At 44.3% G+C, this 72,089-nt stretch overlaps 2 protein-coding genes across 2 annotated transcripts in view; both read left to right on the top strand.

The window, feature by feature from the left end:
• Positions 1-24,261: 24,261 nt before the first annotated feature.
• On the top strand, positions 24,262-44,426 carry LOC124257556. The gene is made up of 2 exons (XM_046691654.1): positions 24,262-24,507; positions 44,337-44,426. Exons 1-2 carry the CDS (start codon positions 24,262-24,264, stop codon positions 44,424-44,426), a joined length of 336 nt encoding a protein of 111 aa, XP_046547610.1.
• Positions 44,427-71,297: 26,871 nt separating this feature from the next.
• LOC124257555 (nucleolar protein 4-like) overlaps positions 71,298-72,089 on the top strand; it is a 125,415-nt gene continuing 124,623 nt past the window's right edge. The window contains exon 1 of the mRNA XM_046691653.1: positions 71,298-71,632. Within this exon, the coding sequence (XP_046547609.1) occupies positions 71,298-71,632 (335 nt within the window). The remainder of the gene's footprint in view (positions 71,633-72,089) is intronic.

The following is a 72,089-nucleotide window of genomic DNA, read 5'->3' as shown; positions in this document are numbered from 1 at the left end:
TGTCACACGATTTCATCATGATCAGGCTACATCATCATCATCATCATCATCATCATCATCAATATCATCATTAGTATGGTAGTTCACAACATTGTCGGTGTCTGTCTTCATGGAATAGGGCTTAAAACATATATTTACTTACATATAATTTTGAGTGTAATTGTTATTTACAGATTAAAATGAATGCAAGAAAGCTCTTCATCAGCTCAGGGCCCTTGTCCCCTCTACACGCAATCCATGCACCGAAAGGGTCTTCTCTCAAGAAGCGCTGCCTAGGCGAACCCGGCAAGAACTTTCCGGAGAATATGTAGTTTTCTGCATTACCCAGAGAGTCAGAAGGGTTGTGTTCCCGGTGGGGAACCCGGGCACTCTACTGAGCTGCGCAAAGAGATCAGGAGGTACTAAATCAAGGGCACAGAGAACAATGGGGAGTCTGACGACAGTGTACTTGGGATGCAAGCGAGACATTTCAAAGGCGAGGTCCTCATATTTAGCATGCTTTTCCTGAATCTTGCCAATCTAATTGGTGTCAAAAGGGGCACAAAATTCGATAATATAATTAATGTTATTGGTTTTCAAAAATAACAGGATCAGAGTAGTAGTAGTAGTAGTAGTAGTAGTAGTAGTAGTAGTAGTAGTAGTAGTAAACAAGTATAGAAATTCATAACATCTTAAATTCAATTAAATTCAAATCACTCTTGGACAAATCAAGGAAGCCGTATAATATCAAGTTACAAATAATGCTGTGTCAGCAGTATTCCAGTAATTATATTACAGTTTGCAAGCTCGTTTTGTTGATGATTATGTGAGTGAGAGGCAGCAACGTTCAAGTCCATTAAACTCTCATTAATATGGAGACACGTAGTCTCTTTTACAATAATTTACTTGGTCCCAGGGATGTCAAATCAGACTCAAAGAGGAGGGGGCCACCCCGAATTATGATCATTTTGAATCACTGGGGAGAGAGTGGGGTAGGTATTCAGTTCCTTCCGATGGTTTAATGACAAAACATTGCCTCTCCCAGGGAAAAAAGGTCATTTTGTAGAGTTAACATAATTGCCGTGTCGCCAAAAATTATCCCGAGAGGATTGGTAGAAATCTGAATGTCATTAAAATATGTTTATGACTTATAGACGATGTGTCATTTGTTGTGAGGGGAGTATTATTATCAGGTGTGAAGGTCGTTAGGAACAGCTTATAGAATCTTGATGATTAGTAAATTTGTGATAACATGAAGGTTTCCGAACTATCCGAACCAATATTATAATGGATGAAGATGCAAATACCAGATGTATCTTTTGATAAATTGCTGACATAAACAAAATATGTCATTAGCTTTTTATATTTATTGGGGAGATGGCGTCCACGGTCCTAATAGTAAAGGAATATTTCACATGAATGATACTAAGCAGATAATGAATGCCAAACGTATATGCTGGATCGTGAAACAAAGTTGTAACTTGAAGCACAAGTTGTAACTATGAACAAGACATAATCCTAAACAAGCATGTTTTCGATATTTGGCTTCAAAAGATTGTTTAAATAACCTGCCTGCCTGGTCCTATGTCAACTTCTTGGCACTCGTCCTGCATCCAGAAGAGTCATTGGTCCACTTCTGTCCATGGAATGTCTTCTTGGCAGTCGTCCTGTCTCCAGAAGAGACCTTGGCCCACTTCTGTCCATGGACTGTCTTCTTGGCAGTCGTCCTGCCTCCAGAAAGAGTCCTTGGTCCACTTCTGTCCATCGAATGTCTTCTTGGCAGTCGTCCTGCCTCCAGAAAGAGTCCTTGGTCCACGTCTGTCCATCGAATGTCTTCTTGGCAGTCGTCCTGCCTCCAGAAAGAGTACTTGGTCCACGTCTGTCCATGGAATGTCTTCTTGGCAGTCGTCCTGCCTCCAGAAAGAGTCCTTGGTCCACGTCTGTCCATCGAATGTCTTCTTGGCAGTCGTCCTGCCTCCAGAAAGAGTCCTTGGTCCACGTCTGTCCATGGTAAATGCCAGTGTCTACTGTAACTACAGGGTACTTTGTGGTAAGGCAGCTGCTTCATGGTAGCACGTCCCTCAAGCCAACAAGGAACGTCCTACATGTTTCTGGGTATTGGGAGTGTATGAGTAAGTGAATTACTCTTACGATGATAATATTTACCCTTATATATGACGATGTGAAGAGAAACAATGAGTGGGGGTGAGCTTTTATGTGATTGTTTGACCAAGTGGACACAAATTATGGATAACAGATCACTATACCGTTTTACGTCGTTAGTAACGTATTATAAATAAGTTGAAGTCAATAAATGTATTATGTTTCTGAGAAATGCCTATCAAACAAACAAAAATTGTTCATGGAACTAGTTCCCTGTAATCCCTCACTTTCAATTCATTTGAATTTTCCAAATATGAAATCTGTTTTATTATGTTTGTTGGAATAGATAACCAATATACTAAACTATAGTTTAGTCAATAGTTATCAGTATAATATATTTTTCCACATTCTGTTCACCAGAAGGGAACAGTTTTCACGAAGGAAAATGACGCTATTCATTGTTTCTGTTTCACAATTATGAGAGTTCGCGAGTGCTACGGAATATTCCTGCTAGAATGAAATTTTACATTGTACATAAGTAAATAATGTGTCGAAATGAGATTTCTGAATGAGCGTGTTCTCAAACATTTCAACACGAATCGAAGTACTCGCCTGTTGAAACTCCTAGGTTTTCTGTGTCCAGGTGTATTTGATAACTTAAGATACTCGGATGAGACTATATTTATCATCCAACATATTTTTTTCATTTTTTTTTTCAGTATATAAACAGTAATAGCTAAAGTTTCGAGGAAACAAACAAACAGCTAAACCTCTGGGAGACAAGTGATATTTGATAATCTGCTAAGGATAGTGATGCAAGTTGACTGTGGAGATGTATCTGAACAGGGCCTGACCGGAGCAATAACTCATATGGAAGCCAGTTTTGATGGTAAATCACGTGCTATCTCCAGCGTAATTAGATGTTAACTCTTTTTTCAAGTGTAAATATTCGTCAGAAGAGACTAACAACGTGAACAAAGGTTTATTCCGTCAAGCTACCATAACAAAATGGACAGTGTTCTGTACCCAGTTTAATTGGCTCATATAACGAAAGGGGCGGTGAGGTAGCTTTGGGGTTAAAGTGTTCAATACCGAAGGTCTAAGGTCGATTCCTCATATGGATACAAAGTGAAGCGTGTATCCTGGGTGTCTCGAACAGTGATCTTGATGGAAAATTTCCCGAAAGTGCCGCTCACTCGTAAGACACACGCGCGGTCCTCGTTATCTTTTCTTCCTTAAAAAGTCCCTACAATGAACAATGGCTTGTATCTAAGGTGTTCTTGCCTTTTAGTACTCGGAAAATGAAAGGTGTTAAGCCTGCATTAAACATTCCCATTATATATTCGATTAAGTGTCTACCGAAGCATCGACTCACCGGATATGAAGATATTCTCCAAAGCCAGTGCATTGATCTATGCAGCTACTGTTGAGCTGCTGCTACCGTAGGACCGTGTTATTAGCAGAGTTATGACGGAAATATTACTAAGATCGCTTTGGGAAACGGGGCCCTGCTTACTGAATAAAGACATTTCTTCGAAGTGGTCCCTCGCTGACAGCTGCGTTGGTCATTCCACACCTAATGCCAACACTTAGCGCTGCATGCATGATGTCCTCGGAACCAAATATATGTCCTAATCTATACCAGAATCCATGATAATAGTCAAACATGTCACCTGATAAAACTATATTTCCAGTTTTGAAATACAGCTTTAAAATTTCATAACCCCGTAAGAATTTCATAAGGTAGTATTCGGGAGAACGGTTGCAGCCTCAAATGATTGACACTGTCAGACAAAAACAGGCAAATAGTGAGTGATTGAGATTAGTTTTACGCCGCACTCATTAATATTCCAGCTATATGGCGGCGGTGTGTAAATAATTGAGTCTGGACCAGACAACCCAGTGATCAACTTTATGAGCCTCGATCTACGCAATTGGTATACGATGACATGTGTCAACCAAGTCAGCGAGCCTGACCACCCGATCCCGTTAGTTGCCTCTCACGACAAGCATGGGTTACTGAAGACCAATTTTAACGCGGGTCTTCACGGGTAAAACAGGCAAATAGCAATTTTGAATCATGACAGACAATATCTTGAATGTTCAGATGATATAGTTTAATCATTGAAGGTCCGTGACATTACATGCAGATTCTATGCTGATGAAGGTGACCCATGCCATTAAATGTCCTTGGTATCATAAGCAGGTTCCATGCTGTTCTAGAGTGAGTGAGTTTGGTTTTACGCCGCTTTTAGCAATATTCCAGCAACATCACGGCCTGCTGTTGTAGATGATTCATAGGATTAGATATGAGGTTATCATTAGAACTAGCTCTGAAACGTCGCATAAAGAACGGAAAAGATGTTGCTATCCATAAAACGCGCCATGCATTACCATATCTAGCGCTAAGACACTTGTAACACGAATACTTTAACACGGAAATAAGACCGATGTATATGTTTACCTGAAAGAGTGGAATGACAAGCCTTCCAAAGCTGCGACAGGCATAACTCTACATAACGTACAGAGAATAACGACCAATGTAGGGCTACAACAGTTGTAATACTTAATATTGTAAAGACCTATTTGACAGCTGACAGACAGATTCTTCAACACGGAATAGAAACTTGGGTAACATTACGACAGTTGACAGACAGATACTTCAACATGAAATACAGACCTATGTAGCCTTTTGACAGTTGAAATGCAGATACAGTCAAGTCTCGTTAATCCGACATCGTCCGTTGCACAGCAAAATGTCGGATTAACGAGGATGTCGGATTATCGAGAGAGAGAGAGAGAGAGAGAGAGAGAGAGAGAGAGAGAGAGAGAGAGAGAGAGAGAGAGAGAGAGAGAGAGGGATTAGTGTTGGGATTAGCCTCTTAAACCATAATCGACCACACGTTTTGCAGCTAAACTTCAACATTGTATAAGGACTATGTACATTTTGACAGTTGACTGACAGATACTTCAACACGGAATAAAGACTATGTAACATTTTGACAGCTGACAGAAAGATGCTTCAACACGGAATAAAGACTACGTAACATTTTGACAGTTGACAGAAAGATACTTCAACATGGAATAAAGACTACGTAACATTTTGACAGCTGACAGAAAGATACTTCAACACGGAATAAAGACTATGTAACATTTTGACAGCTGACAGAAAGATACTTCAACATGGAATAAAGACTATGTAACATTTTGACAGTTGACAGACAGATACTTCAACATGGAATAAAGACTAACATTTTGACAGCTGACAGACATTTTTGACAGACAGAATAAAGATACTTCAACATGGAATAAAGACTACGTAACATTTGACATAGTTGACAGACAGATACTTCAACATGGAATAAAGACTATGTAACATTTTGACAGTTGACAGACAGATACTTCAACATGGAATAAAGACTATGTAACATTTTGACAGTTGACAGAAAGATACTTCAACATGGAATAAAGACTATGTAACATTTTGACAGCTGACAGACAGATACTTCAACATGGAATAAAGACTATGTAACATTTTGACAGTTGACAGACAGATACTTCAACATGGAATAAAGACTACGTAACATTTGACAGTTGACAGACAGATACTTCAACATGGAATAAAGACTACGTAACATTTGTACAGTTGACAGACAGATACTTCAACATGGAATAAAGACTACGTAACATTTTGACAGTTGACAGACAGATACTTCAACATGGAATAAAGACTACAGATACTTCAGTAACATTTGTACAGTTGACAGACAGATACTTCAACATGGAATAAAGACTATGTAACATTTTGACAGTTGACAGACAGATACTTCAACATGGAATAAAGACTATGTAACATTTTGACAGTTGACAGACAGATACTTCAACATGGAATAAAGACTATGTAACATTTTGACAGCTTGACAGAAGATACTTCAACATGGAATAAAGACTATGTAACATTTTGACAGTTGACAGACAGATACTTCAACATGGAATAAAGACTATGTAACATTTTGACAGTTGACAGACAGATACTTCAACATGGAATAAAGACTATGTAACATTTTGACAGTTGACAGACAGATACTTCAACATGGAATAAAGACTATGTAACATTTTGACAGTTGACAGAAAGATACTTCAACATGGAATAAAGACTATGTAACATTTTGACAGTTGACAGACAGATACTTCAACATGGAATAAAGACTACGTAACATTTTGACAGTTGACAGACAGATACTTCAACATGGAATAAAGACTACGTAACATTTGTATAGTTGACAGACAGATACTTCAACATGGAATAAAGACTACGTAACATTTTGACAGTTGACAGAAAGATACTTCAACATGGAATAAAGACTACGTAACATTTTGACAGTTGACAGACAGATACTTCAACATGGAATAAAGACTACGTAACATTTGTGACAGTTGACAGACAGATACTTCAACATGGAATAAAGACTATGTAACATTTTGACAGTTGACAGACAGATACTTCAACATGGAATAAAGACTATGTAACATTTTGACAGTTGACAGACAGATACTTCAACATGAATAAAGACTTGTAACATTTTGACAGTTGACAAGACAAATATACTAACATGGAATAAAGACTATGTAACATTTTGACAGTTGACAGAAAGATACTTCAACATGGAATAAAGACTATGTAACATTTTGACAGTTGACAGACAGATACTTCAACATGGAATAAAGACTACGTAACATTTGTATAGTTGACAGACAGATACTTCAACATGGAATAAAGACTACGTAACATTTTGACAGTTGACAGAAAGATACTTCAACATGGAATAAAGACTATGTAACATTTTGACAGTTGACATAAAGATACTTCAACATGGAATAAAGACTATGTAACATTTTGACAGCTTACAGAAAGATTCTTCAACATGGAATAAAGATTACGTAACATTTGTATAGGTAGTTGAAAGACAGACACTTCAACATGGAATAAAGACTATGTAACATTATGACAGTTGAAAGAGAAACTTCAACATGGAATAAAGACTACGCAACATTTCAACAGTTGAAAGATAGATGCTTCAACATGGAATAAGGACCTACGTAACATTATGACAGTTGAAAGATAGATGCTTCAACGTGGAGCCCAGTTGAAACACATGAACTTCGTTGTAGAATAATGACAAATATTTCGCTGGGATTGAAGCCCGTTTGTATGAACTTTATACAATTCCTGATAAACTTCAGTTGTGTCACTAAAATATATATTTAACACAACCTTAGAATTACGATCAGGCGGTATCATTGACGCGTGTAATAGAGAGCATTACATGCAATTACCCCCGAAATTATGTTCAGAATAGACTTGGACTTCTCTCGGCAGCGATAGTTCCGTCCGAACATGAGAGCAGTTATGTCTAATGTTCGAAGCAAAGAGTGTCGATGTTTTTTCCTCAGGAAGTAGCCAAGACCTAGGACACTATAGACCTTCAATTACATATAGCGGATTGGCATTATGCCGGATCTTCTCATCATAGACCAAACTACCGCCACATACACAAATTGTGCTTGTAGCAGCGTCTTATCTGAAGGCTCCAGTAAGCTCTGGTCGGTTATCTGATATCACCACTTTGCAGAACGGTGATGCATGATATCACAACTTTGCAAATTAAAGTTGCCAGAGGTCACTTCTTGGCAGAATGAACTCCCTGATATCACTCTATTACAGAATTAAGTTGCTTTATATCACCGCTCCGAAGAGTGAAGTTGTCTGATATCATGACTCTATATATTGAAGTTGTCTGATATCACCGTCCTCCATGCTGAAGTTGTCTGATATCACCACTCTAGACGTTGAAGTTGTCTGATATCACCACTCTACACGTTGAAGTTGTCTGATATCACTACTCTACACGTTGAAGTTGTCTGATATCACCACTCTACACGTTGAAGTTGTCTGATATTACCACTCTACACGTTGAAGTTGTCTGATATCACCACTGTACACGTTGAAGTTATCTGATATTATCACTCTATATATTGAAGTTGTCTGATATCACCACTCTACACGTTGAAGTTGTCTGATTTACATAGTGGAATTGTCTGAGAACACCTCGCGCTGGGTGAAGAGGGCTGATATCAGACCCCGCAGAATAAAGTTGCCTTATATCACTACTCCATACTGAGGTATCTGATATCACTAACCCGCAGAATGGAGACACCTTCACTTCACTATACAAACTAAATTAATGTAATGAAAAGTATAATATCTCATTTAATTGGTAATTTCATATCATCAAAGACATAGATTCTCGCTTTTACAAACATGTTCGCATGAACAAATACACACATCCCGAATTCATCCTTCATTTACACAGCTCACCGAAACATTACAATATTAACCCTTAAACAAGTACGTATAGCGCATTTACTGCCATATGGTTCAGTAAAATAGGGGGGCGGTGGGGTAGCCTAATGGTTAAAGCGTTGGCTCGTCACGCCGAAGACGCGGGTTCGAATCCCCACATGGGCACAATGTGTGAAGGCCATTTCTGGTGTCCCCCGCCGTGATGTTGCTGGAATATTGCTAAAAGCGGCGTAAAACCAAACTCAGTCAGTCAGTCAGTAAAATAGTATACAGTAGGGCTAGGACGGGTGGGTAATGAGTTGGACCCGGGTACCCGTCTCAATACATGGACCCGTTATGATCATGTGACCAATAGATTAAACAATGTAATATGTTATTCTTTCATGATTGAAAGGCGGTATTGTTTTTGAAGATATAGACATATTACAGTCACTTCTTTTGAATACAATATATGGTTAAGATATTGAAAAACATGAAGTTTTAGCCTCCGAGCTGAAGAATATATTACCATTTCTTACAAATTTAATGTCAGGAATTAACATAATGGGTATCGGGGTAGGGTAGGGTAATAGGGGGGTGGGGTACCCGGGTAGAAAATTTGGAACCGTCCCATCCCTAGTATACAGTAATTTCAGTCGAACTCATGAAAATTTATCCTGCATGAGACACCATCGTGTGCTGACATTGTCTTTTTCTTTAAAACCAGAAAGCTTGTTTACATGCACGCAACTTAATACAATTTCAAAACTACAGATGCTCCAGTATCAGAATGAAGGGCCTTCACACTAATCGTAATACATGTGTAAAAACACTCTGCGGGACAGAACAATGTCAAATAATTTGACAATCGCCGCAGTTTTCTGACGTGTATCACGAATATTTAAATACCAATCGTAGACTCCGTAGCACATGCGGTCGAAACGTCAAACAGATATACCCTAAAAAGACAGGCTGTTTTCGACGTAACCATATAAAAGATCTCAGGAATCGTGTGTTTTTATTTAGTATTTCATTTCATTTTGTATGTTTCTTGATTATTCAATACGTGACTGGAATCTTTCACTTCTTGTTTAGTATTGTGAAACAACACTTGTATTTTATAGTGACACATGTTTCCTTAAACTTATTATTCCCTTTAATTTATCGCTCTCCTGTATTTAGTGTATAAATACTGTACAGTTTTGTTATTATTTCAATGCATAATGGAAGATCGGTTGCCATAAAAACCCATCAAAATAACTCGATTTTCACGCAAACGGAGAGACAATCCAGGAAACATCCTGCTCGGTCTTCGATTGGAACTGTTAAATCTTCTTGTAAGTTTTTATGACCTTTGATATTGTGGACTTTTGACATGTCACCCTGATAGATTTGCAGCACAGCTTTGACCTGGCTTTGCTGGTTTGACATTATTCCATGACGGCAGGGATCGATTCTCATTGCATTGACCAGGGTTTGTCAATGCCGCATGACCTATTGAGATCTGCGCTGTACAGGGAAACCACGGACTCTCCACGGATCCTATCTTCCGAATATCTCCAGAGGGTTACATCTACGTATAGGCAAAGAGTGAGAATTGTTTTATGCCGCTTTTGCAATATTCCGCCTCTGGAAACATCTGGAAAACGGATTTCACACGTTGTTCGTTGTGGAGACCCGAACTCTGGCATTCGTCGTGTCGAGCGATCGCTTACGCCACCATGCCACCTAACCTCCCGATATACAGCGAGACGTGATTCTTGAACAATTCGATTATCCGGGGCTACCTTAGTCCATACGTTTAAGCTGGAACAGTGCCGTCCGGAGAAACGAGGAATGTTGAAGGGTCACTTCCCCACTCAAATCATAAGAAAAAGAAATGCTTAAGGCGATCACATGGAGTTAACCAACTTCTTCTTCTTCTTCTTCTTCTTTTACTTCTTCAACAGAGGCGGTCGGGCAAAAAGCCTTCCCTCATCACGCTGAAGATCCGGGTTCTTTCTTTCTATCTATCTACTACAGTGACTTAAAATCTTAATCTTACTACTACCTATGCCACAACCTCTACTATGAAATACACAATGCCATTTAGAAAGTGGTCAAATGTAACACATGTTATGTTTACAAAATGTAGATTCTAGTACTTTTGTTGTGTTGAACCTCATGCGGGGCGATTAGGTGCCTGACTCTGAGGATGTGGGTTTGAATCCCGAATGGGACCCATTCCAACAAAACTACTAGAATCTGTACTTCACTGAGAAAGTGTAATCCCAAATATAACATGTGTTACTTCCACTAGTTTCACAATTTGATTAATGTATGTTATTTTTCTAATGCTTATAGTTACGATAAGCATTATGTAATAATATATTACACATACAGGTATTTACCAAATCAAGATGTTTGCTATCACCCCTTACATATATATAATCAAATCCATAGGTTATGAGAACTAATTATGAGGTGATGTGAGGTGAAATTGGCTTTAACGTCCTGCTTGAGAATATTTCGCTCATATGACGACGTGCATGCGTGTGTATGTGTATGTGCGGCTGCTTGTATTAGCCCAGACTTAAGCTGGTTTTTCAGTGCTAGCCCACTGAGATACCATGCCGCAGTGAAGCATGAATACCCCACTCAGACACATTATACTGACTCCGAGCCGACCAGTCCTTGCTGTACCCATTAATGCCGAGCGCCTGGCAGGGACCAACAAGTACCATATTTTAACGTCTTTTGGTATGACGCGGTCGGGGATCGAACCCGCGACCTTCCGCTCTCCAGGCGGACGCTCTAACCACTACACCACGGAGGCGGTCCCCTAATTATGATGTACAGTCGATTACAAAGAAGATATACACAGAGATATAATATGTTATATTATATGTATATATGACAAGAATGACACCCTGACTTTTGGTTTTGTTCCGTTGAAAATATCAATTTGACGAAATATAAAAGCATCATTCAACAGTTACTCGTTCCTGGGTCGTTGCTTTAATGTCCACCACACAATACTGTCCGATTACCGCGAGGACATGAAATGAACACACTGACGTTAATGAATGAAAAATATGTCACATAAAAACTAACGAGGAACCGAACTATGGTGACGTATGGCTTAGACAGCTACGGCAGAGATCTCCAACCTCTGTCATGCGATCCCGTCTCACTGCCCATTGATCATCAGAGACCAGATATATCACCGGCAACACATAAATATTATCATCATTATCAGCGGACACTCGTATGGATTCTAGCAATGAATCGCCAATGGCAAATGAGAATGCGCTTCCTTACTTGACTCCAGTAAAGAGTCTGTACAGCCGGGTTCATGCAGGTACCGTACGCACAAATATAGTTCTGTGGATAAATGAAAAGGTGTAGTGCATTGCAGATAGAAAATAAGCTCCTAATTCGGTACTTATGATTCGTGAGATCTGATTCCATAACAAAATATCATACGATGAGTGAGTGAGTGAGTTTAAAGCGGCTTCGATTTATTTATTTATTGATTTATTGATTGATTGATTGATTGATTGATTTATTTATTTATTGATTAAAACAACGGACCTGGGGAAAGCGAGTGAATGTTGTTTCACATCGTAACAGCAATACAATCTGTTTTACATAACAGTAACAGTAATAAAATCGTTACAGTAGTATTTCCTCCCAGCCTGTAAATAATAGATAGAAAAGACCCAAAAGTGGTTGACGGCATGAGAAACATTTCATCATTTAATGATGAAACCACCCGATCTCTATTTCAATCGATAGCGGTAGAGCTACGTGAGTTGTGATTCCCGAGTCAAGTAATCATGCACACATATTGTGAGCTTCACCGATTGACTGGGATTACAAAGCTTTGAGCACTTTGAATTAAATCTAATATCTCAGGCATGTATCTTGCATCTTGTATCTTACAGACTGGTCTGAAAGACGTATACTTGTTTCTAACCGTATGGCACCATGAACGTAATATCAGTCACACATGGTTTGAAATTCTTGACATGTTTTGAGCAGTATATCTATATGCCTTCAGTAACGAATCACACGCTAGAACTTAATCGAGTTTTCTGCCTCTCCGCGGCCGCTAACGATGTGAAACAGTACCCTCTTGACGTTCTTCTGATAGGACCAGCCAGGTAACGCCGACAGCCTCAACGTCATCTTCAACTGCCCCGTCACCACGTCTCCTCGAGCCATGGCCAGATCAGGTAAACCGTCTTTGCGTCCTCATTAAGGCTCAACATTCGTCCCATATCAGGTCGTCAAGGCATCTCATTTAGGCCCGTTCCTTTGTGTCCGCTCAGTCCGGGCAGCAGACGACCATCCACAGAATCCGTAAGATGGCGCTCCAAGGCAGCGTTTCCTCGTCTCATCACCACGCTCAGGTTTCGCCCGAGATTTCATCTCCATGTCCCCAGGAACCGTGCAGGAGGAATGGCGACTAATTTCTGTGATAATTCCTGCAATATGTAATTTGGCTCCATGCTGTGTTGAGTGGCCAGCCTCAGGTCCTGTTTCCCAGGACGCCCAAGCGAGAACCATCCCATGACAAGTAATAGGCTGACGATAACCTTCCCTGCCACGACCACATGACAATTTACTCCCGTTTGTTAATTTCAGACGACAGTAAATGATCCTGAACCTTATATCCGTTGTCTTCTTGCTTCGGGAGTATGTGGAATCTGTCACAGTTACTTGTCAAATTGGTATCTTCGGACATCACGAGAGTATTGTTCCTAGGGCCGTTGCAAAGGTCGTAAACAACGGTCTCGATTTAGCTGGCTGGTGTAGGAGATTTGAAGAAAGAATATTGTACCGTTATGTTTTCCACATTCATCCATAACGATCTCACTGTCAGAAGTACAATATAAATATCATGAAATAGTTCGTGTCAAATGTTTATTTACCTTTAATAATATAAAACATACAGTTTTCTTAAAATCGAAGGGTGAAAAAATCAGTTAATACACAATTTACTTATCTTGATCACAAAACATCATGTACTCACTTGGTTAATTCAAAGGAATAATTATATCTTTCAAAACAACATGCACAACTCCACTGCATATCTTCAAACTACAGTGTATAAAGGAGTTTGCTTTGGACCGTTTTTCGGCTGGGAATATTGTTGACTTGAAAATTTACTCCGTCACTGTTTCGCCATTTTCACTGTATTTCTCGATTACTGCCTCAAGATACGGACTATACATCACGGTCACTACTTCAAAATATTCACTACATGCCTCAGTCAGTGATGCAAAATATACAGTGACTGATGCAAGATATTCACTGTATTTCTCAGCCACTGATGCAAGGTATTCACTGTATTTCTCAGCCACTGATGCAAGATATACAGTGTATTTCTCGGTGACTGATGCAAGATATACAGTGTATTTCTCGGTGACTGATGCAAGATATACAGTGTATTTCTCGGTGACTGATGCAAGATATACAGTGTATTTCTTGGTGACTGATGCAAGATATACAGTGTATTTCTCGGTGACTGATGCAAGATATAGATACTGATGCAAGATATACAGTGTATTTCTCGGTGACTGATGCAAGATATACAGTGTATTTCTTGGTGACTGATGCAAGATATACAGTGTATTTCTCGGTGACTGATGCAAGATATACAGTGTATTTCTCGGTGACTGATGCAAGATATACAGTGTATTTCTTGGTGACTGATGCAAGATATACAGTGTATTTCTTGGTGACTGATGCAAGATATACAGTGTATTTCTTGGTGACTGATGCAAGATATACAGTGTATTTCTCGGTGACTGATGCAAGATATACAGTGTATTTCTTGGTGACTGATGCAAGATATACAGTGTATTTCTTGTGACTGATGCAAGATATACAGTGTATTTCTTGGTGACTGATGCAAGATATACAGTGTATTTCTTGGTGACTGATGCAAGATATACAGTGTATTTCTTGGTGACTGATGCAAGATATACATATACATGCAAGATATACAGTGTATTTCTGATGCAAGATATACAGTGTATTCTGATGCAAGATATACAGTGTATTTCTTGGTGACTGATGCAAGATATACAGTGTATTTCTCGGTCACCGATGCAAGATGTTCACAGTATTTCTCGGTCACTGAGGCATGATATTCAGTGTATTTCTTTGTCACATAAGCAAGATACTGAGTGCATTTCTCGGTCACTGCTTCAAAATGTTGACTACATTTCTTGGTCACCGTTTGAAGCAGTCAATGTATTCCTCTGCCACTGCTTGAATACATTCATGTAGGCTAAACTGTCGATCACTGGTTCAACATATTGGGCCAGTGTCTTTTTAATACTTATTCATTATATTTCTCTTTCACTGCTTCAGGATATGTACTGTATTTCATGGACACTGCTTCAAGATACAAATTATAAATCTCGGTTACTGCTCCAAGCTATTCACTATATTACTGCTTCAGGTTATATACTAAATGTCTTGCTCTCTTCAGGATATTCTGATTACAAACTCTCATTCTTTGCTAACATTCTCCAAAAAAAGTACATCTACAACACGCTAGCTAATTATTTGTGAAGCAGTTCTGAGGATACAATTCGCCAACGTTGATGAAAAGCAATACACAGACAAATACGTTTAAGAAACATTTATTGCGCATTAAACAATACTCAAATTTATACTTTAAAATGGTTTTGAAATCCAAATAAATACTTGATGCTTAATATTACAACAATTAATGGGCTGTATTGAATCTGGAGAAACCGAACTCAATCCTGCAACAATAAAATGTTCTTGAACCGCTCTTAAGCTTGCAGTCATTTGGTATACGTGATTGCACATTCCATGATGTACGGTTAGCCGAACTCTTCTCTCATCTTGAATATTCGTTTGAGTGGCCATTATATCCGATTACCAACATACAAAAGTTCTACTTTAAACTAGGATATGGATACCTGAGTAATTCTTGTTTTTCGATGTCGTAAATATGTTTACTCGAGATGATTTGATTTTGATGGAGATTTAACTTAACACTACGAACTTCCTCCGGCAATAAGAGTAAGCATGTTATTTCCCGAATAACATCAACATGATAATTCAATACAACTTTAAAGTGGGAGGGTACTAAAAACTAACATAAAGGGATGACTTACGATTTTCGTTGGTTTGTTGTTTAACGCTGCACTCAGCAATATTCCAGCAGTCTGTAAATCCAGTGTTCAACAGCATGAGCATCGATGACTATGTGTCAACCAAGTCAGCGATCTGACCATCCGATCTCGTTAGTCGTCTCTTATGACAAGCATGGGTCACTGAAGATCAGTTCTAACCCGGATCTTTACGGGTCGGATGACTTGAGAAGGTGATGATGTTGAACTATTTTGATTCACAGAGAAGAATACTTTCTTTTAGAGCGTTTTCTAAGTAAGAAAACCCTCTTCATGTTTTGAAAAGTAATTTGGATCTGGCGTTTAAGAGTAATAGTTATTTGTTTTAATTGTTAGAGCGATGGTGATCTTCCAAGAAGTGTCATATTTCACTAAAATGTATTATTTTAGATGTACATAAAAGTGGAAGTTGTATTCTACAAAGGTTTAAAGTTACTTTTTGTACCGAATTGTTTTTAAACATAAATGTTTACCGAGTTGTTTTTAACTACTATTTTGTTTACCGACTTAGAAGATATTATTTCCTTAGTTTCAGATGACTTTTTAACCAAACTGATGTCCGTAAGTTTTACTTCAAAAGTTTGTGAAACTACTAAAGCAAATTGGGGAGGTGGGGTAGCCTAATGGTTAAGGCGTCTGCCCGTCACGCTGAAGACTCGGGTTCGATTCCCCACATTGGTGCAATGTGTGAAGCCCATTTCTGATGTTCACCGCCGCTTTATTGTTTGAATATTGCTAAAAGCGGCGTAAAACCATACTCACTCACTGAAACAAATTGAATATATAGCATGTTTCGAACGTGTTGATATAACAGTTATAAATATATACAATGTAAAATCTTCTTCAGTACAACATTGTCACATACTATAGCATTTACAAACACAAATTTGAAGTAAAATAGAATGTATTTCCTAAACCTTCTTACTGTATTCTTACAGCTCACTCATTCTCTCTGACCGCCTCCGTGGTGTAGTGGTTAGAGCGTCCGCCCGGAGAGCGGAAGGTCGCGGGTTCGATCCCCGACCGCGTCATACCAAAAGACTATGGTATGGTACTTGCTGGTCCCTGCCTGGCGCTCGGCATTAATAGGTACAACAAGGACTGGTCGGCTCGGAGTAGGTATAATGGGTCTGAGTGGGGTATTCATGCTTCACTGCGGCATGGTATCTCAGTGGGCTAGCACTATAAAACCAGCTTCAGTCTAGGCTAGTACAAGCAGCCGCACTTACACATACACAGGCATGCACGTCGTCATATGAGCGAAATATTCTCAAGAACGACGTTAAACTCAATTTCACCTCATCTCACTCATTCTCTCTTCTATCATACACCTGATCACGCATCTAATACACTACTATTCACTGTGAATACTCTGTATATGAGTATTGTATCTAATTAAAATCAAAGCAGTTCATATAGATACTTCACACACCATGGGGAAAATTCATTCAATGTAAACACATCAGTCACTTTATACAATGTTCACTATGGCAAGGACATCCATGTCGATGCTGGAACGGTGGCAGTAATCAGCCGATGGTGTTCATTTCACAATATATTAGTAAGTAGTTGGTTTTGTGTTTTTTTGTTTTTAAAAAAAAATTGTTTGTTTTTTGTTGTTGTTTGTTTTGAGGTTGTTGTTTTTGTTTTGTTTGTTTGTGGTTTTCTTTTTTTGTTTTTTGGTTGTTGTTTTTTGTTGTTTTTTTGTTGTTTTTGTTTAACGCCGAACTCAGCAATTATACAGCTAGTATGAAAGCGGTCTGTAAATAATCGTCAATCGACAATCCAGTGATCAACAGCAAGTGCATCGATCTACGCAAGCATGGGTTTCTGAAGACCAATTCTAACCCGGAACTACATGGGTTTACCATCACGTGGGCTGCACTAGTGACATTATAAGATATTGTTTCACATTCTACATTCCTTCATATCAGTAACTACGTCAAAGATATAAGCCATATTTCACCATGGTTAATCATTACATACATTAAGGTGAAATACTGTCACATCTTCACTTATCAACAGTTCAGTGACATACTTGAGCTAAATCATAGACATAAATATCATAGTGATCACACCAGTCGGAGATACAGGACAAGGAGCCAAGCTGACTCGGGCGTACAGTTTCCCACTGCAAACTTTCACCTTTCAAATCAATTCTTATATACCTCCCAGGCTGTATGACACACTCTGATTGACAACAAAATTACTTCCCAGATATATACAATGGTTTTACCAGCGTGTATGTCTTCACTATCACTTCAAACATTGTAATATCCTTGTACCAGTACTGGACAAACACTGCATGATAGATATACATGGACATATTCAGCAGTTTATCACTGGTTGTACTGCTTGCCAAAGACTTAAATGACTTTGTGTTTGGATGAATAAAATAATTGTGTTTGATATGTCTGTTTTTAATGTGTGTTTCTTAAATGTTGGACTTACGGGGAAGAAGTGGTAATCATTTTTTGTTGCATTTGAATTACAGTTGACAAATTCTTTGTTCTTTTTAATTTGTGGATCTTACTTTTATTACATAAAACATAGTAATTACGCATGCTTCATGTATATGTTGTATTTTTACCATTTTGAAGATGTTTTTATTGTTTTTTGTAAACGCCTTTATGAATTCAGCATGGGAGTTACTTCATGAATCTGTCATATATAACCATATCCCCAAACAACAAACCTATTACACGTGTTGCCAACTTCTTTGCACATTTGTAGCCAATAGTGACATCATGTTATAGCATTTCCTAGGTAAAACCCCGTGAAGATCCAGGTTAGAATTGATCTTCAGTAACCCATGCATGTCGCGAGAGGCGACTAACGGGGTCGGGTGGTCAGGCTCGCTGGCTTGGTTGACGCACGTCATCGTATCCCAACTGCGCAGATCGATGCTCATGCTGTTGATCACTGGGTTGTCTGGTCCAGACTCAATTATTTACAGACCACCGTCATATAGCTGGAATATTGCTGAGTGCTGCGTAAAACTAAATTCTCTCACTCTTAGGTAAAAAATGGCATATTTATTAGCCTCCATCTTTTAAAATAAATTCAATTTATTTTGAAATGTATAAAAGATATAATTCACCATCTGTGGTTATTTTAGGTGTATTTAGTTTTACACCAAGCAGAATCGTTTGAGCATCGAGAGAATGCCACTCCATAAAAGGAGAGATAAGCAATGACACAAACATACTAGAGTTCAAAATGAAATAATTTCCCTTCATATTGTCAAAACACACCTGCAACAGTTGACTAATGCGTAGTCACATAAAATATATAATTCTGACAGATCTGAGGGGCGATGGTGTAGCCAAGTGGTTATAGTTGTGTCATGCCATTGCTCCAAGTAATGAGGGTAAACGTGTGAAACTGGTTACCTTCTGACGTGCTTACCATGATGATCCCACAAATGTTCAATAGTAAGAGATTATGCAGACCAGTCCCGTGTTAGCGTCTAACCTTATAAGGTTGGATGGCTATACTACGTGATGTTGTTGGATAAATGACAGTACAACATATCCCAACACTTCATCTCGATACCTATGTAACACTCTGTGGACTGGGACGATGTTCAAGTGTCCTCGATGCCGTTGCTCTCACGTCTTGTCCATCTCGCTTGCTCTCACGTCTATGTCCATCTCTCTTGATCTCTCCCACTGGGAAAATGTATGCATGTTGATAAAAGTTTGCATACCAGGACTGTATGCATATTTAATTGTAGATACGTGATAGTTTAGTTCTAGGAAATGTATGGGTGTTGCAGGTAGGTAAAGGTGTTATCAATTAGGACATAGGGTGATATAAATTAGGACATTGGTGTTATAAATTAGGACATATGGTGTTATAAATTAGTAGGGTATAAATTAGGACATAGGTATATAAATTAGGACATAGGGTGTTATAAATTAGGACATAGGGTGTTATAAATTAGGACATAGGGTGTTATAAATTAGGACATAGGTGTTATAAATTAGGACATAGGGTGTTATAAATTAGGACATAGGTGTTATAAATTAGGACATAGGGTGTTATAAATTAGGACATAGGGTGTTATAAATTAGGACATAGGGTGTTATAAATTAGGACATAGGGTGTTATAAATTAGGATAAATTAGGACATAGGGTGTTATAAATTAGGGTGTTAGATATAAATTAGGACATAGGGTGTTATAAATTAGGACATAGGGTGTTATAAATTAGGACATAGGGTGTTATAAATTAGGACATAGGGTGTTATAAATTAGGACATAGGGTGTTATAAATTAGGATAGGTGTTATAAATTAGGACATAGGTGTTATAAATTAGGACATAGGTGTTATAAATTAGGACATTAGTGTTATAAATTAGGACATAGGGTGTTATAAATTAGGACATAGGGTGTTATAATTAGGATATGTTATAAATTAGGGGTGTATAAATTAGGATATGTGTTATAAATTAGGACATAGGGTGTTATAAATTAGGGTGTTATAAATTAGGACATTAGGTGTTTATAAATAAATTAGGACATAGGGTGTTATAAATTAGGACATAGGGTGTTATAAATTAGGACCTAGGGTGACCTTGAGACTATACGTTATAAATAAGGACATATATATTTATAAGGACCGCAAGTTGTCGGACTTCTACTTTAATGAAAGCCTTATAAATTAGGACCTGAGACCTGGGACTATATCGACTACTTTGTGTCCCTCTACTCGCGAGTATGTGGCTGAGTGGGCTAGATGGGAGTCACTCCCTCGCGAGTCACCCTTGCTCCAAAATGGGAGAGAACTATAATTCTTACTATGCGAAGAAAGTGTAATCCAAACTATGACATCTTTAACATCTGACCAAAAATTCCAAAGATGACAGGGTCGAAAGCGATAAATACTTTTGAAAAGACTAATTCGAATCTAATTCAGTGGATCCGGATTCAACAAAGGTCCGACATTCTTTACCGATGTGTGACTCAGTCACACTTTACGCACCATCAAACTCAATAGATTCAGTTGAAATCGACATTACATGTATGACTTGTAACTTAGAGGCACCTGTTACAAGAAACGAGATGCGGGCCTATATGGCAGTAACGACAACGCTATATCGCTTACCAGCCTGGTAGGAAAGAGCCATTAATGGCACAATAATGGTTTAATCCGAGACCTATGTAACGTTTAACCTTACTGTGATCAGCACAAAGCACAGCGGTTTCACATTATTCTAGGTTTAGGTTTTGAGTGTCTGGTGAAAAAGTATCTTTTGTCTCGATGGCATTTATTGAAGCGTTGTTTTTATTCTTGATCTGAACTACAAGATTTTCAACCTTTCATTTGTCTGTTTGATTTGATGTTCCAAAAGACCAAGTACTCATAATACGGCTTTCTTTGTATTCTTTTGAAAATACAAAGCAAACCGATTAACATTCAGTTTTGATTTTCCGAACGATCGTATTTACGTGGAAACGTCTTGAATCGAGGGCAATGGCATTTACAGGAACGTCATTTGTTTTATATATTTACATCTATGAATATACCCGGGGAATTGTAGCATAACGGTGGCGTATATTTCAACTTGCATGTTATATGTTAAACATTATATCACAACGCAAGATTAGACTTTTAAGGCACTCGACGATACGGTTTAAGTATTCTATGTTATGTATGTATGTGTGTGTGAGAGAGAGAGAGAGAGAGAGAGAGAGAGAGAGAGAGAGAGAGAGAGAGAGAGAGAGAGAGAGAGAGAGAGAGAGAGAGAGAGAGAGAGAGAGAGAGAGAGAGAGAGAGAGAGAGAGAGAGAGAGAGAGAGAGAGAGAGAGAGAGACGCGCGGTGAGCTACAGGTGAGGCAAGCTTAGCCGGCATGAAGTTTCGCGTTTGAATAAGCCGGTTGATATAGTGAGTGAGTGAGCATCACGGCGGGGCACACCGGAAATGCGGTTGATATAGGACGTTTACAGGACAACTTAAGGACAGGTCTTGAATGTGACCCCGGGTAACGCACTGAACACTCTGGGCTTCAGCAACGACAATGACGACGATTGGACATCGTCTCATTCGAAAGAGAAAGAGAAAGGTGGAGGAGAGAGAGAGGGTGGAAGAGACAGAGGAGGAAGAGAGAGAGGAGGAAGAGGAAGGGTGATAGGACCCTGTTTAAGACAAGATGCAGTATGTCAGACACAGCATAATGGTGAAGTAGCGTCAGCATTACCTCCAACCGAATCATGCCATCAGTAAGTGCGTGAGTTTTTGAAAGCCAGGTGTAATGCTGATCCTAGATGTGTACCAGAGTTATGAAAATAAAAGCGACACACTTCCCGTTCCATATACGTAAGACAGCAGTATTTATAACATAGCAACATATTTTATGAATGACCATCAAATAGTGCTTATACCAATTGAGCATATTACGCCCCACCAGTGAGACCAGTCACAAACACACGCAAAGGCAAGTCAAGTGTTCATCTAAAAACATGCTGGGAACGTATGGTACATCTCACAGTAAAGAAATACATCGGACATCATTTGTGTAACTAATGCGTCTAATTTGGAAATTTCATCCATAAAATGTTTTGAAGGCTTTGCTGAGGCCATGAATATTGCCATCCGGATCAAACAACGTTTGAGCAACAGGGATGATTGATTGTACCTTACAAGTCGTGACGTGAAGACAATAAAGGCTGGAGCTGCTGGTGTATCGCGACGTTTGGAAACTGAAGTCATCCCTCTTGTCCAACAATCTTCTGGATAGTTTTTCGTCTTTCTGAATTTTTGTGCAAAAATCTAAACATGAAACAGCTGAGGCGGTTTCACTGGCCTCTTTTATGTTAAGGTCAAGTACTTTTATAGCTAAAGCATGTGTGACACACTGACCTGACTGATCAGGTGGTTATTTAGGTCTGAAAATGTTCCTTCTTATTCGTGATGTATGTATGGCGTTCTCAAAGAGTGAGTGAGTGGGTTGGGTTTTACGCCGCTTTCAGCAATATTCCAGCAACATCACGGCAGGGGTCACCAGAAATGAACTTCACACATTGTACCCAAGTGTGGAATCGAACCCGGGTCTTCGCATGACGAGCGAAAGCTTTAACCACCAGGCTACCCCACCGCCCCCACTCTAAAAGACGTTGCGCTGCAGATTATTTCGATTCTATAGCGACGTCCATACCTGTGTGAATGGGGCTGAAAGTATTAGTATTTACTACTGCCAGATTTATAGTACTACCCAACTGAGATACCGTGCAGCAGTTCAATATGGATACCTCACTCTGACACACTTAACTGACTCCGAGTCGGATATTCCTTCTGTCATCCCCTTTATGTCGACGGTGTAGTCGTCTACGAGATCGAACCATCGGGTATCCGTTTCCCGGCAGATGTGTTTGGTCAGCGTATTTGTATTTTGATGCCACTGTTATATTGGTTGCCATTGCACATGGTGGTTGTAACGGTTATAATAACTGAATATAAACTAAATCCCATAACCCTGTGTTCATTCATCATTAGAAACATGAGCTATAATGGGAAACATAGGCATAGGCAGATATAATCAGAAATATGAAACATTGTCAAAACCATCACTGGAAGCAGGAATCATTGTCATACACATCACTTGAAACATGAAACATCGATAAAATCATCACTAGAAACAGGAATCATCGACATAAACATCTCTTGAAACAAGAAAAATCGTCAATAATATCACCCGAAAATGGAAATATTGTCAAAAACATCACTGGAAACAGGAATTATTGTCATACACATCACTTGAAACATGAAACATCGTCAAAATCATCGCTAGAAACAGGAATCATCGACATAAACATCTCTTGAAACAAGAAAAATCGTCAATAATATCACCCGAAAATGGAAATATTATCATAAACATCACTGGTACAAGAATCATTGTCATACACATCACTTGAAACAAGAAAAATCCTCAACAATATCACTTGTAACAGGATACACTTCACTTAAAACAAAGATTAATAACATCACGAGGAACAACAGCATGATCAGAAACGGGATATAGCAAAAGAATATGAAAGCCTGATGTTTTAAAACAGGAATTAAACATTTTTAAGTATCATTAGTAGTATCTTTTGTGTCGTCAATGAGACGGAAAGAGAGAACATCGCTGATAATTTGCGTTTTTGCTGTGCTTTGAAGTGTTTATTCTTGTCGTTGAATTTTTTTTGAATTACGAAGTTATATAAATTACAGTAACGCTAAGCATCAGAGCAAAATTTAATTTTGAAAAATATGCCATTTTCAAACTGCATATACTGCGCTATGTAATTCGTGTTTGTTACGCAAACGTAGCACATAATCTATTTAATTCCATTGTCAGAGAGCATATCACTTGTAAAGAAGAGAACTTTGTTGATGTCAACATCTTCATATGAGCTGACATCCCCAAAAATCCCCTTCCTTATGTACATGCCATTCAAAGACTTCATATCGATTGTAGTAAATATTATACCAGTAGTCGGTTTTGAATAAAATGATATAAAGTACACTACACTACTTGCACGGACATATGTTAAATATCATAACGCTGCCTTAAATGACAACTGACTTCAAAGGGAGAAGGACACATTTAGACTCATATTCCAAACCTTCAAGCAAAACGTTCATGTAACATAAATATGCATTCGTTGGAGTTCGCTGTTTAATGCCAAACTGTTATGCTGACACTGGCGTTTCTGTTGCTGGTGGAGCTGGTGCTGTTGCTGGTGCTGCTGCTGGTGCTGTTGCTGTTGGTGCTGCTGGTGTTGTTGCTGGTGGAGCTGGTGCTGTTGCTGATGCTGCTGCTGGTGCTGTTGCTGGTGGAGCTGGTGCTGTTGCTGGTGCTGCTGCTGGTGCTGTTGCTGCTGCTGCTGCTGGTGTTGTTGCTGGTGCTGTTGCTGGTGGTGCTGATGGTGCTGGTTCAGGTGGTGGTGGTTGTGCTGCTGCTGTTGCTGTTGCTGGTGGTGCTGGTGGTGGTGCTGGTGCTGGTGGTGGTGTGCTGGTGCTGGTGGTGCTGGTGGTGGTGCTGCTGCTGGTGGTGTGCTGCTGGTGGTGGTGGTGGTGCTGGTGCTGCTGGTGCTGCTGTGGTGGTGGTGGTGGGTGGTGCTGGTGTTGGCGGTGGTGGTGGTTGTGCTGGTGGTGCTGGTGGTGGTGGTGGTGGTGGTGCCAGTGGGTGCTGCTGGTGGTGCTGGTGGTGGTGGTGGTGGTGGTGGTGGTGGTGGTGGTGGTGGTGCTGGTGGTGGTGGTGGTGGTGGTGGGTGCAGGTGGGTGGTGGTGTGGTGGTGGTGGTGGTGGTGGTGCTGGTGGTGGTGGTGCTGGTGGTGCTGGTGGTGGTGCTGGGTGCTGGTGGTGATGGTGGTGCTGGTGGTGGTGGTGGTGGCTGGTGGTGGTGCTGCTGGTGCTGGTGGTGGTGGTGGTGCTGCTGGTGGTGCTGCAGGTGGTGGTGTGCAGGTGGTGCTGGTGATGCTGCAGGTGGTGGTGCTGGTGGTGCTGGTGGTGGTGCGGGTGGTGCTGGTGGTGCTGGTGGTGGTGCTGGTGGTGGTGGTGGCTGGTGGTGGTGGTGGCTGCTGGTGGTGGCTGGCTGGTGGTGGTGCTGCCGGTGGTGCTGGGGTGCTGCAGATGGTGGTGCTGGTGGTGGTGGTGGTGCTGGTGGTGGTGCTGCTGGTGGTGGTGGTGTGGTGCTGTTGGTGGTTGGTGGTGCTGCTGGTGGTGCTGCTGGTCTGAGTGGTGCTGCAGGTGGTGCTGGTGGTGCTGGTGGTGGTGGTGCTGCTGGTGCTGGTGGTGGTGGTGGGTGGTGCTGGTGGTGGTGCTGCTGCTGGTGGCTGTGCTGCTGCTGGTGGTGCTGGTGGTGGTGCGGTGGTGGTGGTGGTGGTGCTGGTGGTGGTGCAGGTGGTGCTGGTGCAGGGTGCTGGTGCTGGCTGCTGGTGGTGCTGGTGGTGGTGGTGGTGGTGGTGGTGGTGGTGGTGGTGGTGGTGGTGATGGTGGTGCTGGTGGTGCTGCAGGTGTTGGTGGTGGTGGCCGGTGGTGCTGGTGGTGGTGCTGCTGGTGCTGGTGGTGGGTGGTGGTGGTGGTGGTGCTGGTGGTGCTGTGCTGGTGGTGCTACGTGCTGGCTGTTGCTGTGCTGTGGTGGTGGTGGGCTGGTGATGCTGCTGCTGGTGCTGCTGGTGGTGGTGGTGGTGCTGCTGGTGCTGGTGGTGGTGGTGGTGGTGGTGGTGGTGGTGGTGGTGGTGCTGGTGGTGCTGGCTGGCGCTGGTGCTGGTGCTGCTGGTGGTGCTGCTGCTGTGCTGTGGTGGTGCTGGTGGTGCTGCTGGTGGTGGTGCTGGTGGTGGTGGTGGTGGTGGTGGTGGTGGTGCTGGTGGTGCTGGTGGTGGTGGGTGGTGCTGGTGGTGGTGGCGGTGGTGGTGGTGGCTGGTGGTGCTGGTGCTGCTGTGGTGCTGCTGGTGGTGGTGGTGCTGCTGGTGATGCTGGTGGTGGTGGTGCTGCTGCTGGTGGTGGTGGTGCGGCTGCTGGTTGGTGCTGGGTGGTGGTGCTGGTGGTGCTGGTGGTGGTGGTGGTGGTGGGTGGTGGTGGTGGTGCTGGTGGTGGTGCTGGTGGGTGGTGGTGCTGGTGGTGCTGGTGCTGGTGGGTGCTGGTGCTGGTGCTGGTGGTGATTCTGGTGGTGCTAGCTGGTGGTGGTAGGTGCTGGTGGCGTTGCTGCTGGTGCTGGTGATGGTGGTGGTGGTGCTGTTGCTGGTGGTGGTGTTGTTGTTGGTGGTGGTGGTGGTGGCTGGTGCTGCTGGTGCTGGTGCTGCTGGTGCTGGTGCTGCTGGTTGTGCTGGTGCTGTTGTTGTTGTTGGTGGTGCTGCTGGAGCTGTTGCTGGTGTTGTTGTTGTTGTTGTTGGTGGTGGTGGTGCTGGTGCGGGAGCTGGTGCTGGTGGTGGTGCTGGTGCACCTAACTCGTTTGTCTCTTGACAGATATTGGGAGACTACACAGATTATTGGTGTATTCTATAAGGTGGCGTTACATAACTAATATCTGGAGTTACTGCTGTAACAGCTTCATCTGTTATCTCTTGTACTAGTGTTACTGCTGAAAGAGCTCCATTTGTTATCTCTAGCACTGATGTAACTGATGTCACTTCTTTGTCTGTTATGTCTCATACCGGTGTTAATGATGTCACTAATATGTGTCTCTTATCTCTAATACCGGTGTTATTGCTTTAACAGCTCCATCTGTTACCTCTAATACCTGTGTTCCTGATGTCACTAATTTGTCTGTTACCTCTAGTACTGATGTTACTTATGTCACTAATTTGTCTGTTACCTGTAGTACTGTGTTACTGCTTTACTATTCTTTAGTACTAATGTAAGAGCCGTCAGTACTGCATCTGCCATCTCTAGTACTGCTGTTACTGCTCTCACTACAAGAGCTTTTACCACTATAACTAATATTGCTGCTGTAACTACTCCTTATCTCTTATTGCAACTCCTTACGAACTTAAAAGTGCAAACTGGTGAATATATTCATACGAAATCTTTCATGCATGTGTAAAATTCAATACGCAAGGAATGGTTCTTCCATTCTGGTTCATTTAATACCAAGAACAGGATCCAGAACAAGCGTAAGAAGTCAACAACATATAAATGACAAACAGTCAGTTCATTTTATTCAACTAAAACCATCATGTTTACAAACTATAAACATGGATCTTGTAAATCAGTGATGTAAAAATGCTTACGTCAGCTGTTAACGTTTCTTTGTATTTGACATTTACAATGCGTTTAGTTGAACCAATATTCCTACAGAGCATGTCTGGTATAAACGGCCACACAACCAACAACATATACTTGTGTCTTAATCACATCCTGAGAAGGAACAAAGCATCAGCAGCATTTCCACCAGTAATTACAAATTACTGAATGACTTTCCGGGATAAAATGTTCCTGTCCTATTGATGAAATAAGGCTCCATGGCAAATAATGGTTCAACCCACGTGACCTTGAGACAAAACAGCCCGTGTGAACAGTGTCAAAAACAGCTGCTAATGGTAACAACTCCGGCGCGAGCAGACGACCAGAGAAGCTAGTTACCAGCTTGTGGCGTTCTACACCGCCGCGCTCTCATTAGCCCTGTGTGGGGGGATCGATACGTGGCTTCGTTGAAACTCGCCATGTCCTACCCGGGCCTCTGTTCAGCTTGGGAATATCTAAATGGCCAAAATCTTGTGCCGGAAAGAGGTCCTTCTGCCCTCTTGACCTCTGGAGCTGGGCGGAAGTCCCGCGACCGCCATGACTTGAAAAGCGATTACACTTCTTTATGTTGGTAATGGTGCGATATAATGAGTATAGAGTTCAAACAGGGCTCATCTTCAGAGCTCCGTACACCTGATACGTGTAGGGACAATGCAATGACATCACTTGTATTGGAAGCCGAGAGCACTGGACAAAGGGCCTGATCGTCCTAGAGTCTGGCGTTTTTTTCACCGAGGAACGTGATAGGGGTCCGTTACAATGGGCAAAGATTCCATCCTGAGGTCTCCTTTCTTTGAGATAGAATCCGTTAGGATAGAGTTACGGGTCAGGATTATCAGGACTGCTGATTAATATTTATGTTTTAATGTAACTTGACGGATGGAGTTTGTTCGTTAGCCTGGGGTTGTGTTTTAAGCACGATGGTAATAGATTTCTGTTGGTTGAAAGTGACAGTTGTCACTTTAAGCCACACGAACGAGATTTAAGATTGTCACCTCAGACTTTGTACCGTTGTAGGTATACACAGACAAATTAAACGTGGAGAGTTTGCTTTGAACGTCAGCAAAATTAGGCTGCTGGATCATCTGTCGCCCCTCAAGTTGAAGACACTGGTTTGATTATCTTTATCGTAAATAATAATGGCGCGATTTTAATGGCTAATGAAATTCTGACAGGTGAAGTGCGTCTTTTGTCAGAACCGTAAAATACTCGCTTGAGGCTAATACTGACAGGTTTGGTCATTCAGGCGATCGTTTCGTTAAACTGCTCAAAAAACATAGAACCAATGAGACATCGTGGTGTAATCAGGTAGAGTGTATCGAAAATATTTCATTGAATTTCGCACTGAATGTGTAGATGATGATGATGATGATGATGATGATGATGATGATGATGATGATGATGATGATGATTTCACGATCTTGTTCTAACATAATAACATCTGAACAATTTTGGTTAAATGTAAAACTCAACATCATAAATATGCACGCATTTTTATCCGCAGAACTATGCATATAGCATGCACTGTACCTAGTAACAAAATGACTTTTCTTCATGTTAGGTAACTAGTTGAGCTAAGTCGCACCAAGAATGTAATCTAATATATCTTGAAATCAATCTAGAACGCTTTACTGTTCTCCCAACTGGTTTATTATCTACTTGAATCAAGCAATACTAGTGTACTCGAATAAAAAAGAGACCGTCTCTGTTTCAAGCAGAGCGCTGATTACAATGTCTAGACCTGGATTAAGCTGGCCTCTCAACTTCTTTAACCCCCTGGCAATGAGGTAATGGCTTGTAGGTTTTCCATACATCTGTTGGATATTCATGATTTCCAAATAAAAAGTAAAATGATAATATTTGTCAATAAATTGTAGACTATCTTCAGGATGTATATATTTCTTCAGTATTTAATATATTATAACTGATTTCGTGAACCTCCCTTTAATTTGTCTGAGACAACATGTTATCACAGAAACCAATTAAGCCATTGGCTGATAGCGTTACTTCCTTCTGCTAAAATTCAAATATCTGTGGATATAATATAGTATGTAACAAAAGTATGGATAGGTTAGTGATTTAGGATAAATTTATAAATAAAACCCGGACATGTCACCTGTGATGAGGGTTCGATTCCCGGTTCGGTCCGACCATGTTTGTAGTTGTGTCAGCACCGTACCTGGGGCGGTGGGGTAGGCGAGTGCCTCAAGCGTTTGCTCGTCACGCCAAAGACCCGGGTTCCATTCCCCACATGGATACAATTTGTGAGCCCATTTGGGGCCAAACGCCGTGATATTGCTGGAATATTGATAAAAGCGGCGAAAAACAAAACTCACTCACTCAGCACCATACCTGAGCTCGAGGGTTCCACCAAAGTGATACACGCCGTGACACAATGGCAATGCTTTTTAATGCAGCGTTAAACCCAAAATCACTCACTCACTCACCGAGGGAATGTTTTACCAACAAAGCTAAGCAGCTATAGCTTGGAATGAAAAACAATATTGAAGAGTTACGATATATCACCGAGAAGCGCATAAACTTATAGAAACAGCTTAGTATTTCGTTATTTCACTTATATTAGATTATTATCCTGGCAATAGCTTCATCAATGTTAACAGACTGGTCTCCTTTACTTTCCCCGCACTAGCGGTTGCAGGTGCATGAACTGAAATCGACGATGTACAGGAAGATAGCGTTTTATTTAAATCTTTTTATCGTATTACAAAGGGACGAATAATAGAGGTTAGATCCCAGAAAATTAAATTAAAAAATAAAACGAATTGAAACCCCAACTCATCTGGACACCTTATTTTACTTTATAAAACGTAAAACGATCAATAAATTACAAAATGACATGAGGCTGGATTCGGTCCAAGTCGAACACATTCATAAGATTCATGATATTTTTGTATTTGAAATAAAAGAGCTCAACAAAAATGCACATTCACCTAAATAACCATCAAGTAAATACTTCGAAGAAAGAAAAAGTATAAATTATATGTGATAAAAAAATATCTCCAGCACCGTTTGCCTTGTCCTGTGTCGCAATAACGTAGTGTTCACTTAAAGAATTCATAATTAGCTTGAAAACCACAAACCTGAATAAAATATTCCTATTTATCACCTGCAATCTCTTGGGAGCAGTTTTAGCCCTATCATCCTACCTCGACGGAAAACGGCTTGTTTGGCTTCGGGCGTTTATGGTAAAGATTCACGAACAACACTCATTCGTTACAAGGAACAGTATAATCATTTACCATCTTTGCTCTGCAGACACAATTACAAGAACAGGACGTTTCCCGTATTGTGTGTGTGCGTTATTGGGATAGAATTACACTACACCGTACTCATAGAATTTAAACCGTGTGCGTGTGTTATTTTCGACATACGCGTTTGTCAGCATTGTGCTATTAAGGATGAACATTCCCCGACCATAGCATCATAATATTACCTGTTTTTGCGTCGTGAAAAAGACATTTGGAAAGAGTAGAAAATATTTCCGCAGTTAAAGCTTTTGCTCCACACTACAGGATTCTGAGATCTGGGTTCGATTCCCCAGATGGATGTAATATATTAGGTGTATGGTCACCTTAATTTATCAAGGTCTTTAACAATGGCCCGATAGAACGTGATAGTTAAAAAACAATACCCATTGGTAAGATAATGAGCGAGCGAGTGAGTGAGTGAGTTTAGTCTTCCGCCGCAATATTCCAGCTAGATGGCGGCGGTCTGTAAATAATCGAGTCTGGACCAGACAATCCAATGATCAACAGCATGAGCATCAATCTACGCAACTCTGATACGATGGCGCGTGTCACCAAGTCAGCGAGACTGACCACCCGATCCCGTTAGTCGCCTGTTAGCATGGGTTACTGAAGATCAGCTCTAACCCGGATCTTGAAGAATAATGTTGCACCAACTTAATGGCTTTCACAGAGTGTGAAGTCATATCTTGTGTGTCATGTTGCTGGAATATTTTCAAATGCGGTATGAAACCTTACTCACACATTCCTTCCTTCCCTCCATCGCTCGCTCACACTCAGTCACAGTCCTGTTTCGATATTCTAATGTGCATATACAGCTCTAGTTAATTCTATGAAATCAAAAGGAGACCCCATCTAAAATAGGTCATATTCTGACGAAACAAAACAATTAGTCAGATAACACTTTGATAATTAAACGAAGCCAAAACGACTGTAGTTTGAAAGCATATAAACAACTTCATTGTGGCTCCTATTCTTTTCAAATTGATAATTGGTCATCCCAAAGACCCTGGTTCGATTCCCCACATTGGTGCAATGGATGACAATAATCACTCACTCACACACTAATTTCTTTAAATATTCTATGTATATTTATTATGCAAATTGCTTCAGAATAACCTGTTGATTAATTATTATTCTATACATACATACATACATACATACATACATACATACATACACACACACACACACACACACACACATACACACACACACACACACATACATACATACATACATACATACATACATACATACATACATACATACATACATACATACATACATTTTTTATTATATGATATTTATATAGCGCACATATCCAGGCAACTAGTGCTTGCTCAAGGCGCTGGTATTTTTTCCCTCGATCATTGGATGTCAGTCTCAACGGCGCATCGTGTTATCAATCTCAAACTCCCTGGGGATCATACAACTCTTGCAGCCACTAGGCGCACCAAGTTATTGTGGCCTTCTCATCCTAACGATCCTAACACAACACACACACACACACACACACACACACACACACACACACACACACACACACACACACACACACACACACACACACACACACACACACACACACACACACACACACACACACACACATCCATCCATCCATCCATACATACTTTGTCATATACATTATATGATGACTGACCATCTGTATGAACATGCCCCGTAGACCTACATTCTTCATGAACAGAAATCTATCCACCAATTCTACTCCTTATACATCAGAAGCAGTGGCGTAGTCTTGTGGTTAAAGTGTTCGCTGGTCAAGCCGCAGAACCGGGTTCGAATCCTCACATGGACACAAAGGGTGAAGCCCATTTCCGCGTCACCCCCACTAGATTTTACTGGAATACTGCCGGAGACGTAAAAACATGCTTCTACATCACAAAAACACCTCTTTTGCCTGACACGACTAATTCACAACTGTTATTCGGTTCCAGACAAGATTACATTCTAAACAAACGGATTCTTATTCTACAAGTTTAATCCATTCAATCCTCACTCTCTATAAAAAAACAAGACAATGTGAGCAGAGAAGACGAATAACTAATTAGGAGAAGTACGAAATTTCAAGCGATGTGACACAAGACCTATGCGATTTTATTCGACATGTCTGCGAGGATCCAGTGTTACCACGGGATCATTGATTGAACATGTGTCGCCCCTGCTTGAATGTTGATTCTTTAATTAACTCGTATTTTTTCTATAAATTTGACAAGCCGAGTGTTAAAGTGTGTCGATAGCTTTATATCTGTCCGATGGACTGATAGATTCTGGTCTGTGGGTTCAGTATGTCAGTAATATTCTTCACCCCAGGCTTGGGATCGCGACGGCAGGAATCGGGAAGAATGACATTTAGATAAGAAAATTTAAATACCATTGCATTAGTCCACGCATTCATTCCTCGCCATGAACAGCAGATGCGATCTTATTTTACATGCTGCTTTGAATCGTTCATGCTGCAGCAGCAATGGCTGTGTCTGTGATTGCGGTTGTGTCTGTGGTTGCAGGAGTGGTTGTGTTAATGATTTCTACTGAGCTTGCAGTTGTAGTTGTGTCTGTAGTTGCAGCAGTAGGTGTAGTCGTGTTAATGATCCCTGCTGAATTTGCAGTTGTAGTTTTGTCTGTGGTTGCAGGGGTAGTTGTGTTAATGATCTCTGCTGAGTTTGCAGTTGTGGTTGTGTCTGTGGTTGCTGCAGGGGAGGTTGTAGTTGTGTTAATGATTTCTGCTGAGTTTGCAGTTGTAGTTGTGTCTGTGGTTGCCGGAGTAATTGTGTTAATGATCCCTGCTGAGTTTGCAGTTGTGGTTGTGTCTGTGGTTGCTGCAGGGGAGGTTGTAGTTGTGTTAATGATTCCTGATGAGTCTGTGATTGCGGATGTAACTGTGATGGTGTTTATAGTTAAAGCGGTTATGATTGTGTTTATTGTGACTGCCACTGTGGTTTAGTGTTGCTGTGTTGTTGTTGTTGTTGTGTCTGTTTCAGTGCCTCTCTTTGGTGGTCTGTGGTCGTGGTTGTCTAAGGTTCAAGGTTGGCTATTGCTGTAGCTGGTTCTGTGATTTCTGTGACTGTGGTTGTGACGTACCTGTGTCTGTTTCAGTAGTTGTAGCTATAACTGTAGCTGGTTCTGTGTTTTCTGTGACTGTGGTTGTGACGTACCTGTGTCTGTTTCAGTAGGTGTAGCTATCGCTGTAGCTGGTTCTGTGTTTTCTGTGACTGTGGTTGTGACGTACCTGTGTCTGTTTCAGTAGGTGTAGCTATAGCTGTAGCTGGTTCTGTGTTTTCTGTGACTGTGGTTGTGACGTACCTGTGTCTGTTTCAGTAGGTGTAGCTATAGCTGTAGCTTGTTCTGGTTCTGTGATTTCTGTGACTGTGGTTGTGACGTACCTGTGTCTGTTTCAGTAGGTGTAGCTATAGCTGTAGCTGGTTCTGTGATTTCTCTGTGACTGTGGTTGTGACGTACCTGTGTCTGTTTCAGTAGGTGTAGCTATCGCTGTAGCTGGTTCTGTGTTTTCTGTGACTGTGGTTGTGACGTACCTGTGTCTGTTTCAGTAGGTGTAGCTATAGCTGTAGCTGGTTCTGTGTTTTCTGTGACTGTGGTTGTGACGTACCTGTGTCTGTTTCAGTAGGTGTAGCTATAGCTGTAGCTGGTTCTGTGATCTCTGTGACTGTGGTTGTGACGTACCTGTGTCTGTTTCAGTAGCTGTGAAGCTAGCTGTAGCTGATAGCTCTGTGATTTCTGTGACTGTGGTTGTGACGTACCTGTGTCTGTTTCAGTAGGTGTAGCTATAGCTGTAGCTGGTTCTGTGATTTCTGTGACTGTGGTTGTGACGTACCTGTGTCTGTTTCAGTAGGTGTAGCTGTAGCTGTAGCTGGTTCTGTGATTTCTGTGACTGTGGTTGTGACGTACCTGTGTCTGTTTCAGTAGGTGTAGCTATAGCTGTAGCTGGTTCTGTGATTTCTGTGACTGTGGTTGTGACGTACCTGTGTCTGTTTCAGTAGGTGTAGCTATAGCTGTAGCTGGTTCTGTGTTTTCTGTGACTGTGGTTGTGACGTACCTGTGTCTGTTTATGTAGGTGAAGCTATTGCTGTAGCTGGTTCTGTGTTTTCTGTGACTGTGGTTGTGACGTACCTGTGTCTGTTTCAGTAGGTGTAGCTATAACTGTAGCTGATTCTGTGATTTCTGTGACTGTGGTTGTGACGTACCTGTGTCTGTTTCAGTAGGTGTAGCTATAACTGTAGCTGATTCTGTGATTTCTGTGACTGTGGTTGTGACGTACCTGTGTCTGTTTCAGTAGGTGTAGCTATAGCTGTAGCTGGTTCTGTGTTTTCTGTGACTGTGGTTGTGACGTACCTGTGTCTGTTTATGTAGGTGAAGCTATTGCTGTAGCTGGTTCTGTGATTTCTGTGACTGTGGTTGTGACGTACCTGTGTCTGTTTCAGTAGGTGTAGCTATAGCTGTAGCTGGTTCTGTCATTTATGTGGCTGTGATTGTGACGTACCTGTGTCTGTTTCAGTAGTTGTAGCTATAGCTGTAGCTGCTTCTGTGATTTCTGTGACTGTAGCTGTTCATGTGATTTCTGTCACTGTGTTGTCTCTGTGATATACCTGTGTCTGTTTCAGTATGTTTTGGTGTATCTATTCCTGTGGTCGCCTATGGTCTTAGCTGTGACGTATCGGAGACTCTGTGAGGTGTTACAGTTACATCTGTTAAGTACTGTCGCCCTAAGTCATGGGAGTCCGTTCGCGTGCAATTGCATCCGACATGTAGCAATAGGGGCGAGAATGTTACTGTACCGCACCTTCAGTGATAACTACCGTTATACTTCGGGTACTCTGTTGGTAGGGGTGGGTATTGCAGAGAATTTTCATATTGCGATATACTACGATGCGAAAGCATATATTGCGATATGTATTGCAATATATTGCAAGAAGTGTTTTTAACAAAAAAAACTACTTATAATCGAGTTAATGCTTGATTTATAAAGCAAAAACACAACAAAATCACTATGCTTGATTTGGATTTAATAAAAACTTTTAATCATGACAAAATAAAATTGTAAACAAGGAAAGGAACAATATAAAAAAACGGAAATATCCGTAGATTTCCGAGTGTTATGAAGTTTTCCGAATGCATGTCAAAATACCGGTTTTCGATCGGCGTATCGCAATATGTATCGTTTTCATGTCTGAACCGGTAGATACCGGTAAACCGGTTATATTGCGCAGACCTATCTGTTGGTCAGTGGATTCGACTGGCGTTGTATGTCTTCCTGGTGGCGAGGGGATGGCGACTGATAGTGCGCGATGCTGACGATAGATCTGATGCGAAGTTATACCTATATTGCTGGGTGTGGGCGGTATCATTGATGACCAGATAGCTGTAATTCATTATCAAGGTGATAGGTATCAATGTTGATAGACTCAAGAACCAATCATAAACCCTTACATAGGCGAAATTACATTCAAGAATTCAACATGTAGACAGCTGATCCCGTCTGTCAGAATGAACCGAAATCAAACACTATCAACAGGAGGTCTTTCTTTAATAATGATACTAAAATGAGATCACATCAATACAGGCAAACCCAGGCAGTTTTAAAAAACTGATAACTTGCTTCCCTGGACATGATGCTGACCCCATACTTCTATTCGCCTTTACTTGTTGAGTCACATCCCCTTCATCTTCCTTGTACCCTTGTGGTAGAATATATCTTACCTATCCATCACGTGGACCGAAATGTAGTTCCCAACAAATCCAGGAAAATGTCAGAATAGGAATACAACGTAGTCCTAGTCGTGGTTTTGTAGGAAATAAATATGTTTCCTGGGAAAACTTCAGGAGACACCACACGCCTGCAAGGTTACTCGAGTTTTCTCGAGACATTTTGCAAATACTTATAAATTGTTTTATGCCAAGGTAAGCTGCTCGATCCCTTATTAATCATCTTTGTTTCAAGTTGTTTTTCATTCTTAAGGATTGAGATACCTTACTGTCAGGGACGGTATTCATATACATTAGGTGGAACATATTTCAATATATCACTTATAAAGGATTTATATACTGCTTCAGTTGAGCTCATAACTAAATGTAGGTTTTCACAGAAGTCATTTAATTAGAAACATATCGTGACGAAACTGAAGGTGAACTCTTGCCATCCTAAGTCTGTCGCTTCTTGGATTTTGTGTCGTGACATTACAGAGTGTAATGACATTACATGGAAAAAGCGTGAAACTGTATCTGCTTGTGCTGTTGACTGCAAAGGGAAACGTACATAAACTGTCGGAACAAAAACGTATACACTTAAAAAATGGAAACGTCGCCAGAGCTGCAAGCAGTCTCCGGAAATCTGCAAACTTCAGACCACAAGACACAACTGTACCCATATAAAATACATCATCATCATTGAAACATTTCTTGTTTCTTTCAGTATTAGCCATCATCAAACAAGGATGTATACATTCTTTTGCCAAGTAGTGTATTTCACGGATTGCCATAGTGGATGTGAAGCGAAACTTGATGACTTAGTAAAGGTTTTAATCAGTGGATAGGGCAACCCATGTGAACACGTATGTCATATTTAATTGAATATCAGTTTCTTACACTCACTATTGTGAAATGTAAAAGACATATATGGAATGCAGTTGATTATGTCAACGAAAGTATCTCTACGAAGGCATGTGCGTATAGAAAGAAATGAAAAGGATTTCAGCACTCTTTCTCTTTCAGAGAGAGAGAACCGGTTAGAACTGGTCTTCAGCAACCCATGCTTGTCGTAAACGGCGACTAACGGGTTCGGATGGTCAGACTCGCTGACTTCGTTGACACACGTCATCGTATCCCAATCGCGTAGATCGATGCCCATGCTGTTGATCACTGGATTGTCTGGTCCAGACTCGATTATTTTCAGACCGACTCCATATAGCTGGAATATTGCTGAGTGCGGCGTAAAACAAGAAACAACAAACAAATCTTTCTGTCTGTCATTATTTATTTGTAATAAGCAGACATGGGAATGTGTGGGAAAGGGAATTCTATGTTATGCATTATCATTTTCAAGGGAATAATATATTTACACTAAACTAAGTTTAGAGTGGCACTTTTATTCGTTACTCGCCAAATTCAGAGAATGAGTCAATAATGTGTCACTGGTTATTCCGTGTACAATACGTTTCAATTGCATTGGCTGAGTGAATGGTATATCATAACATGACGTTGTGTGTCGTCGCTTCGTGTTGCATTCTAACGGACTTTGAGCATCCAAACCAGTATTAAACAATATGTGCATGGATCTGCACTATTTCAGGCCAAACCAGCTAAACTTACATGAGTATGTTGTTTAACACCGCAGTGTGCAATCCCATACCGTGTGACGTCGGTGTAAATAATGGTTGGTTTGTTTTTCAACACCTAACTCAAACATTTTCCAGCTATACGGCGGTCTGTAAATGTCTGGACCAGACAATCCAGTGACTGAAATTCCGAGCGACGACACCAATCTAAAGGGTACAAGTGGACGAGCCTGATCGACAGAGTCGCCGCCTCGGTTGTTACGGGGCCTCTTCCTGTTGGGAAGGGGCGGTGGGGTAGCCCAGTGATTAAAACGTTCGCCGGTCAGGCCGAAGACCCGGGTTCGATACCCACATGTGTACAATGTGTGAAGCCTATTTCTTGTGATATTGCTGGAATATTGCTAAAAGCGGCGTAAATCCATAATCACTCACTCACTCTTGTTCTGAAAGCCCAGGGGAAACCTATCTTACAAGTCTGTTTTCTGGATGACAAATAGCTTGCTAGGTTACATAACTGCCAGTTTATTTGCAAAGGATGGGGAGGAATGTTTCCAAATCAATGCTGGATGCAGAAGGTGCTTGTAATTATCAGGTGCCTCAGCTGTGGTTGCACTCCATCGTGTTTATATGGGTTGAGGAATATCTAGAAAATGACTTTGAGTTGGTAACAACACGCAACACCTAACACTTAACAACTTCGCTTCTGTTTATACTCCTTTACGTATAAAGCACGTGCTTACTGCCAGTGTTTGCCCTTAACGCTGTGGGTCCTGAAAAGCCCTGTATTTTAATATGGAAATAATACTCTTACTTATTGGCAGGCCCCATAAGGATCCAGAAAATAAAGCTGTCGGTCCGAGTGGTTTTCAGTCGGCTTCGGGGACATAAAACAGGTTGTAGTTACGTCATCGTGGGCTCCTGATCATGAAATAAACTGATGTAGGCCCTAAGATAAAAATAACAAAACCTTTGATGATTTTGTAATATGGAGCAAAATAATAACACTAAACAGCGATACTTATTGGCCATTCCATCGAAATACATGCTGTCGGGCTTACGTGATAACGATGTGGCTGCATGAAAATCCAGTTGCGTAAATAACCCGCTGATAGCGATCCTCCGAGTGGTTTTCAGTCGATCACATGTCTGGCCTTCGTCGTACTGACCAACGTTAAAGCACCCATTTCGAATTCCTTTGGCGCTGCCTACTGCCGTGCTAACAAACATATTTTATACTCTCTGAGCCGGACAGGTTGTGCAGTTACAAACGTTTTTGGTTGCATCGTGCGTGGTTGCGTTGCTCATACTTTCAATCACTGGTTTGTCTTATCTATCATGAAACAACAATCGCTGGAATGGTGTTGTATTTGTATTTCGCGTTAAACAACATTCCCTATCTATAGGCTATGTTGAATAGTGCACAATGGTATGAAAAAAGGCGCTACTGTTTGCCATGAGTACAAAACGATAAAACCCTTTCCATGATTATAAGTAATCTCTGTGTTTATGAAGCACTATCATACGGTGATGATACTATGCGTTTTCAAAAAAGTCAGCCTATCCTACTCCATAGGTGGCAGTTGTCACAAACACTCGCAAAGGCAAGTCAAATGATCACCTGAAGAAAAGCTCGGTTGCATATGGTTCAGGTCTCAAGAGAGAACCGCTATCATTTTGGACCATCATGGCATCAATACTCACATCTTAAAGTTAGGCTATGATATGCCTGAATGTTCCACCAAAATACCTAGCTCAGGTGGGTGAAAACATGGCTGACACATCGACCTTTGTTCACAAAGCTGCAGCGCCAGGTGTATCTACATCTTACAGACCCGTGAAGATCTGGGTTAGAATTGATCTTCAGTAACCCATGCTTGTCGTGAGAGGCGACTAACAGGATCGGGTGGTCAGGTTCGCTGACTTGGTTGACACACGTCATCGTATCCCAGTTGCGTAGATCGATGCTCATGCAGTTGATCACTGGATTGTCTGGTCCAGACTCGGTTATTTCACAGACCACCACCATACACACACACACACACACACACACACACACACACAATACACACACACACACACACACACTGAGTGCGGCGTTAAACAACCAAACCAAACCCAACCCATCAACACCAGCCTTATTCACGATACAAGTATGGCTCTGCCAATGAGAGATGTACAGTTTTGTTTTATCTAACCACGTGAACAGCGAAGCATATTTTCAGGAATTTGAAACAGCCTACTTTTATTCCTATGGACGTGGCATTTATCGTTTGAAATATACTACTCGTGATTTCAATGTAATTTAAGCTTTAAGGAAAGAGTATATATGCTCACGGCATGGTTTCTTTCCACATCATACATTATAGAAAGTACACTAGGAAAGGAGTTACGTTTCAAAGAAAATATCAATCAAAACTCACATGACAGGCGAAGACATTCTGCCGATAGGTAAATACGTAATTTCATTTGCAGTATTAGCACAGTTGAGCCTCTTGAGTTAAAAAAGTCGCGATTCCGGATAAATCTAATCTTGTTTTAAAATTTATTCCAGATGAAGACACGCATAAATCGAGTATGTTTTAAACGTTTTACTCTGCTGGCATCAGTCATGGAGTTTGGGTATTACACTCTTGCAGGTGTTCCTTTCATTGGGTTCATCTGCAGCCGTGCCATCGGCAGTGGCGTCGTTATCGAAAGACATGAGAAATGACACCAAGTTAGCGAAATACATTATCCATGCCGTTTGTTCCTTAACATGATATAAGGTAAACTATTCGAGCTCGAACGTATGGCTAATGTGAAACATTTTTACATATTCCCGGGAAGAAGTTAGGGTTTTTTTCGTTGTAATGTCGATTCCATCCGGGGCTCACGAGGACAAATTGTTGAGTCCATTCTCGGAATATAATAGTGCAAATGTATTGATCTTACAAGCATAACGCGACTCAAGACAATACATCATCGTAGAAATGAATGTATATTCAAAATTTTATTGCTGTTTAATATGAAACGTAATGCCGCAGTAACGGGGATAGGGTATTTAATGTAAAGAGAGCATCGATTACGTTTTGACACCGGGTGTCTACGAGAAGGGCGGTAGGCCAAGGTAAATGATTGAGTGACACTGTATTCAGCATTATGCCAGCTACACCACGATGGCCAGGGAATTCGTGGTTGTCATTACATCCGATCCCCATTTATTGGGTTTTGTGGATGTATTGTGGCCATTGTTCCAATAGATCCCCATTTATTGTGTGTGTGGATGTATTGTGGCCATGTGTTCCAATAGATCCCCATTTATCGGGTATGTGGGTGTATTGTGGCCATGTGTTCCAATAGATCCCCATTTATCGGGTATGTGGATGTATTGTGGCCATGTGTTCCAATAGATCCCCATTTATCGGGTATGTGGATGTATTGTGGCCATGTGTTCCAATAGATCCCCATTTATCGGGTATGTGGATGTATTGTGGCCATGTGTTCCAATAGATCCCCATTTATCGGGTATGTGGATGTATTGTGTATTCCGTGGCCATAGTGTTGTGGCCATGTATTGTATTATGTGTTCCAATAGATCCCCATTTATCGGGTATGTGGATGTATTGTATGTGTTCCAACCATGTATGTTCCAATAGATCCCCATTTATCGGGTATGTGGATGTATTGTGGCCATGTGTTCCAATAGATCCCCATTTATCGGGTATGTGGATGTGTATTGTGGCCATGTGTTCCAATAGATCCCCATTTATCGGGTATGTGGATGTATTGTGGCCATGTGTTCCAATAGATCCCCATTTATCGGGTATGTGGATGTATTGTGGCCATGTGTTCCAATAGATCCCCATTTATCGGGTATGTGGATGTATTGTGGCCATGTGTTCCAATAGATCCCCATTTATCGGGTATGTGGATGTATTGTGGCCATGTGTTCCAACAGATCCCCATTTATCGGGTATGTGGATGTATTGTGGCCATGTGTTCCAACAGATCCCATTTATCGGGTATGTGGATGTATTGTGGCCATGTGTTCCAACAGATCCCCATTTATCGGGTATGTGGATGTATTGTGGCCATGTGTTCCAACAGCCATTTATCGTGGCCGTGATATTGCTGGAATATTGCTGCGGCGTAAAACTAAACTCAGTCAGTGTGTTCCAACAGATCCTCATTTATCGGATATGTGGATGTATTGTGGCCATGTGTTCCAACAGATCCCCATTTATCGGGTATGTGGATGTATTGTGGCCATGTGTTCTAATCTGACGCTTGTTAATTTTCTTCACTTCTACTGTGCTATGCTTCGATACAGTTGTTGGCATCTCTATCAATAAAATAGCATCACGTTTCGGTGAAATCACTTTCTTTGTAACTATACTAGCACCTGCGTCGACCTACCGTAACACCACACTGGCAGAATAAAGTGTTTCAAGTATTAAGATCGCCACTATCGTCACTGACAGTTTCAACACTGACACTTCAAGGACTCCGGAATCAACTGTTTTCGACGCGGATTAATGTGCGCCCGACGATCATGAATTAGAGCAGACTAATTGTATGAAACCGGATACTACGCCTTTAAGTCAGAGTTGTAGGATACACTTTCCAATTTGTTTATTAAAAAATATTGAAATTTGAACACAGATGAATTATCCTCTAAATATGACATTGTCATCTTGTCTGTGTACAAAAAGGGAAGCTTAACCATGGAGAAACTACAAATATGATAGTTACAAAACCGATTCTTTATAATAGATTTCAAACTCTTTTGGACTTCAAAACCACAACGCAACGTGAATACTATCATCGACCCGTCTCGGGCAGGAGCGCTTCATTTGAGTTTCGCAACTCATATTTGGTTTTCTTTTGCGAAAGATCTTGCAGGTTCGTGATACAGTAAAACAAGTACTAATAACTAATTACTACAATTGAAGGACTTGTTAATGAGTATCGCTCAGAATTCATGTCATGTGAGTGAGTGATGTTTTACATTACAAACTAGAAACAATTTCGCCATGCCATGAATACCTGTAGATAACCTTATAGGTTAGGTAACGTATTATAAATAACCCGTTACAAACTGTCGCACACTCTCATCGGGATGACTTCCTGCTTGTTCCCACATACGACTGACTGACTTCATGTTCGTAGGTCCGGTCCACAAACCGATTTGATCACTAAGTCGATTTTCTCTTTTACTTAAATATTAGGTGGACGAATAGTCGTGTTACGATGACAGCAGCCGATTTACAGCATCCCAAGGTAGGATGTGGCCCGTTGTTATCATAATATTGTACAAATGAATGATGTGATAAGAATCGCGATTTGACAAATATGCAAAAGATGTCATCCTTCACTGAAGTAATTTTAGATGCGATGCCTTCTTGCTCAGAAACTTTTGTATAGCGTTCCCAAAACGTTTAGATAGAGTCTTCCCTATATTGAGTGTCAATACAAACACAGGTGCAGTGGCACGACATAACTTCAATTATTGGATTGTCTTTACATAAAGTTACATTAGTAAAAGTCTCTCAAAAGTGTCTTAATGTATGACAGACCGATTATAATTCTTGTGGGTTTCCATATCACAATGATCCGCATTCCATGCCAAAATATATCCATACCTATAAAACATGTCCAAATGTATGATATATACTACACGAAAACATACTAGGCTAATCTCTGATCACCAATAAATAGTTCTTGCCGCACGCAGCAATATTCCAGCGATATGGCGGTGGTCTGTTAATAATCGAGTCTGGACCAGACAATCCAGTGATCAACAGCATAAGCATCGATCTATGCAACTGGGATACGATGACATGTGTCAACCAAGTCAGCAAGCCTGACCACTCGATCCCGTCAATCGCCTCTTACGACAAGCATGGGTTACTGAAGATCAATTCTAACCCGGATCTTCACGGGTCACATTGGAGAGTTGTCCAGAGCTGTTTTTTAACATTTAAGAATGAGTAGGAACTGGTTTTCGCATTACCGATATGTTCAGACTGTCCTACTGAGACCAACTGAAAAAGGCTGTACAGAATCCATAAGGACGACGTGCAGTATCTAAAGATTTCTCCTTCAGGCATCAGTTAATACGATATTGTAGATTTTGTTGAACTAACGTGACGTTTTTAATTGAACTATTTTTGGGTTGATTTGGTGCTGTATCTGAAAATAGTGGAAAATAGTGTCTGATCGTTCTGAGCCTGATATTACGTTCGGTAATAGAAATGTCTGATATGTGTCATAGAGGTATATCCACAAAACGATGTAGACGTTCGGTAAGTGTTCGCTCTTCGCGGGTTCGATTCCTCATAGGGTACAATGCTGAAGCCCATTTTTGACTTTCCGCCGTGAATTTGCATCCTAAATCCGGCTTAAAACTATACTCACTCACTCACAAAATTCTTGAATCTAATGAGCAAATTGTTTGTAACATAGAGTAATGAAGAGGCCTCGGCCTGTGACCTGTGTAAAATGGACAAGCTCGGGCAAAGTTCAGAGATCAAGTACTTGCAGAATACAATATAGAACAAAATTTATGGATAACAACATAATAGGCTCATAACAAACAAAACCACAAAGATGTCCGTACAGCATTAGAGAAGAATCACCCTTCTTGTGCCATTGGAAGATCCGGGCGGAGTCCTGGCAGGCTTTGAAGGCCTTGAAGACGACCCCCGTACTGGCAGGGAAAGCCTTGAAGACGACCCCCGACCTGGCAGGGAAAGCCTTGAAGACGACCCCCGTCCTGGCAGGGAAAGCCTTGAAGACGACCCCCGATCCTGGCAGGGAAAGCCTTGAAGACGACCCCCGTCCTGGCAGGGAAAGCCTTGAAGACGACCCCCGTCCTGGCAGGGAAAGCCTTGAAGACGACCCCCGTCCTGGCAGGGAAAGCCTTGAAGACGACCCCGTCCTGGCAGGGAAAGCCTTGAAGACGACCCCCATCCTGGCAGGGAAAGCCTTGAAGACGACCCCGTCCTGGCAGGGAAAGCCTTGAAGACGACTCCCGACCTGGCAGGGAAAGCCTTGAAGACGACCCCCGTCCTGGCAGGGAAAGCCTTGAAGACGATCCCCGTCCTGGCAGGGAAAGCCTTGAAGACGACCCCGTCCTGGCAGGGAAAGCCTTGAAACGACCCCCGTCTTGGCAGAAAACGACGACCCCGTCCCTGGCAGGGAAAGCCTTGAAGACGACCCCCGTCCTGGCAGGGAAAGCCTTGAAGACGACCCCCGTCCTGGCAGGGAAAGCCTTGAAGACGACCCCCGTCCTGGCAGGGAAAGCCTTGAAGACGACCATCGTCCTGGCAGGGAAAGCCTTGAAGACGACCCCGTCCTGGCAGGGAAAGCCTTGAAGACGACCATCGTCCTGGCAGGGAAAGCCTTGAAGACGACCATCGTCCTGGCTGGGAAAGCCTTGAAGACGACCCCCGTCCTGGCAGGGAAAGCCTTGAAGACGACCCCGTCCTGGCAGGGAAAGCCTTGGAAGACGACCCCGTCCTGGCAGGGAAAGCCTTGAAGACGATCCCCCTGGCAGGGAAAGCCTTGAAGACGACCCCTGGCAGGGAAAGCCTTGAAGACGACCCCCGTTCTGGCAGGGAAAGCCTTGAAGACGACCCCCGTCCTGGCAGGGAAAGCCTTGAAGACGACTCCCGACCTGGCAGGGAAAGCCTTGAAGACGGCCCCCGTCCTGGCAGGGAAAGCCTTGAAGACGACCCCCGTCCTGGCAGGGAAAGCCTGAAGACGACCCCCGTCCTGGCAGGGAAAGCCTTGAAGACGACCCCCGTCCTGACAGGGAAAGCCTTGAAGACGACCCCGTCCTGGCAGGGAAAGCCTTGAAGACGACCCCCATCCTGGCAGGGAAAGCCTTGAAGACGACCCCCGTCCTGGCAGGAAAGCCTTGAAGACGACCCCCGTCCTGGCAGGGAAAGCCTTGAAGACGACCCCATCCTGGCAGGGAAAGCCTTGAAGACGATCCCCGTCCTGGCAGGGAAAGCCTTGAAAACTGGAAGAAAACGACCCCCGTCCTGGCAGGGAAAGCCTTGAAGACGACCATCGTCCTGGCAGGGAAAGCCTTGAAGACGACCATCGTCCTGGCAGGGAAAGCCTTGAAGACGACCATCGTCCTGGCAGGGAAAGCCAGAGGTAAAGCCTTGAGACGACCCCCGTCCTGGCAGGGGGAAAGCCTTGAAGACGACCCCCGTCCTGGCAGGGAAAGCCTTGAAGACGAAAGCCTTGAAGACGACCCCGTCCTGGCAGGGAAAGCCTTGAAGACGACCATCGTCCTGGCAGGGAAAGCCTTGAAGACGACCCCCATCCTGGCAGGGAAAGCCTTGAAGACGACCCCCATCCTGGCAGGGAAAGCCTTGAAGACGACCCCCGTCCTGGCAGGGAAAGCCTTGAAGACGACCCTCGTCCTGGCAGGGAAAGCCTTGAAGACGACCATCGTCCTGGCAGGCCTGTGCCTTCAGCAACGCCAGAATATATCCTGAGAATCCAATTTGTGGTGACGACTGACTGGCGAATTCGCCTTGCTAGTTCCTCGGAGAGAGTATATTCTATTGACACAGTCACTTTGGCAATGAAGTAAGTATCAGGTATTGGGTTCCAAAGCTACTGGCGTCTGAACAAAAAAGCAAATGGCAGAACTTGACTCATGATAATCTTGTTCTGTTTGAAGATGAAACAGAAAGTCTTTTTGTGACTGTGGTTGACACCTGGATTTACCACTTCCAGGCGGAGTGCAAACAACAGCCAAAACAGTGGAAGCATTTGACACCGCCAACAAAGAAGGCAAAGACTGTCCCATATGCCTGTAGATATCACTTGGGGGTATGTAGAGAAGTCATAGGTAAGGCGTGCACTGGTCGTCAACTGGTTGACCGTTTTCCTCGTGCGGGAGGCCAGACATACTCTTAATTATATCCATGTTGCCCAGGTGGGTAGCCTAGTAGTTAAAGCGTTCGCTCGTCACGCCGGGTTCGATTCCCCACATGGGTACGATGTGTGAAGCCCATTTCTGGTGTCCCGTGACATTGCTGGAATATTGCTAAAACCGGCGTAAACCCATACTCACTCACTCACTCGCTCTTGTAAACCAAGCGCGAACGGTCAGTTAGAAGCTGGGAGTTAAGGACTAAGCTCCAGATGAAGTGCTCACAATAAGACGTTATGGACCAGCAGAAGGACCTGTGGATAGGAAGCCTATTCCCTAAAGCATCAACTTCAGAGGCGGATAAGGGGTTCTGACCTCCACGGTCTGGGACTACGAAGGTGTCATCATGGCGGACTAGATACTACAGGGCCATACAGTTAATAGAGCATATTTTGTTGCACCTTTGTGGCAATTATGAGATAAAATTAGAGACGTCGGAAGCTAAGAAAAGGGGTGCTGTTCCATCAGGAAAAAGTCACAGGTACTATCCCTGAGTGTATCTTTCAACACCCACCTTCCTTAAACAACCGACCTGGTTCGTTAACCTTTTCCCAAACATGAAGAAACCCCTCTGCCCAGACCCCATTGAGGCGTGGGGTAGCATAGTGGTTAAATCGTTCGCTCGTCACGCCGAAGACCCGGGTTCAATTCCCCACATGGGTACAATGTTTGAAGCCCATTTCTGGTGTCCCCCGCCGTGATATTGCTGGAATATTGCTAGAAGCGGCGTAAAACTAAACTCACTCACTCACTCACTAACTCAGACCATATTGCGACGTCATAGCAGCTTAGGCTAACTGTTGGGCAGCCGAATAATGGCTGAACTACATGATGACTTGAACTATACTGGGAGAAAATCCCGCGAACTCTATGGCAAAGATGCATCAAAAAGGAAAGATTGAAATAAAATATATTTTAATGTTTGGGGTCAAGTCTTTCTAAAAGTATGTAAGTCTTAGAACATACGAATCACCCCTCGTGTGTATACTGTGCATCTATTGTGTTACAAAAAGGCATTGTTTTGATACGGGGACACCTAATGGGATACATGATGTAACAACCGTGGATCTCCGTCACAAAGTAACGCTTCAACCTATAGGCTACCTGGTTTCAAGTACACAACCTGAGGCGAATCACACCGTGTTGAAGACAGTTGACACCGCCGTTTTGTGTGGCTCTACAGAACCAAGAATTGACGATATTGGGAAGGGGCTGTACCTCACTGATACTGGGATCAGGTAAATGACAATGTAATATCTATCAGTCATCATGAAGCTAATACCCCTGATTCAAGCGCTGGAGGCTTCTGAAAGAATTTAATACTATCAATCATTGGAAGGAATTCTTACATAGATTCTGTTTCCTCCGTATCAACAGCGCAAATATCAGCGTCATCATATAGGATGCTATCTTGTGTTCACGGAATAGTGTCTCATCTTGGTATATGATCAAGAGGAAGATGCAGTTGGTCTGCGAGTGTTTGATTATTATTATTAAGATTAAACCTCTACCGTCATAGAGGCATTATACATGGTGTAAATAAAGAGTTATAGGTTTGCGGCAGTCTGTCCCACTAGTGTGGTGATAACATGACATGGAGAACAACATACCGGGGTTTTCCGAAAGTAACCCCGGGCTTCTATACAGAAAATAGGGATTTTGACAAGTGAACTTTGACACCAAATAGAAGCCCGGGCTTATATTCGGAAACATGGGCTTCTATTCGGAGTTTGTTTTACAGTGACAATCATATGGAATAAAATATCATAAGGCAATAAGTGAAGGAAATATGTTGCAATGGCTATGCAATGAAACGGAACGCATACAAACTCTAATATAAAGTACGGTTGTAAACCGATGCTTGTCACTGCCAGAATCGACAGCATCGACGTTTTTGTTGCCAATGAAATCCATCGTTGTTCCTGTCGTCATGTCTATATAGCAGTGCGTTTCTTCCATGTTGAGGATATGAGCAGCATCGTAACCCAACCTAAACATTTCTACGCCGCGAAGGTCAACCTGTATGATTGTCTTGATAACATGATCTCGGTTGCTGACCCTGATGTGTGACACGTCTGCTTTTAATGTTGTGGCGTTGTAGATCCACTTGTCACTAAAACTAATCGAACTGGTGCCAAGTTCAAGTTCACGTTCAAGTTCCGCGGAGAGCTTGTTACCGAATTCTCTTATACGTTTACGATCATTCTCTCCTTTCTCTGTTCCTTGAACCACGCATACAGACATTGTTCCAATTCAGGGAGTGCTGCGCCAAGAAATCTCTTTGGCGACTGTGCCGACTCCACAAATTTTGACACGTTTTTAGACCATTCTCTAAGCTGTTTCCTATCAATTCCCAGACTCCTTGATGCAGAGGTCAGATTAGCCCCATGCTCAAGCTTTACCTTCTTCACAACATCAAGTTTTTTCTTTAATAGTGTAAGACCTCCGCTTGAACATACTGACTAGAGATGAGACAACAGGCAAAATACGAGACAGTTTTTCAACGTCACTAGTAACGCCAGCGAATATGTATAACGCTTGTATTTCAAGACCACCTTGAGGTAAATGCGTCCTTATTTATCACCTGTATAGTCAGATCGCCACCTCTCTTCAGACAGTAGTTACACACTTGGCTCTGTGCTTTAGGTACATGTCCAACTATGAGATGACCACGTTTTACGGCTACAGCGTAACGATCTGCATAATTTAGATCATCACGTTCAGTATTCAAAATTTCATCCTCTTCAGGTGTCCAAAATGTTCTATAAACGTGAAAATCACGAATAACACTTTCAACAGCGTAAACAGATATGTTCGTCATGTCAAATATAGGAAGAAAGAACATGGACTATTTGTATTGTAGAAAGGGGAGGCTACTCTCATTTGCGTGAGTGAGTGAGTTAATATTTCACGTCACATAGGCTACTCTCATTTGACACACTGTGGAATTAAATGGGAGCCCATGAGCTTCTATTTAGAAAAAAATCCCAATAGTAGCCCATGGGCTTCTAAACGAGAGAGCTTCCTTTCGGAAAGCCCCGGTATGTTCAGCTTTGCGGGGACACGGATTTGGACATATCATCAACTCAGTCAGGATATGGGTACCAACATATGCTCATAAGGGTCACATGGATACCAACATATGCTCATCGGGGTCACATGGATAACAACATATGCTCATCAGGGCCACATGGATACGAACATACGCTCACCTGGGCCACACGGATACGGACATACGCTCAAATAGGCCACATGGATACGGACATACGCTCACCTGAGCCACATGGATACGAAAACACGCTCACCTGGGAAACATGGATACGGATATACGTTCACTTGGTTCACGTGGATAAAAACATACGCTCACCTCAGCCACATGGATACGGACATACGCTCACCAAGGCCACATGGATACGGACATAAGCTCACCAGAGCAACATGGATACAGACATACGCTCACCTCGGCCACATGGATACGAACAAACGCTCACCTAGGTCACATGGATACGAACATACGCTCACCTAGCCCACATGGATACGAACACACGCTCAGCTGCCACATGGATAAGAACATACGCTGAACTGGGCCACATGGATACGGACATACGCACACCTGGGTCACATGGATACGGACATACGCTCACCGGAGCCACATGGATACGAACACACGCACACCTGGGCCACATGGGTAAGAACATCCGCTCGACGGGGCCACATGGATACGAACATACGCTCACATGGGCCACATGGATACGGACATACGCTCACCTAGGCCACATGGATACGGACATACGCACACCTGGGCCACATGGGTATGGATATGGACATACATGGATACGGACTGGCCCACATGGATACGGACACACGCTGAACTGGGCCACATGGATAAGAACATACGATCACCTGAGCCACATAGATACGAACACACGCTGAACTTGGCCACATGGATAAGAACGACCTACGCTCAACTAGGCCACATGGATAAGAACATACGCTCAACTGGGCCACATGGATAAGAACATACGCTCACCTGGGCCACATGGATACGGACACACGCTCACCTGGGCCACATGGATACGGACATACGCTCACCTGGGCCACATGGATACGGACATACGCTCACCTGGGCCACATGGATACGTACATACGCTCACCTGGGCCACATGCATAAGAACATACGCTCACCTGAGCAACATGAATACGGACATACGCTCACCTGGGCCAGACGGATCCGGACATATGCTCACCTGGGCCACATGGATACGGACATACGCACACCTGGGCCACATGGATACGGACATACGCTCAACTGGGCCACATGGATACGAACACACTCTCACCAGGGTCACATGGATACTGACTATCGCACACCTGGGCCACATGGATACGGACATACGCTCAACTGGGCCACATGGATACGAAAACAAGCTCACCTGGGTCAAATGGATACGGACATACGCTCAACTGGGCCTCATGGATACGAACATACGCTCACCTCTGCCACACGGATACGGACATATGCTCAAATAGGCCACATGGATACGGACATACGCTCACCTGAGCCACATGGATACGAAAACACGCTCACCTGGGAAACATGGATACGGATATACGCTCACTTGGTTCACATGGATAAAAACATACGCTCACCTCAGCCACATGGATACGGACATGCCCTCACCAAGACCACATGGATACGGACATAAGCTCACCAGAGCCACATGGATACAGACATACGCTCACCTGGGCCACATGGATACGAACAAACGCTCACCTAGGTCACATGGATACGGACATACGCTCACCTAGCCCACATGGATACGAACACACGCTCAACTGGGCCACATGGATAAGAACATACGCTGAACTGGGCCACATGGATACGGGCATACGCACACCTGGGTCACATGGATACAGAACATACGCTCACCGGAGCCACTGAGCCACATGGATACGGACATACGCTCACCTGGGCCACATGGATACGAACATACGCTCACCTGGGCCACATGGATACGGACATACGCTCACCTGGGCCACATGGATACGGACATACGAACATACGCTCACACCTGAGCAACATGTATGCGGACATACGCTCACCTGGGCCACATGGATACGGACATACGCTCACCTGGGCCACATGGATACGGACATACGCACACCTGGGCCACATGGATACGGACACACGCTCACCTGGGCCACATGGATACGAACACACGCTCACCTGGGTCACATGGATATGGACATACGCACACCTGGGCCACATGGATACGGACACACGCTCAACTGGGCCACATGGATACGGACATACGCTCACCTGGGTCACATGGATACGGACATACGCTCACGCTCACCTGGGCCACATGGATAAGAACATACGCTCACACCTGGGCCACATGGATACGGACACACGCTCAACTGGGCCACATGGATACGAACACACTCTCACCTGGGTCACATGGATACGGACATACGCTCACCTGGGCCACATGGATACGAACATACGCTCACCTGGGCCACATGGATACGGACATACGCTCACCTGGGCCACATGGATACGGACATACGCTCACCTGAGCCTGGGCCACATGGATACGGACATACGCTCACCTGGGCCACATGGATACGAACACACGCTCAACTGGGCCACATGGATACGAACATACGCCTCACCTGGGCCACATGGATACGGACATACGCAGGCCTGGGCCACATGGATACGGACATACGCTCACCTGGGCCACATGGATACGGACACACGCTCACCTGGGCCACATGGATACGGACATACGCTCACCTGGGCCACATGGATACGGACATACGCTCACCTGGGCCACATGGATACGGACATACGCTCACCTGGGCCACATGGATACGGACATACGCTCACCTGAGCAACATGTATACGGACATACGCTCACCTGGGCCAGACGGATCCGGACATATGCTCACCTGGGCCACATGGATACGGACATACGCACACCTGGGCCACATGGATACGGACATACGCTCAACTGGGCCACATGGATACGAACACACTCTCACCTGGGTCACATGGATACTGACTAACGCACACCTGGGCCACATGGATACGGACATACGCTCAACTGGGCCACATGGATACGAACACAAGCTCACCTGGGTCAAATGGATACGGACATACGCTCACCTCTGGGCCACATGGATACGAACATACGCCTCACCTGTGCCACAATGGATACGGACATATGCTCAAATAGGGCCACATGGATACGGACATACGCTCACCTGAGCCACATGGATACGAAAACACGCTCACCTGGGAAACATGGATACGGATATACGCTCACTTGGTTCACATGGATAAAAACATACGCTCACCTCAGCCACATGGATACGGACATGCCCTCACCAAGGCCACATGGATACGGACATAAGCTCACCAGAGCCACATGGATACGGACATACGCTCACCTGGGCCACATGGATACGAACAAACGCTCACCTAGGGTCACATGGATACGGACATACGCTCACCTGGGCCCACATGGATACGAACACACGCTCACCTGGGCCACATGGATAAGAACATACGCTGAACTGGTCCACATGGATACGGGCATACGCACACCTGGGTCACATGGATAAGAACATACGCTCACTGAGCCACATGGATACGGACATACGCTCACCTGGGCCACATGGATAAGAACATCTCGCTCGACTGAGCCACATGGATACGGACATACGCTCACCTGGGCATACGCTCTCATACGGGCCACATGGATACATGGATACGGACATACGCTCACCTGGGCCACATGGATACGGACATACGCTCACCTGGGCCACATGGATAAGGACATACGCTCACCTGGGCCACATGGATACGGACATACGCTCAACTGGGCCACATGGATACGAACACACTCTCACCTGGGTCACATGGATAAGGACATACGCACACCTGGGCCACATGGATACGGACATACGCTCACCTGGGCCACATGGATACGAACATACGCTCACACCTGGGCAACATGGATACGGACATACGCTCACCTGGGCCACATGGATACGGACACACGCTCACCTGGGCCACATGGATACGAACATACGCTCACCTGGGCCACATGGATACGAACACACGCTGAACTGGGCCACATGGATAAGAACATACGCTCAACTGGGCCACATGGATACGGACACACGCTGAACTGGGCCACATGGATAAGAACATACGCTCACCTGAGCCACATGGATACGAACACACGCTGAACTTGGCCACATGGATAAGAACATACGCTCAACTAGGCCACATGGATAAGAACATACGCTCACCGGAGCCACATGGATACGAACACACGCAGGCCTGGGCCACATGGATACGGACACCCGCTCACCTGGGCCACATGGATACGGACATACGCTCACCTGGGCCACATGGATACGGACATACGCTCACCTAGGCCACATGGATACGGACATACGCTCACCTGGGCCACATGCATAAGAACATACGCTCACCTGAGCAACATGTATACGGACACCTGGGCCACGCTCACCTCACCTGGGCCATGGATACGGACATACGCTCACCTGGGCCACATGGATACGGACATACGCTCAACTGGGCCACATGGATACGAACACACTCTCACCAGGGTCACATGGATACGGACATACGCACACCTGGGTCACATGGATACGGACATACGCTCAACTGGGCCACATGGATACGAACACACGCTCACCTGGGCCACATGGATACGGACATACGCTCACCTGGGTCACATGGATACGGACATACGCTCACCTGGGTCACATGGATACGGACATACGCTCAACTGGGCCACATGGATACGAACACACGCTCACCTGGGTCACATGGATACGGACATACGCTCACCTGGGCCACATGGATACGGACTAACGCTCACCTGGGCCACATGGATACGGACATACGCTCAACTGGGCCACATGGATACGGATACGAACATACGCTCACCTGGGCCACATGGATACGGACATACGCTCACCTGGGCCACATGGATACGAACATACGCTCACCTGGGCCACATGGATACGGACATACGCTCACCTGGGCCACATGGATAAGGACATACGCACACCTGGGCCACATGGATACGGACACACGCTCAACTGGGCCACATGGATACGAACACACGCTCACCTGGGTCACATGGATACGAACATACGCTCACCTGGGCCACATGGATACGGACATACGCTCAACTGGGCCACATGGATACGAACATACGCTCACCTGAGCCACATGGATACGAACACACGCTCACCTGGGCCACATGGATACGGACATACGCTCACCTGGGCCACATGGATACGGACATACGCTCACCTGGGCCACATGGATACGAACACACTCTCACCAGGGTCACATGGATACGGACTAACGCACACCTGGGCCACATGGATACGGACATACGCTCAACTGGGCCACATGGATACGAAAACAAGCTCACCTGGGTCAAATGGATACGGACATACGCTCAACTGGGCCTCATGGATACGAACATACGCTCACCTGTGCCACATGGATACGGACATACGCTCAAATGGGCCACATGGATACGAACATACGCTCACCTGAGCCACATGGATACGAACACACGCTCACCTGGGTCACATGGATACGGATATACGCTCACTTGGTTCACATGGATAAAACATACGCTCACCTGAGCCACATGGATACGGACATGCGCTCACCTGGGCCACATGGATACGGACATAAGCTCACCTGAGCCACATGGATACAGACATACGCTCACCTGGGCCACATGGATACGAACAAACGCTCACCTGGGTCACATGGATACGGACATACGCTCACCTGGCCCACATGGATACGAACACACGCTCAACTGGGCCACATGGATAAGAACATACGCTGAACTGGGCCACATGGATACGGACATACGCACACCTGGGCCACATGGATACGGACATACGCTCACCTGAGCCACATGGATACGGACATACGCTCACCTGGGCCACATGGATAAGAACATCCGCTCACCTGAGCCACATGGATACGGACATACGCTCACCTGGGCCATTTGGATACGGACATACGCTCACCTGGGCCACATGGATACGAACATACGCTCACCTGAGCAACATGGATACGGACATACGCTCACCTGGGCCAGACGGATACGGACATACGCTCACCTGGGCCACATGGATACGGACATACGCTCAACTGGGCCACATGGATACGAACACACTCTCACCTGGGTCACATGGATACGGACATCGCACACCTGGGCCACATGGATACGGACATACGCTCAACTGGGCCACATGGATACGAAAACAAGCTCACCTGGGTCAAATGGATACGGACATACGCTCAACTGGGCCTCATGGATACGAACATACGCTCACCTGTGCCACACGGATACGGACATATGCTCAAATAGGCCACATGGATACGGACATACGCTCACCTGAGCCACATGGATACGGAAAACACGCACACCTGGGCCATGGATACGGACACGCTCGACATGGATACGGGATACAACATACGCTCACCTGGGCCACATGGATACGGACATACGCTCACCTGGGCCACATGGATACGGACATACGCTCACCTGGGCCACATGGATACGGACATACGCTCACCTGGGCCACATGGATACGAACATACGCTCACCTGAGCCACATGGATACGGACATACGCTGAACTGGGCCACATGGATAAGAACATACGCTCAACTAGGCCACATGGATAAGAACATACGCTCACCGGAGCCACATGGATACGAACACACGCAGGCCTGGGCCACATGGATACGGACACACGCTCACCTGGGCCACATGGATACGGACATACGCTCACCTGGCCACATGGATACGTACATACGCTCACCTACATGGATACGGACATACGCTCACCTGGGCCACATGCATAAGAACATACGCTCACCTGAGCAACATGTATACGGACATACGCTCACCTGGGCCAAATGGATCCGGACATACGCTCACCTGGGCCACATGGATACGGACATACGCTCAACTGGGCCACATGGATACGAACACACTCTCACCTGGGTCACATGGATACTGACTAACGCACACCTGGGCCACATGGATACGGACATACGCTCAACTGGGCCACATGGATACGAAAACAAGCTCACCTGGGTCAAATGGATACGGACATACGCTCAACTGGGCCATCATGGATACGAACATACGCTCACCTGTGCCACACGGATACGGACATATGCTCAAATAGGCCACATGGATACGGACATACGCTCACCTGAGCCACATGGATACGAAAACACGCTCACCTGGGAAACATGGATACGGATATACGCTCACTTGGTTCACATGGATAAAAACATACGCTCACCTCAGCCACATGGATACGGACATGCCCTCACCAAGGCCACATGGATAAGGACATAAGCTCACCAGAGCCACATGGATACGGACATACGCTCACCTGGGCCACATGGATACGAACAAACGCTCACCTGGGTCACATGGATACGGACATACGCTCACCTGGCCCACATGGATACGAACACACGCTCAACTGGGCCACATGGATAAGAACATACGCTCACCTGGGTCCACATGGATACGGACATACGCTCACCTGGATTTGGATACGGACATACGCTCACCTGGGCCACATGCATAAGAACATACGCTCACCTGAGCAACATGTATACGGACATACGCTCACCTGGGCCAGACGGATACGGACATACGCTCACCTGGGCCACATGGATACGGACATACGCTCACCTGGGCCACATGGATACGGACACACGCTCAACTGGGCCACATGGATACGAACACACGCTCACCTGGGTCACATGGATACGGACATACGCACACCTGGGTCACATGGATACGGACATACGCTCACCTGGGCCACATGGATACGAACACACGCTCACCTGGGCAACATGGATACGAACATACCTCACCTGGGCCACATGGATGCGAACACACTCACCTGGATACGGACATACGCTCACCTGGGCCACATGGATACGAACACACGCTCAACTGGGCCACATGGATACGAACATAAGCTCACCTGGGCCACATGGATGGATACTGACATAACACACAACCGAGGCCACATGGATACGGACATACGCTCACCTGGGCACATGGATACGGATACGGACACGCTCACCTGGGCCACATGGATACGAACACACGCTCACCTGGGCCACATGGATACTGGACATACGCACACCTGGGCCACATGGATACGGACATACGCTCACCTGGGCCACATGGATACGAACATACGCTCACCTGGGTCACATGGATACGGACATACGCTCAACTGGGCCACATGGATACGGACATACGCTCACCTGGGCCACATGGATACGACATACGCTCACCTGGGTCACATGGATACGGACATACGCTCACCTGGGCCACATGGATACGGACATACGCTCACCTCAGCCACATGGATACGGACATACGCTCACCTGGGCCACATGGATACGGACATACGCTCACCTGGGCCACATGGATACGGACATACGCTCACCTGGGCCACATGGATACGAACACACGCTCACCTGGGTCACATGGATACGGACATACGCTCACCTGGGCCACATGGATACGAACACACGCTCAACCTGGGCCACATGGATACGAACATACGCTCAACTGGGCCACATGGATACGGACATACGCTCACCTGGGCCACATGGATAAGAACATACGCTCACCTGAGCCACATGGATACGGACATACGCTCACCTGGGCCACATGGATACGAACATACGCTCACCTGGGCCACATGGATACGGACATACGCTCACCTGGGCCACATGGATACGGACATACGCTCACCTGGGCCACATGCATAAGAACATACGCTCACATGAGCAACATGTATACGGACATACGCTCACCTGGGCCAAATGGATACGGACATACGCTCACCTGGGCCACATGGATACGGACATACGCACACCTGGGCCACATGGATACGGACACACGCTCAACTGGGCCACATGGATACGAACACACTCTCACCTGGGTCACATGGATAAGGACATATGCACACCTGGGTCACATGGATACGGACATACGCTCAACTGGGCCACATGTACATGAACACACGCTCACCTGTGCCATATGGATACGAACATACGCTCACCTGGGCCACATGGATGCGATCACACGCTGAACTGGGCCAAATGGATAAGAACATACGCTGAACTGGGCCACATGGATACGGACACACGCTGAACTGGGCCACATGGATAAGAACATACGCTCACCTGGGCCACATGGATACGGACATACGCTGAACACCTGGGCCACATGGATACGAACATGCGCACATGGATGCAATAAACATGGATACGGACATACGCTCAACTGGGCCACATGGATACGAACATACGCTCACCTGGGCCACACGGATACGGACATACGCTCAAATAGGCCACATGGATACGGACATACGGTCACCTGAGCCACATGGATACAAAAACACGCTCACCTCGGCCATTTGGATACGGACATACGCTCACCTAGGCCACATGGATACGGACATACGCTCACCTGGGCCATACATGGATACGCAACATGTATACACATACGCTCACCTGGGCCACATGGATACGGACATACGCTCACCTGGGCCACATGGATACGGACATACGCTCACCTGGGCCACATGGATAAGAACATACGCTCACCTGAGCAACATGGATACGGACATACGCTCACCTGGGCCACATGGATCCGGACATACGCTCACCTGGGCCACATGGATACGGACATACGCACACCTGGGCCACATGGATACGGACATACGCTCAACTGGGCCACATGGATACGAACACACTCTCACCTGGGTCACATGGATACGGACATACGCACACCTGGGTCACATGGATACGGACATACGCTCACCTGGGCCACATGTATACGGACATACGCTCACCTGGGCCACATGGATACGGACATACGCTCAGCTGGGCCACATGGACATGAACACACGCTCACCTCTGCCACATGGATACGTACATACGCTCACCTGGGTCACAGGATACGGACATACGCCAACCGGGGCCAAATGGATACGGGTCACATGGATACGTACATACTCTCACCTGGGCCACATGGATACCGACATACGCTCACCTGGGTCACATGGATGAGAACATACGCTCAAATGAGTCACAAGGATAAGAACATACGCTCACCTGGGCCACAAGGATACAAACACACGCTCACCTGAGCCACCTGGATACGAACATACCCTCACCTGGGCCACATTGACGCTAACACAAGGCTCTCTTGGGTCACATCGATACGGACATACGCTCACCTGGCCCACATGGATACGAACACACGCTAAACTTGGTCACATGGATAAGAACATACGCTCACCTGAGCCACATGGATACGGACACCCGCTCACCTGGGCCACATGGATACGAACATACGCTCACCTGGGCCACATGGATACGGACATACGCTTACCTGGGCCACATGGATACGGACATACGCTCACCTGGGCCACATGCATAAGAACATACGCTCACCTGAGCAACATGTATACGGACATACGCTCACCTGGCCCAGACGGATCCGGACATATGCTCACCTGGGCCACATGGATACGGACATACGCACACCTGGGCCACATGGATACGGACACACGCTCAACTGGGCCACATGGATACGAACACACTCTCACCTGAGTCACATGGATACGGACATACGCACACCTGGGCCACATGGATACGGACATACGCTCAACTGGGCCACATGGATACGAACACACGCTCACCTGGGTCAAATGGATACGGACATACGCTCACCTGGGCCACATGGATACGAACATACGCTCACCTGGGCCACATGGATACGGACACACGCACAACTGGGCCACATGGATACGAACACACTCTCACCTGGGTCACATGGATACGGACATACGCACACCTGGGTCACATGGATACGGACACACGCTCAACTGGGCCACATGGATACGAACACACGCTCAACTGGGCCACATGGATAAGGATACATACGCTCATGCATAAGAACATACGCCACATGGATAAGAACATACGCTCACCGGAGCCACATGGATACGAACACACGCAGGCCTGGGCCACATGGATACGGACACCCGCTCACCTGGGCCACATGGATACGGACATACGCTCACCTGGGCCACATGGATACGGACATACGCTCACCTGGGCCACATGGATACGGACATACGCTCAACTGGGCCACATGGATACGGACATACGCTCACCTGGGTCACATGGATACGGACATACGCACACCTGGGTCACATGGATACGGACATACGCTCAACTGGGCCACATGGATACGAACACACTCTCACCTGGGTCACATGGATATGGACATAAGCTCACCTGGGCCACATGGATACGGACATACGCTCAACATGGATACCACATGGATACGGATACGGAAACAAGCTCACCTGGGTCACATGGATACGGACATACGCTCAGCTGAGCCACATGGATACGAACATACGCTCACCTGGGCACATGGATACGGACATACGCACACCTGGAGTCACATGGATACGGACATACGCTCAACTGGGCCACATGGATACGAACACAAGCTCACCTGGGTCAAATGGATACGGATATACGCTCAACTGGGCCACATGTACATGAACACACGCTCACCTGTGCCATATGGATAGAACATACGCTCACCTGGGCCACATGGATGCGAACACACGCTCTCTTGGGTCACATGGATACAGACATACGCTCACCTGGCCCACATGGATACGAACAAACGCTGAACTGGGCCACATGGATAAGAACATACGCTCACCTGGGCCACATGGATACGGACACACGCTGAACTGGGCCACATGGATACGAACACACGCTCACCTGGGCCACATGGATAAGAACATACGCTCACCTGGGCCACATGGATAAGAACATACGCTCACCTGAGCCACATGGATACGAACATACGCTCACCTGGGCCACATGGATACGGACACCCGCTCACCTGGGCCACATGTATACGGAATGGATACGGACATACGCTCACCTGGGCCACATGAATACGGACATACGCTCACCTAGGCCACATGGATACGGACAAACGCTCAACTGGGCCACATGGATATGGACATAAGCTCACCTGGGTCACATGGATACAGATATACGCACACCTTGGTCACATGGATACGGACATACGCTCAACTGGGCCATATGGATACGAACACACTCTCACCTGGGTCACATGGATATGGACATACGCTCACCTGGGCCACATGGATACGGACATACGCACACCTGGGCCACATGGATACGGACATACGCTCAACTGGGCCACATGGATACGAAAACAAGCTCACACCTGGGTCAAATGGATACGGACATACGCTCAGCTGGGCCACATGGATACGAACATACGCTCACCTGGGCCACATGGATACGGACATACGCTCAAATAGGCCACATGGATAAGGACATACGCACACCTGAGTCACATGGATACGGACATACGCTCAACTGGGCCACATGGATACGAACACACTCTCACCTGGGTCACATGGATATGGACAAAAGCTCACCTGGGCCACATGGATACGGACTAAGCACACCTGGGCCACATGGATACGGACATACGCTCAACTGGGCCACATGGATACGAACACACTCTCACCTGGGTCACATGGATACGGACATACGCTCACCTGGGCCACATGGATACGGACACACGCTCAACTGGGCCACATGGATACGAACACACGCTCACCTGGGTCACATGGATACGGACATATACGCCATCCGGGGTCACATGGATACGGACATACGCTCAACTGGAGCCAAATGGATACGAACACACGCTCACCTGGGCCACATGTATACCTACATACGCTCTCCTGGCTCACATGGATGAGAACATACGCTCAAATGAGTCACAAGGATAAGAACATACGCTCACCTGGGCCACAAGGATACAAACACACGCTCACCTGAGCCACCTGGATACGAACATACCCTCACCTGGGCCACATTGACGCTAACACAAGGCTCTCTTGGGTCACATCGATACGGACATACGCTCACCTGGCCCACATGGATACGAACACACGCTAAACTTGGTCACATGGATAAGAACATACGCTCACCTGAGCCACATGGATACGGACACCGGCTCACCTGGGCCACATGGATACGAACATACGCTCACCTAGGTCACATGGATACGACCATACGCTTACCTGGGTCACATGGATACGGACATACGCTCACCTGGGCCACATGCATAAGAACATACGCTCACCTGAGCAACATGTATACGGACATACGCTCACCTGGGCCAGACGGATCCGGACATATGCTCACCTGGGCCACATGGATACGGACATACGCACACCTGGGCCACATGTGATACGAACATACGCTCACCTGGGTGACATGGATACGAACACATGCTCACCTAGGCTACATGGATACGAACACATGCTCACTTTGGGCCACATGGATACGGACACACGCTTACCTGGGCCACATGGATACGAACATACGCTCACCTGGGCTAGACGGATCCGGACATATATTCACCTGGGCCACATTGATATTAACACACCCTCATCTCGGTCACAAGGATACGGACATACGCTCACCTGGGCCACATGGACATGAACACATGCTCACCAGGGTCACAAGGATACGGACATATGCTCATTAGGGTCACATGGATACCAACATACGCTCACATGGGTCACATGGATACGAACATATGCTCACCTGGGCCACATGGATACCAACATATGCTCAACTGGGCCACATGGATACGGAGATATGCTCACCTTGGTCACATGGATCAACATACACTCGATTGTAGTCCACTGACACGAACATACCGTCACTTGGATACCAACGTATGTCCATCTGTGACAATGGATACGGACATACGCTCAACTGTGGTTCATTGATACGAACATTGGCTCAACAAAACCACATGGATACGAACATTGGCTCAACAAAACACATGGATACAAACATTGGCTCAACTGAACCAGTCCATGGTCGTCATGCATGCAGTTCCCATACAGGCGGTAAGATGAGGAAGAGTTGTACCTTGAGAACCTCACAGGCTGCATGGTTCATGTAAAGAAAACAGAGATTGAAATATGAACGATCATCGATCCACTGACTTAAATGATAATGTTGGGTTCTATGATCATGGGCTGTGCGAAAAAAGCGCATTACAGTTCATGCTAATGTCAGGTAATAAGATACAAAACAGGGGAGTCTTTTTTAGAAACACACATAACCATAAATACGGTCATTGTAAAGCCGAACCGCTCAGATTACCAGATAGAAACAACAAAGGAAAACGTTCTACAGACAGATAAGCATTACTTACTATAGTTTACTTTAAGAAAGGGGCGGTGGGGTAGCCTAGTGGTTAAAGCGTTGGCTCGTCACGCCGAAGACCCGGGTTCGATTCCCCACACGGGCACAATGTGTTAAGCCCATTTCTTGTGTCCCCCGCCGTGATATTGCTGGAATATTGCTAAAAGCGGCGTAAAACTAAACTCAGTCAGTCAGTCAGTACTTTAAGAAAACGGTGAAGTCGCACGATTACCTAGCCAGAGTAACGAAAAACAACTGTTGGAAGTTTGACATCTACATCCGATCTTCATCTGAACTTCCTTACTATCTGTGTTGTCAGTTTTCTTGTGTATTCATCATTTAACGAATATAGCCCTTTGGAATAGAGCGAGAAAGTAATAAAGAATAAATGAGTCCATTCTAGACTGATAGTTGTCATCGACTCTTCTCAATGACTGTGACTCGATATATTAATAGACGACAATCACGATGCTGGCCATGTTGAAGGGTCTGTGCTAGCGATTAATTTGTGGCAGTCGCTATCATGAAAAGATGGCTTGAACCTCAGGTGTGCGGTGATTCATGCAGGCCGCAAGGCGATATGAAGTCTTCAATTGTCCTCTGTAGTTTTATATTGATGAGAACGACGGAATCGGACCTGACATCAGAGCTTCGTGCATGTTCATGATTCTCCAATATGGACAGCACACAAACTGGGGCAGTCTTACCGAAGGATGCTTACACGATGATGAAGAACTATATCTATCATTATTATTATTATTATTAGTGATATGATTAGTAAAACGTGATCTTTATTGTGATTCTCTAGGAACACTGATATTTATAATAACAGCAATAACATCATGTGGGTATTCTTCATTTTGCTGAGGAATACAAATAACAGCTTTGGATAAATTATTGTTCGCTTGTTGGATTGTTGCGTTGTGGACAATCTGCTGAGATCTATTGTTCCCTGGTTGAGTCGTGGCTTCTCAGACAATTGTTTTAAGATCTATTGTTCCATGGTTGGCTCGTGGTTTCTCAGACAATCAGACAATTTTAAGATCTATTGTTCCCTGGTTGAGTCGTGGCTGCTCAGACCATTTTTAAGATCTGATGTTCCCTGGTTGGGTCGTGGCTTCTCAGTCAATCTGTTGAGATCTATTGTTCTCTGGTTGGATTGTGGCTTCTTGGACAATCTAATAAGATCTATTGTTCCCTGGCTGTATCACGGCGTCTTAGATAATCTGTTAAGATCGATTGTTCCTTCGTTGCGGAGATGTGCCTTGTCAATCTGTTAAGATCCTTTGTTCTGTGATTGAGTTGTGGTGTCTCTCGCGATCTTTTAAAGTTAATTGTTTTCTGGATGGGTCATAGCGTCTTCAATGGTCTAGAAAGATCCAATTGTTTCGGTTGAATTGTGGCGCCTCAGATAAATGTTCCATTTAAGCGTCACAGTGTCTTAGACAATCTGTTAAGATCCGATGTTTCTTGCTTGTATATGTGGTGTCTCAGACAACCGTCTCCAGTTTTTTAACAGAGTTGTTTTTGAGGTTTCTACGTGGGGCAGCTGTATATACCTTTGATGTTATCAGTTGGATATAACGAAGGTGTTAATTATATTCCAGTTATAGTTCAGCTTCACATGGTAGGAAAAGCATGGAAATGTTCCTACCTTAGTGAAACGATGAACACGAGTATGATGCTGACAGAGTGAGCATCAAGCATTTGGCTCAGAGAGCGATTGTCAAGCATTTGGCACAGAGTGAGTGTCAAGCCTTTGGCTCACAGGGTGATTGTCAAGCAGTGGCACATAAAGCGAGCATCAAGCATTTGGCTCACAGGGTGAGTGATATGCAGTGGCACACAGAGTGAGCATCATGCATTTGGCTCAGAGAGCGATTGTCAAGCAGTTGGCACATAGAGTGAGTGTCAAGCCTTTGGCTCACAGGGTGATTGTCAAGCAGTGGCACATAGTGTGAGCATCAAGCATTTGGCTCACAGAGTGACTGTCAAGCAGTGGCACGCAGAGTGAACATCAAGCATTTGGCTCACAGGGTGGTTGTCTAGCATTTGACACAGAGTGAGCATCAAGCATTTGACACAGAGTGAGCACCAAACATTTGGCTCACAGGGTGATTGTCAAGCAGTGGCAAACAGAGTGAGCATCAAGCATTTGGTTCACAGGATGAGTGTCAAATAGTGGCACATAGAGTGAACATCAAGCATTTGGTTCACAGAGTGATTGTCAAGCAGTGGCACATACAGTGAGCATCAAGCATTTGGCATAGAGTGACTGTCAAGCAGTGGCACACAGAGTGAGCATCAAGCATTTGGTTCACAGGTGATGAGTGTCAAGCAGTGGCACACAGAGTGAGCATTAAGCATTTGGCTCACAGGGTGAGCATCAAGCAGTGGCACATTGAGGGAGCATGAAGCATTTGGCTCAGAGGGTGAGTGTCAAGCAGTGGCACATTGAGAAAGCGTCAAGCATTTGTCTCACAGGGGGAGTGTCAGGCATTTGGCACAGGATGAGTGTCAATCGTTTGGTTCACGGATTGAGGATAAAGCATTTGGCACACAGAGTGAGCATCACGAGTTGTCAGACTAAATGAGTGTCAATCATTTAGCACTGATATTGAGTATTAAGCATTTGGCATAGAGATGGGGTGCCAAGCATTTGGCAGAGGGTCAATCATAGGCACACAGTGTGAGTGTCAAACATTTGGCTCACAGAGTGAATATCAAGTATTGGCTTACATAGTGACTGCTAAACAGTTAGCACACAGAGTGAGTATCAAGGTTTTGTCACATAGTGTAAGTATCAAACTTCTGCTTCTCAGAGTGAGCATAAAACATTTCGCCTATTGTGTGACCCCAGCGTCTCACTTACTGAGGAATTATCGAGGGTTTCATACGTAGTCTTGTCATCTCGCCTATCTAGTAAGTATCAAGCATCTCGGTTACTTGTAACGTTCCCTATTGCGAGAATATCAAGCACTTTACTTACTGTATGAGTATCAAGCATCTCGGTTACTGTGTAACGTTCCCTACTGCGTGAATATCAAGCACTTTACCAACTGTATGAGTGTCAAGCATCTCGGTTACTGTGTAACATTCCATACTGAGTGAATATCAAGCACTTCGACAACTGTATGAGTGTCAAGCATCTCGGTTACTGTGTAACGTCCACTACTGCGAGAATATCAAGCGCTTTACCAACTGTATGAGTGTCAAGCATCTCGGTTACTGTGTAACATTCCATACTGAGTGAATATCAAGCACTTCACCAACTGTAGGAGTGTCAAGCCTCTCGGTTACTGTGTAACATTCCCTACTGCGTGAATATCAAGCACTGTACCAACTGTATGAGTGTCAAGCATCTCGGTTACTGTGTAACATTCCATACTGAGTGAATATCAAGCACTTCACCAACTGTAGGAGTGTCAAGCATCTCGGTTACTGTGTAACGTCCCCTACTGCGTGAATATCAAGCACTGTACCTACAGTATGAGTGTCAAGCATCTCGGTTACTGTGTAACGTCCCCTACTGCGTGAATATCAAGCACTTCACCTACTGTGTGAGTGTCAAGCATCTCGGTTACTGTGTAACGTCCCCTACTGCGTGAATATCAAGCACTTCAACTACTGTGTGGGTACCAAGCATCTTCTCAAGTGTATGAAAATCAATCAATTATCTGGATGTGATACATCTGTTGAGTTGCAATCATGTCGCCTACTTTCATGTGTCCATATCACCTTCTGTGTGATATTTCCCATTTATTGTACGATTGTATGGTCACATCATATAATGAAATACCATATTGTCTACAGTGTAACAAATTCCACCTATTGAAGACCATAATCGTGTGACCATTTCATCTATTGTGTGACAATTTGCATACTGTGTGACCATCATGATAATCGTGTGACCATTTCATCTGTTATGTGATCATCTGCCTACTGCCTGACCATCTCGTCTGTAGTGTGACCATTTCATCTATTGTGTGACCACCTGCCTACTGTATGACCATATCGCCTGTAGTGTGAACATTCAGTCGATTGTATGACTATCTGCCTATTGTATGACCATCTCAAATTATGTATGACCATCTTCGTCTGTCGTGTGGCCATGTCATCTATTGTATGACTATCTGTCTACTGTATGACCATCTCAAATTATGTATGACCATCTTCGCCTGTCGTGTGGCCATTTCATCTATTGTATGACTATCTGTCTACTGTATGACCATCTCAAATTATGCATGACCATCTTCGTCTGTCGTGTGGCCATTTCATCTATTGTATGACTATCTGTCTACTGTATGACCATCTCAAATTATGCATGACCATCTTCGCCTGTCGGATGGCCATTTCATCTATTGTATGACTATCTGCCTATTGTATGACCATCTCAAATTATGTATGACCATCTTCGCCTGTCGTGTGGCCATGTCATCTATTGTATGACTATCTGTCTACTGTATGACCATCTCAGATTGTTCATGACCATCTTCGCCTGTCGTGTGGCCATTTCATCTATTGTATGACTATCTGCCTATTGTATGACCATCTCAAATTATGTATGACCATCTTCGCCTGTCGTGTGGCCATGTCATCTATTGTATGACTATCTGTCTACTGTATGACCATCTCAAATTATGCATGACCATCTTCGCCTGTCGTGAGGCCATTTCATCTATTGTATGACTATCTGCTTACTGTCCCACGTATGACATCATCGTCTCTCCTGCTGTATGACCACATCGTCTGTGTGACATAACATAAAAGTAAACATCACGCTTATTGCATGATCATCTTGCCTTTTGTGTAAGACAATCTCGCCTACTGCGTGAAAATTCCCTTTTGTATGACATCCTATACTCCTGTATGACAACCTCGCCTCCTGTATGATACTTTCGTCTGGGGTGTGACCATACATTGACTGTATGACAAACCACGCCCTCTGTGTATGACAATGTCATTTACAGCGCGACCATCCCACCTACGTGCTGGCATCATTTTCAGAGTCAATGACACACGTACGAAGTCAGTTAACGGCCCATCTGATCACTCGCCGTAATAATGACCACTGTCACCTTCCAGCTCTGACCACCTGCTCCCCGAGGTACCCCCCGCTAGTCCCTGCACGGGCTAATGGGGGCGGTTCAAGACTGTAATCCCATGCAGCGCTCACAGACAGAGCAGTATCCTCCACAACAAATCAAACTTAAAACCCATGCACCCCGACGTTCCTGTCACAACAAAAGCCCAACGTCTACTGTTACGATGCTGTCAGTCATATGTTTTACTGTCACCATAGACCACCATTCTACTCGTATAACACACCAAGCTATTTCTTCTCCGTAATTAGCAAGTGACGGGGCCTTAGTTACAATATTTAACGAAGTTGCGTGCTGTTTCCAGTTCTTCCTCGACTTAACGGGCCATTAAGTATTCCTGCCTCTTAACCATGTCAAACAGCACGGGTTATTTTAACTCCAACTAGCTGTATTCGCGGTAGTTCGCACGGATATAAAAAAAACAACATGCCCGTTCTCGTAATCCATCTTGTAGCACTAGCGATCTAATAAACTCGCTAATTTTTACATGCTAAGACAAATGTTCATCTATTGCAATGGCATCGATTATTAATAGAAATAAAACGATTTGCATGACTTTTGCTTTTTCCCAGGAACGATTTATATACACCAAGTCATCTTCATCTCCACGGGAAGCGGCGCTATGAAAATTGTGAGAAAACATGTTTACAACTCTCCTTAAAGGTTTTGAAAAGAAACGGCGAAGTAATTCCAAACCTATGCACTTCCTCTTATATCTGTACTTACTCGCAACATGGCGTTATTTATAAATATAGTTTAAATTTAAAAATGCAAAATAGATACATATGAACTTAAAGCCTTAAAGCATCTATTTTCATCTGACCATTAATTAATGTTAATGACCTTTGTAAAGATGTCGCTAATGCAGCTGTGTTGGGCATGCTGTGTACGACGTCGCGGTCACTGGCGCTGGAGATGCTTACATTCATGTCGTTGATCCTGGGATAGTTTGCATTACACTAGTCTGTTCCGACGCGAGCCTCCATAGCGGTCAACTAGTGAACAAATCACTTAATCGATAAAAGGTAGATTTAAGTGTCCCATTCGACATGTTCTAATACGAAAACACAGGTTAGACGCTTCAAAGCTTCCAATCTTCGACGCATAACCCGCACCTTTGATAAATGTTACTCTGTAGAATTTAGAATCGGGATATGTCCACGCAATTACCTTACACAAACTACCATCTCATTATTTTCACTTTAACCCCCTTTCGTACAGATTACCTCCGCTTAATGAACATCAATTTGTATTACCCAACTGTAATGGTAGAACAACATATGCATACTGTGCGGAAAATTTCATTTCTGCGGGTAGGTTTTCCTCTCCGGAGGAGCTTATGAATAAACATATATTGTAATGCATTTAAATTAAAACAAATTATCTCTTGGCCAGCCCCGACCCCTTCAACCCCGAAACGACGCGGAATGAGCCTTGGGCTTGGTGGCCAGTGACCCCTCAGCTTCCCACAACCTTCCCCCTAAGTCCCGCCCTCAGCCTGGGACGCCACACGACATTCGCATATCCCGGCCGTCGTCAAGGCAAGCAGGCGGGACATCACAACGACCTGCCGGAGATCTCAGTCGCAACTGCCATGCCAACTTACAAAACCAAACTTCACACTTCTTCTTAACGATTCTCCAGGCGATGCCTCCTCCCCAGATCAATGATCCATTATTGTGTGCATGCCGGGTCTCCTGTATTCCTAAATGGGACAGCTGCGCCGAAGGGTCTTGATTGGTACACAGTTTTGCTACCTAGGTGTCAGACTTGCCGAATGCGCTAATTACTCCGGACTCGCGTGTGTTCTACCGTCGTGGTCACTGGAAGCTTTTCATTTGGACGAGCAACTGAGGGAGGACGATTTTGTGTGTGTATACCTGAATAGGAATGCTTATGAAGCCGTAATCACAACAGTCTAGCCCCGTGTTCTACAATGTCGTCTGCTACTCTTTCCAGTGTGTCGTCTGCTGCATTACGCGGGCAGGATCTTAACAAAGACATAATGTACGATACATTTCAAACCTGGGCACTGCAGAATTATGGAGACAGCGGTAAGACCAAGACAGTTACAAGGAAGAAATATACCCGTATTGTGCATATTTTGGCCGGAGAGGAACCACCAACAGCCGAGAACTCCAAATTTAGATTTTGGGTAAAAGCCAAAGGTTTTCGATTGGGACCCATACCTGGAAATGGATTGTCTTACAACAATGCTGAGAAAGTGCTATACGTCCCGTCACGCGTACAGGTAAGTGGCAATCAGTCTATGTTTGTTTCTCCACCCCCACCCCCTACACCTGTGTACACCTAGCTCAGCACTGTTTGCATGACAGTACTTATTATCTCTTCGATTTTCAGATACGCTGCTCTAGACCAGCGTTGGGCTGATATCGGCTCGCCGCTAGTCCGTCAATCCCCATATCGGGCGAGAGCAGATTGGAGAAGACGTTAGCTCCTCAATCTTAATAACTTCATCTCACTTCGATCTCCTCAAATTCCCTGTTTAATTTTTGTCCCGATCAGTTCCGAGCTTGCGACCATAAAGCCGGTTGACAGGGACAGGCACTGTAGAATACGCCACAGACTGCAGATTGTCAGGTCCCAATCACGCTATTTGATAAATCACAATAACCCCGCACTAAAAGTTTGAGCTCAATTCGAGTGTTATTGCTAGGAATAATGAACAGAATAGTAATTTGTGTTGTCCTTCTGGCCCCGAACCCTT

This window comes from Haliotis rubra, unplaced genomic scaffold, assembly GCF_003918875.1.
Source record: "Haliotis rubra isolate DU_JTF1 unplaced genomic scaffold, ASM391887v1 Scf666, whole genome shotgun sequence".
Lineage (NCBI taxonomy): Eukaryota > Metazoa > Mollusca > Gastropoda > Lepetellida > Haliotidae > Haliotis > Haliotis rubra.
The sequence above is the reverse complement of the archived record's forward strand: the minus strand, read 5'-3'. Positions and strand labels throughout refer to the sequence as shown.

Coding starts and splice junctions, on each gene's coding strand:
- LOC124257556 (XM_046691654.1), top strand. CDS start 24,262: ATGCTGACACTGGCGTTTCTGTTGCTGGTGGAGCTGGTGCTGTTGCTG. Junction 24,508..44,336: donor TGCTGATGGTGCTGGTTCAG/GTGGTGGTGGTT, acceptor TTTGTAACATAG/AGTAATGAAGAGGCCTCGGC.